A 61,503-nucleotide genomic window follows, 5' to 3' on the forward strand; every position below is an offset into this window, starting at 1 on the left:
CACTATTGTAGAAAATACCCCTTAGAACCCCAAATTCTCCAGCTTCTGTGATCATAGACCCTTGTAAGATCTCCCACTGGCCAGATCAGTGTGGAGATCTCAGCTGGGAGAAGACATACATGCACGAAGACAAATATATATGCCCCTCCACAGACCCGATGCAGACTACCATCCCCAAACAAGCCAATTGCGATAACAGCTGTCCTTATTAGAACTGTGTATGGTGGGCCACTTATCCAACAACACCCCCCCTTAGTAAAATCCACGCCTCTTTAACCAAAGTGCCAGTCCTCAGTAACTGCAAAGCACAACAGTGCAACTTAATGAATTTTACCGTTTTTAACCCACAACAGTTCGTGACCACTTTTGGGAACCAATTCGGGCTCCGCATTCATGGACGGGGAGCAGATCCCCTGGGGCGGATTTATCTGAAGCTCACCCAGTTTGTAGAAACAGGCCACACCATACAAGAGCACTTCTTCCAAGACTTTTGGAAAGAAGTCGAACAGCCTTTTGAAGTGCCAGAGATAGCGCGCAACCTTTTTGTCACTTTTGCAGAAACTGTCGCTGCGACTCTGAATGTATCTAGTTGTTATGTATGTGGAGGAACCAACCTAGGAGACCACTGACCCCAATCCCCATAGTCAGTGGATGCTGACAAACACCCTAATTGGAAGGTGGTGCATCCAAAGAATATCTTCCGGGGGGCCCAAGATCGGAGAAACCCCGTGTCAGACCATTACCACGCTGAACCAAACTATCTTGTCCTATTGACCAAATCAAACCGTCATACCTCCTAATCGCCCATGGCCAAGCTCACTTCAGGCCAGGGCTTAGGCTCATGGTTCAATTAGTTTGGTGGGCTAAAAGAGATGATCAGTATTGTTGTTATAAGAATTATGTTATGCTTGCTGTTACCCTGTCTTATGCCAATGATTATACAAAGTTTGAAGGACATGATAGAGCAAATTGCAGATAAACGTACTGCAGTGCATCTAATGGCCTTGCAGGATTACAGGCCAGTCCCTGTCAATGATGACAATCTGGGATAATGATAGCACTCTGTGCCTTCGCTAAGAGTGTATCAAAGGGGGGAATGTGAGGGAACTGGCTGTCATTTCCGGTTATGACCTTAATGAAGGCCGTGCTCTTTGCGCATGCCTGAAGTCCGAGGTAGACATTCCTACCGAACAGGTTTGAACCGGTTGTGCTATGCTGCCAAGATGCGCACGCAATTCCTTTGTGTAAAAGTGTGGGCGTTTCCTCTGCATGAGGGGCGTGTATAAAAAGCCCCTCCTCCCAGTCCCCAGGGCAGCCGCCCGTGGACTCATCCCGTGCTGCTGTTTCGCTAGCGAATAAAGCTATCTGTTTGGACAAGAACTTTGGTGTGGACTCCAGTTTCTCTGTGTGGGCTCCAGTTTTTCCGTAACAGAACTAGGTAACACAGTTACTGAAATCTAAGACATGGAGGTAGTCAATGAGGAGAAAATGGTCAACAGTATCAGAGGACAAGGACTTATGGATTTGGCAGTGAAATCATATGCAGTTTTCCCTTTTTCAGTTTAAATGTTTTTTTGTTTCAAAACACAAACAAGCAAAAACCGCAAACAAACAAGCAAACACCAGAAGAACAACAAAAACATACAAATTTAAAATAGACTTCCGATTTTCTCCACAGCAAAAATATGTAACAATATTTTCTCTTACTCTGTAATAACAAAAAAGTTCCCCTCTTTCTATTATCTTGAAGTTTTCTTCTTATTCGTTGAATCCACAGATAAAACAATTTTTTTTTCTAATTCCCGCAAAAAGACTCTAAGAAGTTTGCATTTGATGATATGCAGTTTCCAAGAGCAGGAAGACGTAATAGAGGTGTACAAAATGATGCATGGTGTGGAAAACGGGGTAGGGAGACATTTTTCTCCCTCTCCCATAATACTAAGGGAGGGGAAATCGTATGCGTGTTTAGGCATAGGAGAAAAGGGGGGATGTGGGGTTTATAGGACTTTTTTTTCTGGCTGAAGGTGCATAGGGTTGCGCCCTTATAGACATTAGTGATATGTGGCTGGAGAACACGCATTCACATTTACTTTGCACGTATCAGAAGTGGAAAAGAACACGCAGTAGAGTCTTTGGCTGAGTTCGGACAACACGCTAATCAACGGGGTGGGCGGGGTGGCGTTAATAGGAATAAAATGGAAAACGACCGTTGATTAGCGTGTCGTCCGAACTCAGCCTCTGAGTGCTTCAGAACAGCAGTTAACACCTGCTCAGTTTCCTCAAGAACCCCGCAAGTTAACCCGGGCCATTGGCCAGCCTCTGATTGCCCGAAAACGGAGGCGAAGGAGAGAAAAGAGCCCGTCCCCTAGCAACAACCTCTCGCTTAGTTGAGCCCGGAGAGGGCAGGGGAAGGCGCTGCCCTCGCCCGATATCACGTGAGGGCCCGACTCCGCCCCCATAGCGCAGCCTCCGCCATATTGTTTTTCCTCCAAAGTTCCCTCCTCCTCCTCTTCCTCCCCCCCTCCCGCCTCCCCACGGCAGGCAGCGGCGGCCGCAGGTGACTCCGAGGCCGGCTTCTCTTCCTTCTCGGTAGGTGAGCGCGCCCGAAGCCCTCGCATGTTTCTTTCTGGGGTGGTGCGTGAGTGGAAAGAAGAAATAAGGCGCTTTCTTGTGGGATTTAGCGTCCCGGTGACTGAAGTTGCGTGACTTGGCTGCTGACGGTGCGGCGGGGTTGTTGGCGGCCGGGAGTCGGCTTGTCTTTTCCCTCGCTGCACAGGAGGAAAGATGCTGCCCTCGCCTTAATTCTTAATTTCTTTCTACGTTATTTTATTGGTCTTTAATTTGGGGGGGGGGTCGGGTGGTTTTTGGCTCTTGGCCTCTCCTTGTCGCAGAAGGGAGGTCCTAAAGTAAATGGTACTTGCAGGCTAACTTGAGCCAAGCCCCCCTGCCAGCTCAGGCTACGATCCTGCAATGGGTGCATGCTCTATGGAAATGGAGCATACTTACAAATCTATTACAGAATTGGGGCACTTGAGAAATTGGGGGTTTGGGGGGAGGGGTTGTTTGGTTTTGGTGGGAGCGGGAATGGAGAAATCCTTCGTGGTGTCATCGTAGTGCTGTCCCCCGCAAATGCGAGAGGCTCCTGCCTTTCTTCATATGTGTATATTGAGGAACTTCCTTTCTTGAAGTCGAGGGCTTGGGTCTCAAAATTGCTGATCTGTCTGCCTGTTTTCCTCTCTGACTCGCCAATGCAGCGTGATCAAAGATCCCGTGACGGCGGTTCAGTTGAGAAATAGCTTCTCTCCTATACTTCTCAGCTCGCACATGACCAATTTATCTCTAGGGCAGTTTCTCTGAAATGATTAAAGTCACTGGACTGTCAGGGGACAGCTCCACTTCTTATGTATGCCCCCTTTGTCTTCCTCCATTTCTAGCATCTTTCTGGTGGAAAATCCTGTACCTTCCCATTTGGAAAGAGATGATATAGTGAGCTATTTAATTTGCTGCGCTTCCTGTTTTTGCGGATGAGTGAGTTTGAACAAGCACTTTTCCGACTACCTGTGCAGTTGTGTGTGAAAACAAAGAGCTTTTGCTATAAGGTACTAGGTCTAAACTGTGCAGCAAAGTAGCTACTCTGGTTGGTTTTACTGCTGAGAATTTTTCAATGTTCCTGTCACTCAGTAGAACAAGAAATGTAGGTTCTTTCCACAGCAAAGATAAGAGTTTCAAAACATTCAGAGCACTGTGTAAGAGTAATTCTTGGTTGTGTTGGAAAGCCACTTGACTATGTATTTGAAAGAGAAATTTTGGTATGTAAAGGGCTATATTGAGTACTGTTTAACTTTAAAGTTCTTGAGGACCACACTCTGGCTTTAAGTTTCTGAGCCCTCTTTTCTGAGTTCCAGTTTCCTTGTTGCAGTCTGATAGTTGTCATAGAGTTGGGAAGGAGGAAACTCTGAACACCAAGACAGGATTTTAAATTCATAATTTCAAAACTTCTAATGAAGGAGATTCCACTGCTTTCCTGGGCTACTTACTGCATTGCCTCATTGTGCCTATGGTTACAAAGTACTTCCTTAAACTCAAACGAACTATTCCTTAGTGCAACTTAAACCTATAATTGAGGAGGAATTCCTATATGCCAACTTCTATAATCTCTGAAAAAATTAAGCTGGGTTTTAACAATGTTCTCCCACATCTAAGAGGGCACAAATCACTTATGCTAAGGTGGGAGGGGAGTGTCATGAGTTTTATGAATGTACAGCTGAAGCATCATCATGCTAATGCAGGGTGGCAATGTCTTGCCACAGAACCAGGAACTGGTGGGAGGGGGGGAATGTATGTGTCTGTTTTGCTGGGTGCCTGACATTTTGGTGCTGGTACTAAAGTCTACTCATTGATGGCTACAATTGGAATTAAGGGATTTGAACACTTTATTTTGGGAGTCAGAGTGCATAAAAACTATCTTAGAATTTTGAACATGCAATGTGAACAGGATTTGCTAACATGTGAGCAGGTTTGTCCCAGTATAGTTTCAACAATTTTGCTTTAATTACGCCTAGCCACATTACACATACTAATTTAAATTTCTGACACCTTCCATCCATAAGACTGATGATAGATAACAGAGTTGAAAATAAATGTATTTTGAAAAACAAAAATGGGAAAAATACTAAGATAGTTTTCATGAGTTCTTACTACCAGATGTGTTCCCGATAAAATAAATGGCTTGTGTATTTAAAAAAGGAAAGATGATTAGGCCTTTGGTGAAACTCTGAGGAACATGTTCTGGTGTGTAGTGTTCTGTTTAATTTCAAAAGTTCTTGGGGACAAAGAAGTCTGATGTTACATTTCTACAGCCCTTTTTTCTGAGTCAATGAGAGCTCCAGATACCAAGAACACTTTGTGTATGTTTGTTCTCCAAAGTTAGTGCATATTTATTGTTTTCAGCTGGCCATGGATACTGTGATGGAGTACAGTGAGTCACTGTGGGATATTGGACCCAAACTTCTCATAGCTTAATCCAGAGAAGAGGGAAAGGACAGTGTATGAGGCGTTGTGATCTAGAAAGAGGGTTACCTGATATTAAGAGGGTTTTGTTACCCATGCAGCCTGGGAGCTTTTGTAGAACCAATTTTACTCCTGGAAATACAGGTAGTTCTCCTGGAAGCTTTCAGTCAGCACTCTCTGACTTGTAGATTACATCCTTTCTAGAGAGCAAGGAGTTAGCAACCATAATTCGTTGTTTTTTTCTTAAACAATCTATTTGGTGCTTTGTCTGGATACTACAACTAATGCAGAATACAGCAGCACTTGTCTTGATGGCAGCTTGAGGGCAAGGACTTATACAGACAGTGTTCCTGTATACTGGCTACTTCAGCATTGTATTTAAACACTAGCCTAATAGCCATTGGTCCCTGTAATCTTATCTTTTTTTAAAGAATGTGCGAATGTTTTAAGAATCTATGTATCTCAGGGGCATGCAACTTCTTTGGCCCTGAAGGTTGTATTGCATGTGCATGCACACACACACACACTCGCATGCACATTCACATACAATTCTCATCACAAGCAAGACTTTAACGCTCTCCATTGCCGAAATGTCAGAGTTGGTGGTGAGCAAAAATTGGGGTCGCTACATTGTAAACAGACCTACTTAATGCTGAGTTGAAAATGTTGCCCAGTTGCTGTGGGTACATTCCCAACTCATGAAAATTGGGTGACATGAAGCATGGAAAAGAACTCTTGAAATTTTCAGAAAGGGTGGCTTAACAGCTTTATTACTGTGAATAGTGACAGAACTGTGCTATCAGAAGTCCAGTGAGGCTATGAAGGCATTGACACCTCCCCCACAACACAAAAGGGGAGAAATGCTCTAGGAATGGGCTCTATGGTTCCTTCCATAGAAACCTCATTGCTGGAGCGTCCCTAGAGTATACTAAGAAGCAGGCAGGAATCTTTGAGTATTGCTTCGTAGGACAGTGCAGGCACAAGACTTCTATGGCAGGAATCATAGAGCTTGTTGCTAGAATTGCCCCCCCCCCCCCCCGGTTTTCTGCAATGGTAGATTGGTAGATACTTGAGAAATGCCAGACAAGGCTCCAGGCAACTGCCTGTGGCCCACAGGAAGCACCTATTGCACTACTGAGCTATCTGGATCCTTTGGTACTTTGATAGATACCCCATTACATAATACTTGTGTTTTGTTTTTAGATAAGTTATCTGCGTTTTGATATGTAGTTATAATGTTAGTTGTATTGCTTTAGCTGACTAAGTTGTAAGCATTTCTGTAAATATCTCACATATTTACTGGCAGTAACCATATCAGAATTTGTCATTACATCTCAAACATTCATGTACTTGTATGAGATCTCTTATGCTGAAAGTTCATTTTTATAATGCATGTGTTTTCTGAATCCTTTACTGTTTTGCCAACATATCTGTGTAGAAAAACACATACCTGTAAACCTGCACACGGGCTACTTAATTCCCACTAAAGTGAAAGAGATTTAAGTAGCCTAACTGTGTGTAGGATTGCAGCTCCCACTGCTTCAGTTATATTTTTATACTCCCCTTGCTTTGAATGGGACAATCATATATTAGATAAACATCAGAACCCAAATCCTAATCCCACTTTTTTTTTAAAAAGAACCCAGCACACTTGTTACCACTTTTTCTTTTCAACGTAGTCCTACTCCCAAGATTTCAGTAGCTATGGTGCAATTCTATGCATGCTTAGACAGAAAAAAGTCCTACAATTCTGTAAGTAGTACAGCAGAGTTGTAAGACTTTTTTTCTGTCAAAACTTGCATAGGATTGCACCTTAACTGCCCCTTTTAATGCCTTATAAACACTTCTGAAGTACTTTTACTGCCGTTAAAGTCAATCTTACTTAAGAACTAATTTAATTGATGCTCGAGAATACATTGCTACAAAACACCACTAAAATGAGCTAAACCTTGGTATTTTTGAGAGTGGTTAAAGTTAATTTCCCCAACCTTGGATGATCTTTCTAAGGAGGGTCCCTGCCAAGTATCTCCCACTCCACTACTTGCAGATTCCCCCCCACATACAATCAGTAACAAAAGCTGTGCATTTTCTTGTGGTGTAAAACAGACTGCAGTTTGGGTGGAGAATTGGAAAGGCTTTTCCCCATCTCAGGGAAATCAGGTTATATACTGTATATTGCAGCCTTTCCCAACCCAGTTCCCTCCAGAAGTTTTGGGCAATGACTTATAAAATTCCTGTCCATTTGGTATGCTGGCAGGAGTTGATGGGAGTTGTAGTCCAAAATAACGGGAGGGCAGCAGGTTAGGGAAGTCTGATAATTGCATAGGTTAAAAGGCATACGATGCCAAACTCCACATGGGTTTATTGTCATGAGCCTTGAGAAACCGGCTGCAATTGCAGTACAATTTCTGAAACACAGAAAGTACAGAATCAGTTTGTTGTTTATTCGTTCAGTTGTTTCCGACTCTTCGTGACTTCATGGACCAGCCCACGCCAGAGCTTTCTGTCGGCCGTTGCCACCCCTAGCTCCCCCAAGGTCAAGTCTGTCACCTCCAGAATATCATCCATCCATCTTGCCCTTGGTCGGCCCCTCTTCCTTTTGCCTTCCACTTTCCCTAGCATCAGCCTCTTCTCCAGGGTATCCTGTCTTCTCATGATGTGGCCAAAGTACTTCAGTTTTGCCTTTAATACCATTCCCTCAAGTGAGCAGTCTGGCTTTATTTCCTGGAGTATGGACTGGTTTGATCTTCTTGCAGTCCAAGGCACTCTCAGAATTTTCCTCCAACACCACAGTTCAAAAGCATCTATCTTCCTTCGCTCAGCTTTCCTTATGGTCCAGCTCTCGCAGCCATAGGTTACTACAGGGAATACCATTGCTTTAACTATGCGGACCTTTGTTGTCAGTGTGGTGTCTCTGCTCTTAACTATTTTATCAAGATTTGTCATTGCTCTCCTCCCAAGAAGTAAACATCTTCCACAAAATCCTTTCTTTTTCAAAGGGCAACCATTTCTCTTTACTGATATCTACTCGCCTTCCAAAGGTTTTGTAAAGATTTGACAATAAACCACAACATACCTACTCTTACAATATAAGATACGTCTTTAGTTTCTTGTATTCTGAAAAGATGCATTTGTAAAAGTGCCTTTACACAACTAAGATAAATAATTAAATGCTAGGCATGTAAATTATGCATTTTAGTATCAAATTTGGTACATATACACATTTGACTTTTCAGTTCAAGTCATTCCTAAAAATACTATGTATTTTACACAAATAGGATAATAGTAGTATTATAATCAAAGCAACAAGATAATTGCCTGGTTCAGACATAACAACCAGAATTCTTTAGAATTCTGGCGTATTGGGAATGTATGCTGGTTCATGCTGCTCTATTCCTCCTGCTTGTCTCCTGCCAGCGGGAATGGCTAAATAAACTATGAAACTTCCATCCATGGTTTACATAAGAACTGGGACCTGTGGCTTGTTCCTTTCCTAAAAAGCCAGACTCATAAGCCCACCTGGAATGTGTTAATGCTTACTTTAAGATTTGCATATTTGAAGTTTTGAATCCCATTTAAAAGTGGTTGTAGAGACTTAACAGTTTGTATTTTTTTTAAAAAGTTGCAGATGGTGATTTTCACCTATTCATATCCAGATTACATTTTATTTGTGTTTTCCCACACAAAATTTCTATAACAGTGTTACTGAAATGGTTGAATAGACAGCCATATTCTGTTGCTGGTCAGTCATAGCATCATAGTTGACGTGAACTAATTTCCCAAAGGGAGGTCTCAAAAAGCCTGAAAAATGCACAATTCCCCACAAAATTTGCTTATATGTTTTCCTGATCTGCACCACTGTGCTCTTGTTCTATTCCCCACTGTGGCATTACACCCCACAAGTCAATTCCAAATGTATGTCTGCAGTTTGTAAGTCTGTGGTTTGTAGAATGTTGGCCTGAGTGGGCGGAGTTAGAATGTCTTGGGAGGGGGGAGGAGTGATATATAAGGGAATGACTGAGGGGATTGAGAGTTCTTGTTCTTTTCAGGAAAGCTTTTCAGGGAGACTTGTTAGGTACTCTTAGAGTCTGTAGTGCTCTCCGTATTTATGGTACTTAAGTTCTGGGAAATTTAAGAGTCAGTGTAGTGAGTGGTGTCTTTAGAGTGTGGTGTGCACGTAGTGGAAGTATATTAATCAATACTGAAAATAAAGAAAGTTCAAGAGTGATTGTGTGAGAAAAAGGAAAGCGTGAATGTGAGAGTGACCGGATTGTATGAAAGGTTTCAAAAATGTTTTTAAATGTTGTTATTTGAAACAAAGCTTATGAACTTTTAAAAATAAATTTTAATTGTTTGTTTTAAAACTACCACAAAAATCCCACGTGTCTGTTTGACGTTTATCATCTTAAGTTTACACATTCAGCACCCACTCTGACAATCATTCACCTAAGCAGATATAACTCACAGCGCATTATTATATATATTAAAATACATTCTCCATTTTAACCCCTTTCTCCACATAGTTTGGAGGAAGGTGGTTTTTATCCCTTGCCTCAGGCGTATCAAGCGGTGGTGCTTAGCTTGAGCAGGGAGTAGCCTCGTCCGGGTCTGGTGTTTAGAGCCTGTGTCGCCCCATAATAAGTGGGGCAGACGTGAGGTCTGGTGTTCAGAGCCTGTGTCGTGGCACCCACCACCCACTTACTAGTGTACAGTGATGAAAGCATACCTTGGGTTTCAAGCTTCTTTTTTCAAAATCTAGTTATTCCAAAAGTGCCACCCAAAAGGTTTTACTTCATCAAAAAAAGAGAGTTGCATATGGTTAAACTTAACAATATATGTTTATGCAATTATGGTATGTATCTTGGTAAGACTGATTTGGCTATGAACTCCTGTTGTAGAATGTAATGTTAGATGAACATTGTATAATGATAAAAAAAAATTAAACATGTTAAGTTGCTTTTAAAATGCATGGCTATAGCATGTCCAGTAATAATACAATGTTTCTCTTGTTTGCAGGTATTTGATTATCATGTATTACACTGAACAGTAAAGGTAACTATTTTGATTAAATATTTCATATGCTAGTTTACGAAACAGCAGTGTGTGTGGAGAATTAAAGGGGTATATTGGAAAACATAAATGTGGTTCTGAACCATTAAATCTTGAATAGTTTTATAGAATACTAATTTCTCATTTATACACATGTATAAGTAAAAGAAGTATCAAAGAAAGCATAGCTGATGATCCAGATCTAAAAACTGTGTGTTTACATGCCCTGAAGGGAACTTTGAGATTCATTTTATTCTAATATTTATAACCTGCTTTTCTTTTCTGGAGAAAATCCAAAGTGGCTAACAAAAAAAGATAACTATCCAATTCAACAAGATCAAAATAACAGCAAAAGAAAGAGAAATATTTCTAATGTATAAATTTACTAGATGTATCAAATTCATAAAAAACATAGTCATTTCATTCTCAGTGGTATTTCTCACACAGTCTCCCAAGCTACGTGGCAAATCTCTTTTGAAACTAATGAAAGTTTGAAAAGTGGTTTCTGTATACATACAAATCTTCTACTGAAAGAGGTTTTTTTAAAAAAAATCATTATTATTATTATTATTATTATTATTTATTTATATAGCACCATCAATGTACATGGTACATCCCACTGGCATGCTCAAAATAGGGCTTTAGACCCTAGCCTAAATTTCTGATTCAAAAAAACATGACTGGAAGATAAATAGCTGACAGCTCATTTCCACAAAAACTTGCTCAAGAATTCATGCATGGATGTAGTAGGTAGGTTCTATAGCAATTGTCATGTTTCTGTTTCTCAAGTTTGCACAAGCAGAAGATCATTTTTGGACTTTTTCCTGTGTGGGGTCTTGCACAAGCTAGAGTGGGCTGGGGAAGACACATCCTACATCTAGAATGATGCCTTTTGATCCATCCCCAAAATGGAAGACTTGAATGCCTTCCATTAATATATATATATATATATTTGGCTTTCATTACAAGAGGTAACCAGTAACAAAGCAGAATCAGCATGATTAAGTACTGTAAGATTAGAAATCTGATTATTCCAGTTGTAATGCATTAAAAACGGTAATGCACTCCTCAGTAAATTGAATGAAGTGTTGTGTTGTGACTGACATACTCTGGAATGGCAGGCTCACTAAACCTGTCTAGTGTAAAGCCCATGTCACCATGGGCTCTATTAATCCTGTTTCTTTCCCAAAGTCCCCCTCCTGAAGTCATAGCAGTATCTATGGCTTTCGGTTGGGTGGGTCCAAATAATCTTATGGCCTCTGGGATGCTCTCCAGGGACCATAGGATTGCTCCCTAAATTTATTTTCTGATATAATGAAGGTTTTGTTTTTTGTAGGATGAGTTTGTTGAGTAAGGCTGTTAGTCTACAACAATCAGAGTTTTGGGAGTGGAACACACCAGAATTTTCCTTGGTTCAGTTAATGTCCCACTAATGGAGCATTGACACATATACCTTAATGTGTGCTATGGAAAGCTATGATGGGGCACCTCTCCAAAAGGAAATAGAACACTGAAATGATGTCATTTCACAGAGTGGTGTTCTCTCCTTTTTTTCAGGCATAACATGTGTTCTCTTTGGAGCAAAGCCCACCATCACTAGCAAACATTGTTATTTGTCTTACCCACTTCCTTATTGCTCTTCCTTAAGGTGACTTACAAAAACAAAGTCGAAAAACCATAAAACTAGCCAGTGGACCAATTAATTTATTAGCAAAGTACAGCAGGATTTCAAAACGGAGTGTTTGTAAACAAGAGAGCAAGTGCCTAGATATCTACTTAATGTACTAAAGAGACATTTTAACTTACTGAATACAAGAAACATTTTAATTCTTGGAGTTGGTAAGACACTATGTTGTTCTGGTTGTGCTGTATTGCATAAGAAGGAGATTTGAAGTCAAGACTACCAGACTGGTTTTCCAAGTATACCACATTTTGATGGGAAGGAGTCATGATTTTAAGGAATAGATCTCTCTCTCTCCACTTTGAGTTAGAGCTTTAGTGTCGCTGCCTACATGTTTGTCTATCTCTCAAACATTTAGCAATCCAGAATGTTTGAAGCAGACCTGAAATATCTGGCACTTGCAGAAAATTTCCTTTGTTAGACATGATACTGCGATTGTAAGAGCTGAACATTCTTTTCTTTCTAGGGACACACATATTATCTCTTACATATACCTCTCCTCCTCTAAACTTGATTTGGACCTATACAGTGGTATTACCAGTTCATTTTGGAAAGTGAATAGGGAAACTGTGTTTCCATTGTGCTCAGCTTCCATCTGTCCCCAAAATCCCCTTTCAGTAAGACCCTCAGCATTGTACCATCTTAGAAATCCCTCACATGTCTGACTTGATTTATGGGAGTAAGCTCAATTCAGAAGCAGGATTGTCACATTAATGGTAGTAATGGTCTTAAGATGTGCCTGGCTGGATGAAATCATGATCTTCCTCTATTAAAGTGTATTATCAATTTGAATACTGTGGGAATTTCTATCTTGCTCTTTGAATATTACTAATTATATTAACATCAGTGCTCCATTTTTGTGAATATTTTTTTGTGAGTAAAGCATCATTGATCTAATCACTAACATTTATAGCTACTATATCAATATTGTATTGCAATGTTAGTCAGATTTGTTTGTGTAACAAACTGAAATTTTTAGGTATGAACAAGATCTATTTTATTTTGCAGAACTGGATATCAGAAAGTATTTGTTCTTGAAACGATGGCAGCAAAATCATCACTCCTTAAAGTAATCCTTCTAGGAGACGGAGGAGTTGGGAAGAGTTCAATCATGAACAGATATGTCACTAACAAGTTTGATACCCAGCTGTTCCATACAATAGGTGTAGAGTTCTTAAATAAAGACCTGGAAGTGGATGGACACTTTGTCACAATGCAGATATGGGACACTGCAGGTCAAGAACGTTTTAGGAGCTTGCGGACTCCTTTCTACAGAGGCTCTGACTGCTGTCTTCTCACTTTCAGCGTAGATGACTCTCAAAGCTTCCAAAACCTGGGCAACTGGAAAAAGGAATTTATTTACTATGCAGATGTGAAAGAGCCTGAAACGTTTCCTTTCGTGATATTGGGCAACAAAGTTGATATAAGTGAGAGGCAAGTGTCTGCAGAAGAAGCTGAACTTTGGTGCAGGAACAACGGCAATCATCCTTACTTTGAAACCAGTGCGAAAGATGCCACTAATGTTGCAGCAGCTTTTGAGGAAGCTGTTCGAAGAGTTCTTGCCACTGACGATAGGTCGGATCACTTGATTCAAACTGATACAGTAAACCTTCACCGGAAGCCCAAGCCTAGTTCATCATGCTGTTGACTAGTTTTATTTCTTGACCATATAGCATTCTAACTTAACTTGGAGTAATAATAGAGCAAATATGATTCAGTGGGTGCCACTCTAATATATTAAATTGTAATATTCTACTGCTTTATGTGTTGGGCAGAAGAGAGCTTCTCTTCAATAAGTGGTCTGTTGCTAAATTAGTGGTGTCTGACATCTGGGAAGGTACCAACTCAACAGTTCATTTAATTTAAATGTGTCATTTGAAAATTAATAAATTATCTACTAAAACTTGAAAGTTCTAGAAGCACTACTTGGGGGACTTGTTCTGGAATTCAGATGCAGAATAGAATTTTTATACGTACATATATATATATTTTTATGAGATCACCAGTCTATGTTTTGCTTCACTAAAACCCTTTTTCATAAAGCAATAATAGTAGAGTCTTGGTCCAGTTCTTAATCTTTAATGTGATTTTTTTTAAAAAAAGATCTAAGCTAATTTAAGATGCTTAAGGGCTTTTGCTATTTGCCTAGTGTCACTAAACTGCTTGTAGGTTTTAAGTTAGAAAATAAATCTGCATACATGGAACCTATGTGGGTGTTTATTCCTCCTCCTTCATCTGGTTTTCTCATACTCTGATGGATAGTAGGTGATATCTTGGCTGTCCTTCTGTTAACAAACTGCTGAATTTCAACAGTCTTAGCAGCTGGTTTCTTGAACTACAAAGGAAGACATTTAGCTGTGCCAATTGCAAAAACAAAAAATAAAACACAGTAGTATTTAGCTGCTTACGTAGTTGTTAATGTGAAACTGATATCTAAAAGGTTGCAGAACATGTTAAGAATTCCCAAAACAAGGGGCTCATGTAGTTTCTCATATTGCCATTAAGGTTTCCCTTTGGCACAACTTTAATGTTATAGCCATCAACTGTCAATATTTATTAGCTGCTTATCCTGGCACAAACTTGACTTGACACCTATTTGGGTTGCAGGATTAAGGGTTTTGAGTGAGAAACAATTTAATACATTTTATATGAACATTTTTAAAGGTTAAAGTTACAATTCTGTGCACATGTCTGTAAAAGTAAGCCCCATTGGAAACAGTGGGTCTAACTTATGAGTAAACATAGATAGGACTGTGCTTCAGTATGTGGGGCTACTGAAAATTTCATTGCTTAAGTCCAAAGCCTGTGTGTTACCCAGTGAACAGTTCCCCTTGTTTCAATCCTAAATGGCTACACTATGGTTGCGTTCGGACAACACAATACTGGGGTAATAATGAACTCAACAGTTGTTAATATAGGGAGGACAGCTGTTATCTAGGGGGTACTTCTCACACAACATAATAATCAACCGTGGTGTGGATTAGGATCAGCATTGACTATTGTCCACACTGAGTTGACTCACACATCCTCTGCCCTCTCTCCCCCTCTCACTAGTATCCCATCAGTCATTGCTGCTGAAAAAGTATCCTGTGGGCTGGATTAACATGACAGCTGCCACTTGGACTGATCTTACCTTGTGACTCTGTGGCTGATGAAATAACCAAAGCTGCCCTTCACACAACATGATCACCAACAGTGGTTCAAATAGCCAACTCTGCACAGTATTGGTTATTTTGGCCAAATAACCAACTATTGGTTTAAAAACTCCCTTCACACAACATAACCAAGAGTGGGTTGACTAACCAACTATTTAAACCACCATTAGTTATCATATTGTCCGAACCCAGTCTATGTGTTTGAATGCCATAACCATGTGGTCCCTCTACACGATTGGCATCCTTGTATTGGGTGGAAAAGACACATGCTGAAATGGTTGTAGTAGTCACAGACCTATGCAGCGGTGTGGGACACCAGCATGAGGCTGAAGCGACTCAGCTATGAAGGAAATTCAAGAGGCAGCTGGACAAGCATCTGTTGGGGATGCTTTAGGGTGGATTCCTGCATTGAGCAGGGGGTTGGGCTCGATGGCCTTGTAGGCCCCTTCCAACTCTGCTATTCTATGATTCTATGAAAATTACAAGAGCTGGGACTGTGTAGTATTAGGGGAGACGTGATAAAGGTGTACAGAATTATGCATGGTGTGGCAAAAGTGGATAGGGAGACATTTTTCTCCGACTTAGTACTAGAACCCTATGGGGTCATCCCATGAAGCTGATTGGTAGGAGATTCAGGACAGATAAAAGGAAGTACTTCTTTACACAGTGCATAGTCAAATTATGGAACTCGCTACCACAAGATGTAGTGATGGCCACCAATTTGGATGGCTTTAAAAGGGGGTTGGATAAATTCCTGGAAGAGAAGGCTATCAATGGCTACTATTCCGGATGCCTCTATGTGCTAGCTCCAATAACAGAAGAAGTATGCCCACGTACACCAGTTGCTAGGGAACATGGACAGAAGAGAGCTGTTGCACCCAGGTTCTGCTTGTAGATTTCCTGCTGACAGCTGGTTGGCCACTGGGTGAACAAAATGCTGAACTAGATAGACCCTTGGTCTAATCCAGCATAGCTCTTAAGTTTTTGGGCTTAGATTGAAAACACTTCCTGCTTCATGTCTTAGCCCAGACATCCCAAGCCTAGCGTGTTCCAGATTTGTTGGGGGTAATGGAACTTGTAGTCCAATGCATTTGGTGGGTACTAGGTTGGAGAAGGCTGACTTAGTCACATATTCTCATAAGCCTTTAAAGAATGGTTGCCTTCAAGTGGCATTTCTCATGACTTTGTACTTAACTCTTGTATGCTGTTGAAATTCTTTGATCTTAATCCACTGGTCATGGTATGCTCGCAACATACAAAGTTTGTCTTGAAAACAAAGATCTTTAAGCACCATACTTAATTGGTAGTACAGAAAAAGTCATATGAGTTGCAGTTCCCAAATATATAAAGGCTATCTTTGAATTATTGATTAGATAAGGCCTTTTGCTCGGTTCATCCTCTGATATGTGGAAGTACTATATCATAGCTTAATTGAGACATCCATTGTTATACAAGATACCACTTGCCATCATAGCTTTGTGGAGCTATTAAAAACAGATGTTTTAGACTGTACACAGCAGTGAGACATAGCTAGTATTCTAAGAATATTAGAATACTAGTCATATCTCATTGATGTGTACAGTGTTGAACATTTATTTATTTATTTATTTATTTATTTATTTATTTATGCATTTTTATGCTGTCATTCAGCCAAAAAAGGCTCTCATGGCGGCTTACAAAAATATTTCTTGACAGTCCCTGCCCACAGGCTTACAATCTAAAAGACACGACACAAAAGGAAAGGGGATTGGGAGGGAGGAGGAAGGATAAACATTCGTCATTTTAGAACCACAGTGTAATTTATGAGATCTCTAACCAGCAGAGCATGACCTTCATTACTGTTCCTGAGCATTATTCTCTTCCTAGAGAGCTGTGCTCAAAGGTGATATGCAAATACCAAAATCTTCTCTTTTTATTAAAAAAAGAGCATTATATAGTGTGTATATCCCCAGCACTGTTTTTTTTTAAAAGCCTCGTTCTTGGAGAATGTATGTTACTCAAAGAAGTTACCTACAATGATCCTACAAGTATGTGTAAACCCTTCGTCTCATCTAATTTAAATGTCTGCTGACCTTTGTAAACTAGTATTTCATAGAATTCTTGAGGCAAGCAGCTACACGTGTTATTATAGAGATTTGTGCAGATAGACTTAAGATAGTTAAACAAGGATTTACACAAATATGAAAAAAGGAAACTGAGGTACCTACATAATGACCAGTTTAGAGAACGCCAATACACAGAAATACTGTAACGTTTTATATTTTATTTAGTATGTTAATATGTATCTCTGCAAATGCATTCTCTAGCACTACATGTATGTCACACCTCAAAAGGAATGTAACACAATAGAATAGGCTTAAACAATTTTCTAAGTAAAACATATAAAGAAATACTTGCAATGACACAGCCCTAGATTGAAATGCTACAATGAAATGCTTACAGATTGCCACAGAAAAGTGAGGTGCGGCTTCCTCATTTAACATCTTCCCAAGATAATCATTGTACTGCTTAAACATTCTAGACATTATTTAGCATTTATTTTAATATGTACAAATACATATGTCCTACAGCTGAAGTAATCAGCTATCATGGAGATAACTGTCGGACCCCTTGAATTTTTCTAGTTTCTCATACCTGGTCGTGAAGCACGTTTTAAACATCTTGAGGGGTTTTTTTAGTAGTAGGTCTTCATTGCTCTTCATAGTAGTAGTAGGACTTCATAGGCTCAGCAAGTGTCAAACATATAATAGGCTATTTGTTAGAATACAGACACAGTCATTTAGCTTAAAAGATGCTTCTTCCCAAGAAACTGAACTTTTCTGTCAAATGCAGTTGATCGAATTGGAGAATTGGGTTCATAAAATGGATTCATTGCAAACTGAGGGAAGAAGAGAAGTTCATACAGAGGGTGGATAAAATTATTTTAAAAAAAACATTTAAATTGTATTTTTTAAAGTTAATAAAATACTAAACCTTTCTCATTTAAATCTCTTTATAAATATGCTAAACCTACACCTACTCTTGTAAAAATGAAGTTACCTACCAAACCTGGGCAGTCATTTGTTTTCAACTCATGAAAATGGCTCTACCCAGCCCAACTACCCACTCTTGTTTCTTTAAATTTCTGGTCTTTCAGTTTCTCTTTCTCTGACTAAAGTTCCAGGCTCGACAGAATAGTTCTGTGCTTATGTGGTGGTGTTGGGCTAAGTAAGGCAGAGGAGTTAAGACAGACACAATACAGGAAACGACGGTCAGAGGCAAGTAGAAAACATCAGTGGAGTGAATGGGAAAGAAAAGCTGTTGTTTTGTTTGTGGGTGTGATTTAGTTCTTACCATCCCTAGTGTACTTCCATTGCAGGTGCAGCTTGACAGAGGTAATGAATATAAAGTACTATTTTCTAAATTTATACAAATCAAGTTATCTAAAGAAAAGATAAAGTATACTGCTGATGTTGTAAAATGCTGTAATGTAAATTAACTAGTTTTAGTGATTAGATCTGCACAATTGTTTAAGAAATATGAACTATTAGTGGCAAAGTTGATTAATATCAGGATGATTTCTTGGTGATTTAAATCACTGATTCAAGTTATCTTGGCTTAAATTAATCTACCCTATAATATAGTGAGAACTTCTTAACATGTCGTGTCTAAAAAGGCCTAGGTTGAGCCACTTTATAATGAAGTAGTGTGATTTTTGTTGTAGCTTAGGAGTATACTGTACTCTTAATACTATGATAAACCATCTTAAAATACTTTTTAGACAAAGAACCTAAACCAGGATCCACACTTCTGTTTTAGTCATATATAGTAGTGTAACTCTATATACTTTGTTTGAGATGGAAAAGTCAGGCCACAATTTCTTGCTTCATGATCCAGAAAGGCAAAGAATATGCATCTCTTTCATTCCTGTTGCCCAGTAAAGGGATTTCACAAGGAAGAAGTGGTGTGTGTGGCAATTCATCTTTATCCAACTCATAATCCTGAGGTTACCTCCTAGCACAAGATACAGTATAGTACCGTTTTAAAAGAGACATACTCTGCCTTGTATGGTCAGCAGTTTGTTACTCCTGAGAGACCAAAAGTTTAAAGAAACAAGAGTGGTAAAGTATGTTTGACCTACCCATCACTGGGGAGGGGGGGGAGGTGTCATAGCAATCTGAACGTAAACATTTCATCATTCACAATATAAAATGTGTGCCCATAAGGGGCAATTCACACACCCCTTCAAATTTGGTTCGACTTAAGGTTTACACATACAACCAGTTAACATGTCCATCAAGATAGAAATCAAACAAAGTAGGAGTTTACTCTAAGACAAGATTCCCATTTACTTCCTATACTAGCATTGGTAAATAGTTTCTCACCTTTATATACAGGTCATAGACATCACTAAAGAAGTTTTTGATTCCATCTTCTTGCCTTATATCATGAAGCATTATAAATCTCATATGTAGAACAAGTTAAGAAAATAAATGCATTTCCAAAAACTCAAAGATGCTAGGTCACTTAAAGTCCTGCACTACACTAAAACAGGCTCATTCATAAACACACCATCCAAATGTATATAACTGAAAACAGATGGCAGATACAAGCCAGGTACACCATGTAGGAATGCAGTTAAGGTGCATAAGCAAGTGATGTATGACACTTGGCAAAAATGAACCCATCATGCTTCACACAATAGTCCATTTCCAACTGAGACCAATCCAAGAGAAGTGCTTGGGAGATTATTTTTTTAAAAAAACCATCAACTGTAGGTAAGGCTATGGGGTTTATAAAGCAGCAGTTGCTAGACCATATTGTGCCAACTAGTGGAGTAAGTCCTTTGAAGTCTGGTCATAAGGGTGCACTTATTTTCAGGCATTTCACCATATATGTATATCCCTCTACCAATACTTTGATCCCTTGTACAGGTCAAAAGAATAAACAGGATAGAATATTTATTGGGAAGGAGCAAGCAGAGTTAGAGTCAGGGAAGGAAAAAAGGAGTGTCTGAAATTTATGTAGAAATTTAATAAAGCTAATGCATCAGTATTAAGTATCAGTTGCATTTATAGATCTACAAAACCAAACCTCATAGTCACTGTTCCACAAAAGATTGTATCATGAAGGAAAAGCTATTTTATATAAAAAGTATTGCTCCTTTCTATAAAAATAGTATAAGATTGTATTAATATCCTTCATAAGATGAAACTAACCAACTGAACAGGTGAAGTAGTTTACTTATAATATGAAGTGAACTTAGTCTGGCTTTCAAATCCTGAATAAAGTTTAAATCATCTGATCATCTAGGTGAACAAGTAGAATTCAGGAGTTTCCATTACAGATAACATTCCTCTTAAGATTAATCTGTTGTATTCCTAACAATCATACCAAAGAAGGCTGTTCCTTTGTTAACATCATCATATAACAGATACAATATAACACTTTGTTCCACTCAGCTATTACTTTGTAGGGATGCACAGTTGCTTAACAATAGATGTGAAAAGAAATAAAGCAGATACAAAGGAACCATCTAGTGACTTACACACTAGCTTGTGCACAGGCACTATGATGCAATAGTGTGAGGAATGAGAGGTCTGTTCCTGTATCCCCATCCAGACATCCCTCTAACTAATGCAAGTTATCTATGGCTGATTCTCTTATTTTTTCACTGGATACTTATAGGCACTGAAAAGCTATTTGTGTGAACCAAAAGCAACTTTTAACCTTTTCTCCATATGCTATTTTGCCCAGTTCATGGTAGTCTTCTCATCCACAGGCTGCCCATTCCCAAATCAATACACTCCATTCCTTCATTAGCTTAGTTGAAGTGTATATCCTGTTTTCCTATTTTGTTAAATACAGAACTAACAATAGCTAGGATCCTGACTTTGACCTCACTGGTGGGGCGGTCCCTGTTCATGGGACACTCCCACCAGCAAAGAGTAATGGGGAGGCAATTTTTGCTCCCCCCAAACTGCTCTAGATGGTTCAGAGACCGTCCAGAACAGTGGAGGGTGAGGGCTGAAGGAAGAATTGGCAGAATTTGCCTGATCCAATCCCCATCCCCAGGATCTTGTACCTGTTCATGAAGAGAGGAGCCCTTCCATTCACATGCCTAGTTAGGATCTAAGCCAATGGTCTAAAACAATTTATCAAGCTACTTATTAGTAGAATTCAAGCAAAAAAGGATATGGCCTGCAGTGACAAAAGCAGAAACAAACCACTCATTAAACTTGTCCACAGTCTTCAGGTACATGTTATTAGACAGCCACATATTCTCATCTACTAGGTCAAGAGCAGCATGAGCTATGAATTGATTGAGATGGCGATGATCATCCTGAGAAAAAAAGTAGAAACTGACCTCAAATATAGAAAATAGGACAGAGCATAAATTAACTTTTTCTGGTGCACTGATAGATGTAAAACTTTGCCCAGTAGTACTAAAGACACTACTTATTCAACCTTCGTGAATAATTAATCTAGTACATGGCTGGATGCTGAATCAGGAACAGAACACAATAAATTATAATGTACAGTTATGAACAGAACATATCCTAGTTAAAGCAGATTGTAGGTACCCAAATATATCAAATATTCAAAACACACCTAGTGTGGAAGGCATATTTATTATTTGTAGTACTTTGGGAACATGTGAGAAAACTATGGTTGTTTCAGATATTTACACTAGATTCAGATTGGAAAAACACATTGCATACATAGAAGTCAGATTGATTGCGTATTTTTTTGGGGGGTGGGGCAGGTAGGGAAGGAAGGAAGCATCCACTATTGGGTGCTATTCCTACACTTGGGTAATAACATTTTCAATAAAAACAAATTTAAATAGGAACTAAGTAGTGACAGCAAATCAATAGGAACCTGAGTGATCAGATGTCTGAGCTTAGACGTGCTCAATACTATATAAACAGTACAATGCTTACACAAAATTTCACACCTTAGTCTCTACTTTACCAGCTGGTAAAAATTCCATTTCAAACACTGGATTATCATGATGACCCACAATTACAAAGTAGAAGCTTCCAGACATATTGCCCCTTCTGAAAGAGAACAGAATCAGAGTCAAAAAGAACAAGTTGGACATTATCTCCATCTCTTAAGGCAAGATATTCTATGACTAAAGCATGTCTATGTCAGGCACTTAAGAAAATAAGAGAAGCCATGCTAGATCAGACCAAGGGTCCATCTAGTCCAGCTCTCTGTTCACACAGTGGCCAACCAGCTGTCAACCAGGAAACCACAAGCAGGACACGGTACAGCACCCTCCCACCCATGTTTCTGAGCAACTGGTGTATATAGGCTTACTGCTTCTGATATTGGAAAACTTCTTTGAAAACTTCCAAGATGAGATTTTCTCTCAGACTTAGAGTTTCCTGTATTGATGAACTCTTTAGAGTTGGGAAATTTCCTGCCCCATGTAATCCCGGTCTCCCTTCCTCTCTATTTAAATACCTTGTGTGTTTTGACTTAGTAGACCTAGATACTTTGTAACATAGGATCAAGACGTTTTAGGGCTACATGTGCCAAAACGATTGCAAATGAAAACAATTTTCTTTGGCCTAAACTACTGCAAAACTAATGACAATATAAGAAATTGAGATACCATCTTGAAAATCTGTCAGTTCCATAGACAAAAGTAGTTTGACACTGTCTCATTACAATTTCCATAATTTTACAAATGTATGTTTTTTTCAGAACTTCACCACAATTCTGTCAAGCAATACAAGGCCCATTGTTTCTCCTTGGTTAAGACAGTGTTCCCCCTCCTCCAGCAGCTGGTGCAAGCATATTCTGGTTCTGTATATTAATAAGGAAGGTGGTCCCAGGCTTTTTTTTTTTGACAGAGAACTTTGTGCTGCTTGCTGAGAAGACAGCCTTTTTACCCCTTTTTGGTATTTTTAATAGTGTTTATTTGTACTTGTGCTAAATATATATATATATATATATATATATATATTACTTATGAATTTTGCTTCGAGATTGCTTTATGCTGTGAGAAACGACAGCTAAATTTAATAAATACTCATGAAAATAATATTACTCTCAGTTGGAAATCTCTACCAAGTTGTGTGTGTGTTTAAAAAATTACTAAGGGTGCAATCCTATGCATATTTACACAGGAAAAAATCCTACAACTTCCAGCATGCCCCAGTCAGCTGAAGGTTGAAGCGGCTTTGGTATGCAGCATACCATAGCCGCTTCAATCATCAGCTGTTCCCCTATTCAGGGGAAGCAATATTTGCCATCCAATTCCCCCTTTACCAGCGTTAGCAAGAAAAACTCACCTCAGGCCCGACTGTCCCCAGAGTCAACCTCTCCCTACCCAAAACATCCGGCGCGGCTTAATGTCGTCATAGCGTTAAAAAAAACAAACAAAAAAAACTATGCGGAAAGAAGAGCACCTTCTCAGCTCATTAGCGTGTTCTCGCGAGAGTTCCGACTCGGCAACGCGCCTAGTGAACGGCGGTAACAGCAGCAACGGGCGCGCGACAGAAAGAGACGGTTTGTGGCTCGTCGTTCAGGGGGCGGGGCCTGGCGTGGAAGCGTTTCGCGTTCGTGCTCAGCGAGACGACCTGCTGCCGCTCGTCCACCTCAGTGCCGAACGGGAGTCCTGTTGCTATTCCTCGAGCCTGGTGTGTGGTGTCTCTGTCCGTCTCGGAGTTTCCCCTCCCTTCGCTCCTCTTTGTACAAAAGAGGTCCCGAGACGCGGGTGGGAAAGGACTAAGAAACGCCCCCCCCCACCCCCGTCAGGCAGAGGTGCGTGTGGGGTTCCCGAGGCCCACGGGTGGGCCCCGTGAATTCCAAGCGCTCGTGCGAGACGGAGACGGAGAGAGGGGTGAAGCGGAGGTCGCCCAGAAAGCCGCCTGGAAGGTGGAAGATCTAGGAAACAGGAGTTGCGGCAGAGGATTCTGATGGGCTATCTTTAAAATGGGGGACAGGCTTTACTTCTTCTTTTTTTCTTTGTCGCCCCGCAGAGGCTTATTATTACTGGTATTAACCAATACGTAATAATAAAGCCTCTAATGTTTCTTGGTTGCTGTACAATGATGTCTTCAAGGAGCAGCCCCTGCATACTGGCTTGTTCGTTTGATTGCTTGTGTATTGATTTTATTCAAATATTTTCTAATCGACACCATACAAAAGCAATGGGGAGCAAACAGGACAATTGGTTGTAAGATCAAAATTCATTAAGGACACAAACCTATGCGTGTTTTCACGGGGGGGGGGGGAGAAATCCTACAACTCCGAGGATCCGCCAGCCAATATTGCTGGCCGGGGAATGCTAGGAGTTGTAGGCCTTTTTTCCCCTGTCTAAATAAATCGTGCCTTAAGTGGGCTTGCAAGGGACAACCTCAGTTGCAGGTCTAAATAGTTAGCTGAATAGAAATTTGCAACTTTCTTCGGACAACAACAGCTCCTCCTCCAGGACAAAAAGATGTAGTTCTTCCACCTCCATCATTGCATTTTATTTCCCAGATTGCTGGACTAAATAGTCCTTTGATTTTATCCAGCAGGGTACCACTGGATATGTGTGGATTTTGGATATGCTGTTATTTTCATCTTTCATTTCAGGCCTTTATTATTTATTCTATACTTTTGTTAGTTGTTCCAACTAAATAAGCTCTCAAAACGACTTAAAAAAATAATAGAGAATAAATAGTTATAATTCTATATGTATAATCAAGCTTTTCTAGAATCTTCCCGTTAAAAAACAAGCATGTCCATTAACAAAATGTTCCTTCTAGAGAGCTCATTAGACAGCCCAAACTTCAATAAGATGGTAATCTCACACCGATCCTTATTTAATTTAGTTAAGCCTTTGTGGCGCTTACCCCCTAAAATTCTGTCTGTAATTATGAGAACTTTTTTTAATAAACAAGTTTCCAGTTCTGTAACACTGCAGTTTCAATTATTAGAATATGACAGTGGGCAACAGAAGAACAGCAATATGAACATAAGAAGTGCCATTCTGGATCAGACCAAGGGTCCATCTAGTCCAGCATCTGTTCATACAGTGGCCATGGCCAACCAGCCATCGGCAATAGCACTCTCCCACCCGTGTTCCCCAGCAACGTCTGCACACAAGCTTACTGCCTCGAATACTGGAGATAGCACACAACTATCAGGGCTAGTAGCCATTGATAGACTTAGCCTCCAGGAATTTATCCAACCCCCTTTTAAAGCCATCCAAATTGGTGGCCGTCACTACAGCCTTTGGTAGTGAGTTCCATAATTTAACTATGCACTGTGTGAAGAAATTATTTTATTTATTGCATAGTACAATAAATATAGTACTTCTTTTTATTTGTCCTGGATCTCCCGCCAATCAGCTTCATGGGATGACCCTGGGTTCTAGTATTTTGAGAGAGGGAGAAAAATGTCTCTATATCCACATTCTCCATACCATGCATAATTTTGTACACACCTATCATGTCTCCCCTTAGCCTCCTTTTTTCCAATTCCAGTTGAAGTAACCTTCCCTCATAGGGGAGATGCTCCAGCCCAGTAATCATTTTAGTCACCCTTTTCTGCACTTTTTCCAGCTCTGTAATATCCTTTTTTAGGTGTGACCGGAACAGTACACTGTACTCTAAGTGTGGTCGCACCATAGATTTGTATAAGGGCAGTATGATACTGGCTGTTTTATTCTCAGTTCCTTTTCTTATAATGCCTAACATGGAGTTTACCTTATTTACAGTGGCTGCACACTGGGTGGACATTTTCATCGAGCTGTCCTCCACAATCCCAAGATCTCTTCCTTGTTCGGTCACCGCCAGCTCAGATCCCATTAGGTTATACTTGAAGTTGGGGTTTTTTTGCCCCAGCGTACATCACCTTACACTTGCTTACATTGAACCACATTTGCCATTTGGATGCCCACTCTCCCAGCTTGGAGATATTCCTTTGGAGATCTTCACAATGTCTTTGTGTTTTAACAACCTTAAATAATTTGGTGTCGGTGGCAAACTTGGTGTCTTCACTGTTCACTCCTAATTCCAGATTGTTTGTGAGATGATTGGTCCCAATACCGATCCCTGTGGGACCCTACTATTTACTTCCCTCCATCAGGAGAATTGACCATTTATTCTTACTCTCTGCTTTCTGTTCTTTAACCAGTTACTCATCCATAAGAGGACCTCTCCTCTTATTCCATGACTACTAAGTTTATTCAGGAGTCTTTGGTGGGGGACGTTATCAAAAGCCTTTTGGAAGTCCAAGTAAACAATGTCCACCGGATCACCCTGGCTACATGTTTGTTGACACTCTCAAAGAATTCTAGTAAATTAGTGAGACAGGACTTGCCTTTGCGGAAGCCAGGACCTGCCCTTATATGCTAATTAATTTTGTCTTTAATAACGCTTTCAACCAATTTACCTGGAACAGATGTCAAACTAACCGGCCTGTAATTTTCTAGACCTCCCCTAGATCCGTTTTTGAAAATTGGTGTTACATCATTGGCCATCTTCCAGTCCTCTGGTACAGAAGCTGAGCTTAGAGACACGTTGCATATTTTTGTGAGGAGGTCTGCAATTTCATATTTGAGTTCTTTGAGAACTCTAGGATGGATACCAACTGGGCCTGGTGATTTATTTGCTTTCAGTTTGTCAATAAGATTGAGAACTTTGTCTTTTGTCACCACTATTGATTTCCATGTCTAAGAAAAAGTGTATAGTTCCTCTGTAGAATAATGCTTTCATAAATTGTTTGTTAATGCTCAGTCTAAGCTATCTTGGCTGTCATGGGTTCAGTGGTAGATAACCTTGCATTTACCATTCTCTAAAAGCAACAACTTGCTCTTTTGCTGGAGGCTCAATACCTCATACTGCTAAAAATCATTTAAGATTTCTTGTATCTGAAAATCCAGGTTTTTGGTGTGTAGTGCCTAGCACATGAATGGAGCGTTGATGTCAAATACATTACGGCAGCATGTTGGTAAAAATTAAAAATTTATTTTTCCATGTTTTCAGAGCTTCATGTCTTCCACGGAATCTAAGGCTCTGTCACAAGATGAACTCCGGAAAAGACTGTATCAGACCTTTAAGAACCGAGGTGTTTTGGACGCCCTTAAGGTCTTTGATTTAAACTAGATTATAATCAGTGTAGCTTTAGTTCTGAATATTTGTAAAGTCTAGTGTATCCTTGGCAAATTTTTAGTATTGTTAAAAAATAGACAACAAAAACCTGAAGTGGGTCTGAGTGTGCAAAAAATCATTAATGGAACATGGGAACTACAAATTTTCACCCCAGATTCTAGGCAATCCATAACTACACACATCCCTACCGAGTACACACATTCTGCTTATCAATGCATTCATGTAACAAAAAAATGAAAGTGTAAGATATTCAATGGTCATGTGTTTAAATCTGGACTACATTCTGATTCTGTCAATTGGAGCTTTTTTAATATTTCTAATTGCAAATTGGATTGGAAACTTAAGTTAATTTTACATTAAAAGATTAAAGTGAAACGAATTCATGTCATTTATATTGAAATTGATGGGTTTGTTTCTCACCAACTTAACAGTAAATGGAGCTGGATTTAAAATTCTGCCTTTTAATAGAGAGCAAGCGAGAGAACATTTGCGAGCTTGTAGAGGCAGCTGATGTGGCTCTCTCCTTGATGGACAGGAAAAGTCTCCAGCTTTGGATCCACGAATCTGAAATATCCTGTTGCCCCTCAGACTCTGTTTAGGGCCATAGGATTGCTCCCTCTGTTAGTCTTTCTAATAGTCTACCAGAAAGTTAGCAAGTCTTTCTGATAGTGTGTCTTGAATGCCAAATAGAGCTGTGTGATACAGTAGAGACAACTTTTGTTTACGTTCTCAGAATGATACATTCTATGTTATGAACTGCTTTTGAAACACAAATTGAAAAAGCAACTTAGAATGAGTGAGATGCTGTTCATAAAACCTAAGCAGAATTCTCACTTTTACCCTGGAGAGCCCCTTCTTGTGCTTCTTTAGGTTAAAGCCACATTCCTAGATACTGTTGCATCTAATCGCTCAGATATCAGCTCTAACTCTAGCAATTCCTGGATGCCTTTTGAAACCATCAGATACCTTTACTGAAAACGGACTGTCAAATCTAAAAGTCCCATAGATTTACTGCTTAGCTGTTTGACTCAGCTTTAGGCAGTATACAATTTGACACTAGCTCAAATGTAAATTATGTTGCATTAGCGTAAGCAACTTGTGGTGCAATACCAATATCATTTGCTGGCCCAATGGTTTTCCCTGGAAAACCCATTGCACAGCAAATGCTATTAGTGTTTTGCTAGAGATAATTTATGCTAGTGCTAGTGTGAAATCGAACACTAACCATAATGTTTAAGATAAAACATTATGCACACTAGTGTAACATCTGATTTCAGTCCAGCTTAACTTTTCAAAGTCTTAAACTTTTCCACATCATTTAATATTTGTACCACACTTTGTCTTTCAGAAAGAAGCCCAGAGTGACTAACAATAATATACTATTTTTGTTTGTGTCAGACACAGCTTCGAAACCAACTCATACATGAATTAATGAATCCGGTTTTAAGTGGAGAAATTCAGCCTCAAGTCATTTCCAGTGAATGTAGTTCATTAATAATTGGTGCTTCTAACAGTCTGGTTGCAAATCACCTGCGTAGATGTGGCTATGAATATTCCCTGTCTGTCTTCTATCCAGAAAGTGGATTAGAAAAGGATAAGGCAAGTACCTTCCTATTCTGAAGGATGTGTGAAATTATATTTTGGGCTTAAATAAATCCTTTTTATCAAAAATGCTTTCATCATTTTGTCTATAGTAGCCTTCAAACTTTTTCATACCTGGGACTCATCTTTAGCCCAGGCATGCAGTTTGGAACCTGCTTCTTTATTTATTTTTTACCATAGGTTTGTACAGTGTTAGTGCTGCTTGTGTGCAACCCACCTTAGGTCAGACTGTGAACTAGTAGTGAACTTCAGCTCACCAGTTGAAGACCAGTGTTCTATGGGCCAGTCTATTCAAGAGGGTTGCACTGGAGAGAGGAGAAGGGACAGGTGAGGTTTCTGTCCCCGGTGGGTGTGTTGGGAGGATGATCCTCCTGGCAAACCTTCCGGTGGCTGGCTCCTCCTACTCTGCACCTTCTCCCATTGGAGAGAGGATGCAAGGCATTCAAAGCTGGCTCATGGTGGAGAAGACATGAGGCAGGCAAAGATGTTTCACTGCATCTGGGACTTTGATAAGAAAAGACACAAGTGCAACAAAATTGGGTCCTGGAGGATATGCTGGGAGGATTATGCTTCCAACATACCTGCCAGCTTCCAGAGGAGTATGCAGCTGAGCCAGCAGTTGGAAGAGTGCTGCTCTAGCTGCTTACTCAGGCCCACATGCTTCGCATGCACAGCAGCTCCCCCAGTGGGAAGCGTTGTTTTTAAACTGTTGTTTTTATGTTTTTAAATTTTGTATACTTTTAATGTTTACTGTTTTTAACTTTTGTAAACCGCCCAGAGAGCTTCGGCTATGGGGCGGTATATAAATGTAACAAATAAATATAAATAAATAAGGCACCATGTGGTCCAATTGCTGCCCGCTTGTACCCCTGTTGCGGATTTCTCCAGGGGTCTGGGCTTGGAGGCTAAGTCCAAGTCCCGTCTGTCCGTCCGTCTGTCTCCCCCCCACCCCCCGGAAGAATCCAGTGAGGTGCCTCTGGCTGCATTAGGCCCATGGGCCAGATGTTACTCTCCCCTGCTGTAGGAGGGGATGGGTGGCTATGGGCAATAAGAGAAAAGAAGATGAATTTATATGAAGGAAGACTCTCCATTGTCGGATGTAAATGTCATCTCTGGCAATCCATCATTATCCTGTTTTTGTTGTATTGCCCTTCTCTTTGATGATGTGGAATATAAAATACAGATTTAATGGTTAAAAGGTTTATTTTTCTTCTTACAAAGGAGCTTACATTGCAAGATCTACTGCAGCTCATGAGGATCAATCCCAAGACTGACCTTTATAAAACACTGGTAAAATACAATCTTATTTCTAGAAAAATCTTTTTATTAAGATTTGAGTGAATAAGTTAATTTAATTATCTTCTGTTTACAGATTTCAGCTTCGAAAAAGGACAGTACTAAAGGTAGGACTATAATATACATAAAAAGTACAATCCAAAGAAACTGCTCACTTACATATCTATGTATTTTATTTAAAATATCCAGTATCATTCTTCATGGTTTAAAACAAACCTAGGGTGGCTTGCAATATATAGTATTAACAGTAAAAATGCAACTCTTATACAGTAACAAATAAAACAGCAACACAACATAAAAAAAATAGTTGGCATTCAGTACATTTAACACATACTAAAAGACCATTTGACAACTGAATGGCTGAGTTCGGATGACACGCTAATCAACTCGGGGCGGGTATGATTAGCGTGTCATCTGAACTCAGCCAATATGTGGCCAGTGATTTCTTTTTACATTTTCGCTTCAGCAGATACTGCTGCTAAAGAGGCAAGCTGCTGTTTGGTCAAATGTATTTGAAGAGATGAGTCAGTGCAACACAATAATAGCTATTGTAAATGATGTATATAATTATACACTTTTTGAAATATTTCCTTTTGTTTGTTGAATGTACATTTCATTGGCATCCTTTTACTGTTGCAAAAATGTTTTATTCTGCATTGAAAATGTTATTTGTTGCAGAAGAAATATCATTAATGGTATATTTCTAAGGCTTTCTTGTACAGATTTTAACTGAGTTAATAGAACACAGTCTCTGTAGGGAGAACTGTACCTCAGAAACCCAGACAAGTCCAACACCTATCAAAGAATCTCTTGGTGAGTGAAATTTTATAATTGGCTTATCTTCAGAAACTTTGGCAATTTATGTATTCAGCCTTAATGAAGAGAGTACTCCAGAATTGATTATTTAGCTTAGTTTTGGGTTTGCCTCTGACATCACTGTTCACTGATTGGAATACTTGTGCAAGTCACTCTGTTTGAAGCACACACAGAACTTTAATTTGTCCACTTTTTAGAAAAAACTTGTATTTGTCTACTTGTTAGGCACAGGTATACTGTAATTCATATGGATCACTGTGCCCTTTTCTAATCAAAAGAAAACACTGCTATATGTTCTTCTAGTATTATGGTTTTCATCGCAACATGGTTGTACACTTTTGCTTTGAGAAAAAACAGTAGCGTTGAAAATGGTGTTTTCTCTACATACAGTTTCCTGGAAAGAGGGGTATGGTATTGGTTACAAGTGCAGGACAAATAGCAGAGTTACTACCACCACCGCCTCCCAGCAATAATACAAAGTAAACTAACACACCACCCAGGTTAGCCTCTGTCATGGTCCATCAAGCATCCCTACTGAACTAGGACCTCTCAGTGAGCAAGTGCAGAGAGCGCACAAGTGAACTGATGAAACGCAGTCACAGCATCAGTGCAGAGAGGCCATTCACAGAATGAAGGATGGGATGGGATACAGGTACATGCTGGAGTACAGTTGCATCCATTTAAATTGGCACACAAATTTGGGCTGCCAATTTCCTGTTTTATTTGTGTTTGCTTTTCTCTTCCTCACTACTTTCTTGGTGCCCTTTTTAGTAGATGGTACTTATAACTTGTTTGCTTTAAATATTTTACTTGCTTTATATATTTTACATAGCTGAGAAACTGCAACTGATAGATGAACAATTTGCAGACATCTACCCTCATCGTCACATATCTGAGTCTTTTCAAGTAAAACTTGCTGAATATAGAAAAGAGATAGAACAGCAGCTCCAAGCAGAAATGTCTCATAAGGTGAGGGGAGATGGAAGGGGGAGAACTGGCACTTACGTTATTGTAATCATATATGCCCATGGCATATATTACATTGCATGTTGCTGTTTTTTTCTGTATAACAATGTAGTTTTCCCCCAAAGAAACAAAAACACAGGAAATGAAAGAAGATGACCATTTATTAAGCCAGATGTTGCGATTTGCTGTATGGACAGTAATAATCATTTTATTAGGAGTGGGAGAAAGAGAAATATTTAGTAATAAATGTTTTCAGTGGTTGTACATGTGAGAAGGCATAAACAGAGAGAGGTGTTTAGACAGTGTGACTTGGTTGTCATGACAACAATCCATTTTGAGTTAATTTACTCTTGAGGAGCTGCGGTGCATGCCGTCCATCATTATGAATATGAAACCTCTGAGTGGCAGCTGTTGGGTTGTCATGTCATGTGAACCTGGGCAGTTTGGGTTATTTTAGGGATAAACAACCCTTGCATAACCCACACCCAGCAGGATTTGGGTTGCACATTCATAATGGCGGCCAGCATGCACCACAGCTGCTTGAGGGTAAATCAACCCGCAATGGGTTGTTGTGTTGAGCAAACTGGCCCAGTTTGTTTCACTTTGAAGAATTACACTTTGAAAACTCTGTGCAAGTTACTTGCTGTCGTAGGAGTCAAGATACACATCTCACTGGAGATCCTTTATCAGATCTCTAGATATCCTGCTCCCCTAAAGGCTACAGAAGGCAATGTGGATCATGGGTGTGACATGAGGAAGGAAGTAAACCCTTTTCCCATGCTGATTCCCCATTGTAACACACACACAGAGCTTCTTCTAGGAAAAGGAAAATATGTTTGGAGATCTGATCACAAACAACTTGCTTAATGTGTAGTTTGGTCCCTGGACACTGTGGCAAGTTATACAAGCTGGTAGTATACAAGAGCCTCCCTGTTGTCTTTAGCCTATGGATCTCTCCACCATCAAACACTATTGCCTCCACTTCTCTTCCTGTGAGTAGAATGCTGACAGTAACTAGACTTAGTTGTTGGCAAGAGGAGGGAATAGCACCAGGCATGGGTGTATATAAACATATATATTTGGAATGGTGGAACTCCTGGGGAAGTGCACTTAGTTCATTTTTCTTCAAATGTACGATTTTCTCTACATGCTTGAGCTTAGGGAAACTGGTTCTTGTTTGCAATAAATTCCAACTTTACATAGTGCTGATATTTCAAACGTGCCCTCCCTCCAGTGAAGGAGGGAGGGCACATTTTTTAAGCAGTGAACTGCTTAAAAAAGGGAAGGGGATAAATATACGTTTAGCATAATTTCAGTATGATTTAAATGTAAGAAGATGAGCAACCTATGTGAAACAGGGAAAGGCAGAGTTCTGAATTGGTGGCTGAATTGCTGGCCAGTACATCTGTCTAATTTATTGTGAAGATAATGGGTAGACTGAGTTGAATCACGATAGAAAAAACAAGAGAAAATTTTTAGACCTTTAGTGAGAGAAATGATTTGTTTACTTTCCCACATTATTACTCTGGGGAACTTGCTATTGACTAGCAATAGCCATTTGGATGTGATCTAATCTTTTGATTTGATAATCTTGAAATTTACAATTTTGTTTTAAATTAAGTTACAACACTTCAGAGAGGTTGAAATAGCCAAAATTAAAATGGATGAGAGAGCCCAGTCCCAAAAAGAAATTTCAGAGCTTCGTAAAGAGTTTGAAAAAGCTCACCAAGCCAAATCAGAAGCTCTGAACTCTCGAGAAAGAAATGCTATTGAGAGACTTCAGAAGCAACAAGAGGTAATTTAAAAAACTTGTAAGTAAATATAATACTAATGATCTGCAATATTCTTTGATTCAGGGTTAGGTGGATAGTCTAGTATTAAGAGCCATACTGGAAATGTACAGTATGTATTTTGACTGTATATATTTTGCCCACAAATTGTACAACCTGAGCCAGTAACTGGCTTTGCATGGTGTTGCTCCACTACCACACAATTAAGTATTGCTTGGGAGCCAGACATACCACAGACATGTGTTTATATGGACATTTACAAAAAGAAAATCTGTTTGGTCTCATGACCATGTCTGCTTTAATTACTTCAATAGCACTCCCATTGTGGTGCATCTGTGTGTTTGCTCCCAAATTGCAACAGGTGCAGAGAAAACTGTACCATCCTATATTCAGTTGTATCAAAAGTCTACAGAATGCTGTATTTGGAAAAGTGGAGAGGCATTCTCCAGGTCGTGCTCTTTTCCCCTCTTTTTTTTTTATTAGCGGTCAGTGTTGTTCATTAGTTTGTTTAAATTTCTGGAACAGTTCTTTTAACTTTGTTTTACCAAAGTTGTTTAACTTCTGCCATATTTTCTAGTGATAACTAGATTTCATGGTGGTTCTTCGTGGAGCTACAGTCTGTTTGGAGTTCACTTGGAGTTGATCCTTACATGTACTCACTTCCTTTCTGTGGTATTCCTTGCCTGTTGATGTCAGGCAGGCACTGGCGTTTTGTTTTCAGAACCTGCTGAAGACATTTTTTTATTTAGACAAGCCTTCTTTGATTGAACAGCCACAGTTTTATTGGCATAGTGTGGCTTTAAATCTTGTTCTTGTTCTCCTCCTCTCAGGAATCCTGTTAGAAAATGAGTGGTATATAAATTTTGTAAAATAAAGTAGTAGCAAACACAGCCTGACTTTCTGAAATTCGTATGGAATTTGCTACTGTTGCTACTTTTTGGATGTAATACAAATTGGTTTTCTAATAGATTGATGGAAAGGAAATTTATCTACAAAGACAAAGTCTGCTGAAAGATATTGAAACAGTAAGGGCCCGAGAGGTAGAATTGAAGCAGAGAACAGAAGCGTTTGAACTGTGAGTTGCTCAACATTATTCATATACCTATTTAGTTTGGAAAAACCTCCCTCTTTTGGTCTTCTAAATGCAGTAGTTTGTATGAAACTGCATTAACTTTTATTTCAGTAGTTGCTGGATGGATTCCTGCATTGAGAAGGGGGTTGGACTCGATGGCCTTATAGGCCCCTTCCAACTCTACTATTCTATGATTCTATGATTCTTCTCCATGGGCAGAGAGGGAGATCTGATGGTGGAGGCCTCCCTTGTGCTATGGCGGAAAGCTCTGTCACTATTGCTGAACTGCCCCGATGCTCTGCTGGTGGTATGGCTATAAATGAACTGTGGTGGTGGGTATACCAGGGAAGGCTTTGTATATGCTGGATCCAAAGCTCCCACATTTCCCCAAACACCCCCAGAAAGGCTGAAAAGCTACACCAGTGCGAACTGGCATACTTATTTCTTCCCCACCCATCTCATTAGTGAAGAAAAAAAGTAAGTGGGGAGGGAGGGATAGAAAATTCTCTCCCTGTCTCCTGACCAGCATGAACTGACATAGTTTAGGAAGTGACAGTTCTTCATCATGGTCTGTGTGCATCAGACATGGGCTCTGCAGTTGCACGTAGCTCGTTTCAGGAAACTTCTATAGCTGAGGCAAAGCGTTTTTGGTGGGAACCCTTCCCCACCGTCTATTGCGCATGTCTGTGGGTTTCCACCCTTCTCCTCAGTTCTCTTTCGACTGCCTTGCTGAAAGTACATCTTGTTTTCTTGTGAGAAAGTGTTGCCGAGCTACTCCTGTTATTGTTTTCCCCTTTATTTTCTTACTATTTTCCTTCATTGTCTTCAGGGGGCGGGGGGATTTCTATGTTTCTCTTCGCGATCTTGATTGCATCTGGGGCCGCATGGCTGTTAAGACCCCATTCTGCAAATGTATTGAATGTGGCAGCAAGCTTTCCCCTGTGCAATGGACATTTGCTTTGCTTAATTTGCTTAGGGGAAGTGCACATTGTGGAGAACTGCCATTTTTGTATGAGGTTTACCAAACAAAACAAACACAATTGAGCCAGATTGTCTTAATCCTGTGACAAAAGGGTTTGGAGGCTACAGATCAGTCAAAACTCTCTGTGAAAACGCCAATGACTGATTCTGCTTGTCACTTACCTCTCTCAGGATCTCGAACGTCGACTCTAGCTATGGGTCGCTCTGACTTCCCCAACACTGGGGTGTTTCCTGACTATGTGGACTGCAAAAAAAGATCTCAAAAAGGGCCAGGTCGTCAAAACGCCAGAAGAGGGACATAAGAAAAAGAAGGACAAATCTTCTAAAAATTCACATCCTAAGTTAACAGCACTGTTGTGAATATCGACCCCACTGCTGCTGTTGGGGTCGCCAATTCCACAAATCCCTGCCTCGGTACTGATAGCTCAGAACAACTCACCGGTACTGAGGTCAGAGATTGCACCCACGACATCAGTGTTAGAGGGAGAAATTAGAGATCCCTCCCACCCCCAGCGACTTCTCAGTCTCGCCAGCTACGACTCTATCAACATCCACAGGATCGACACAGAGAATGTTCCCCTGACTTGGTGGACACTCCAACCCTAGTGGTTGAGAGAGTTTTATGGCAGAGGTGCCTGGAGCCATCGCCCAGTAGGGACTGGGACAGTTATTTGTTCGCTTCCACCTCACATCTCCTACCAATATATCGAGTGGGATCAGGAGACTGAACCTTATGATGACAGATCACGCTACTTTGGCGTACCATCTCCTTGATACCAACCAGCCTCGCCTTGACACTGGCCTGCCTGGTTGGCCTCGCTATTGAGACCCAGAGAGTGGACATCTCCTCAACACCAACCATCCTTACTGGCACTGAGACTGCTTCCAGAGGATCCCATTTGGGCGCCTACAGTGCTGCAGAGATCGTCTTCTCTCAGAATGACTTAGGTGAGCAACATCTCTCAGTTAAGAGTCATCCAAGTCCATTACTGACTTCACTGATTTCTCGCCCCCTGCTTCCCATACCACAGACAGGAGCACAGGCCCAAACTGAGGACAGGGAAGCTGATTGGCACAGCAGACCTACCTCACCCTATTCTGCAGAAGACTACCATTCTGATACCATGTCGTATTCCTCAGTGGCACCATCAGTACAATCACCCGATGATATTGCAATGACCCAGGAGGGTGCTTCTTCCTCGGAAGATCTGTTACTTCTCTGACCAAATGCTATGTGTGGCACAGGCGTTTGGCATCAAGACCCAACAACCTGGTCTTTGAAGCTGTTTATACAGAATCTGCAACTCCAGTGTTGATTGCCTTCCTTCCCACTTTTCTTCACACCATGAAACAATTTTGGAAGGCTCCAGCTTTAATGGCCTCAACATCAACAAGATCGGAGTCCCTCTACATGGTGCAGGAAAGGGATGCGGGTTTCCTTTTTTCACATCTGCGTCTGAATTCAATAATTGTTGAGTCTTCACAAGGGAAAGCTCAAAAGACTCATGTTTCCCTGCTGACAAGGAGGGATGTCAACCAGATTTATTGGGCTGTCAGATTTACTGATCAACAGCCCTGGACCTGAGTGGCGGACTACCTAACGATGATGTTGCTCTACCACCTCTTCCTATGGGAGAAAATGGACACACTATGCAGCTGTCTTCCATAGAAGCAAAGCGGCTCGCTAGAGTCTTCCAGACCGAAACTCTCCACCTGTCGCGCCAGCAACTCAACTCAACATGTCACTTGATGGATTGCGGAGCAAAAGCTATGGTGGGGGCAGTAGCCCTTCGTCAACATGCCTGGCTCAGGTTGCGGGGTTAACTCCTGAGGCTAGATGCAGGATCAAGGACCTTCCCTTTTATGGGGAGGATTTGTTCAATGCCAACACCGATGATGCCATGGAGGCTATCTGAAAAGCGAAGTTGATGGCTAGGAAAATGGGACTGTCCCCGCAGTTTCAAAAGCTATCGTATAGACAGCAATGCTGGTCTCAACTGCAGCCATATTACCACTCCCATCAATATACTTGAATGGGCACCTCATTTTTTCCATCAGCAGCAGCCTAGGAAACAACAGGCATCTAGCCGTCTCTTTTCCAAGTTCCTCCTGAATTGGGCACTCATCACCACCAACATCTGGGTCCCCAAGATCATTCAGTTTGGCTACCTGATAGAATTCAAAGTCCTCCCTCCCCTTGGTACCGTGAGAATACCCCCCCCCTCATTGGACATCTTGACATCAGGAACAGACACCTTTCTTGGGAAGGGCGCTATCCAGAACGTGTCTGCTTACTGTACAGAAGACAGTTTTTTCTCTCTCAACCCTTGAACATTCAGTCTAACATCATGAAAAATATCGATACAGTGATCGGCTTCGTCACAGCAATTGACTCTATTCTGGTTGCAGCTGGGAAGCCTGCAACTAGGAAAGCATACAATGCAAAATGGAAGGCCTTCTCTACATAATGCCACAGCTAATAACTTTCAGCCTACTTCTGAATTGCTTAAGGACATGCTTTTCTTCTTGGGCTCTGTTTATGATAATGGGCTAAAATTGTCCTCGATGCGGGTTTACCTAGCTTCTATATCGGCATCTCATGGTCCAATATAGGGTTTCTCAGTCTTCACATATCCCACGGTCCAACAGTTCTTGCGGAGTGTTAGAAACTTTGCTTCCCAGTGTGGCCCATTACCCCGGTATGGAGTTTAGCTGTTGTACTACAGTCTCTGCCATCGAAACCTTTTGAGCCTATGGCAACTTCAGATATCAGATTACTATCCTGGAAAGTCGCCTCCTTAGTTGCAATCACCACAGCTCAAGGTCTAGTGAATTAGCTGCTCTGCACATCGCTGCATCATGCCTTGTATTTTTATTTATTTATTTATTTATTTATTGCATTTTTATACCGCCCAACAGCCAAAGCTCCCTGGGCGGTTCCACAAGGAAAAAGTGGTGCTTTGCCCTGACCTGTCCTTTTTACTAAAGGTTGTTTCTCAATTTCATATAAATCAAGAATTAATCTTGCTGGCTTTTTTCCATCACTTTTGACACCTGTAGAAACCAGACTGCACTCCGTAGACGTGTGGAGGGCACTTGCCTTTTATATGGTTAGGACTGAGTCTTTTCGTAAAACAAAGACTTTTCGTCTGCTATGGGGGCCATAAACAAGGACATCCTTTGTTGTCATAACGTTTAGCAACATGAATTGTCAATACCATTAAAGTGGCCTATGAAGTTACTGGGTTGACTCTTGAAGAAGGTCATTCAACTCGGGCCATCTCAACATTGACGGCATTCATGAGGGGCTTCTCAATACTGGACCTGTGTAGAGCAGCAACACGGTCACAACCCTCTCCTTCTATCTCGCACTACAGCTTGGATGTTCATGCCAGAGCTGATTGCAGTTTTGGACGTGTGGTCCTGTCTTCAATCTTTCACTAGGGCATCTCCACTTACCCTTCACCGGTAAGTGAGCTGGTAGTTAATTGCTCATATGTGTGATGCATAGAGACCATGATGGAGAAGAACAGTTTGCTTACCTATAACTGTGGTTCTTTGAGTGGTCATCTGTGCATTCACACAACCCACCCACCGTCCCCACTTCGGTGTCGATGTCTATCCGTTGTTGATACCGAGTGGTCTATCTCCATGTTGTGGGGCCAACAATTTGGTCTCAAGGAACTGAGGAGAAGGGCAGGAACCTGTGGACATGCACAGTGGATGGTTGGGGAAGGTTCCCACCAAAAATGTTTTGCCTCGGCTATAGAAATTTCCCGAAACAAGCTCCGCACTGGCGCAGAGCCCATATGTGTGAATCCACAGGTGACCACTGAAAGAACCACAGTTATAGGTAAGCAACCTGTTATTTTTTCACCATTGAATCTCTCCCACACCCCCAATGGCTTTCACACTGTTTTATTTATTGATTTATACCCCACCTTTCTACCAAGAAAATGGTACTCAAGGTGGCTTGTTACTCTAATGTTATGATACACTATAGAAGCTATGTTATCTGACTTCTGGCAGCAAGGTCATTCCCTGCTAGGGAAGTTTTGGTGTTCTTCAAAAGGCTTGAACTTTAGAGGGACTTAGAAGCAGTCTTGATCTATGAAGTCATAATTTTTTCAGTTACTGAGTAATATCTCAGTAACTTGTAGGTCCTTATAGGTCCCTTCCAACTCTGCTATTCTGTGATTCTATGATCTAGATGCTGGCAACATATTAATACTATTTTGTATTAATTCATATTAATACTATTAATTCCTATTAATACTATTTTGCTGTTAATTCTGTTGAATATACAACATTGTGTGGGGGGTTCATCTTATAATAGTTAAGAAATGATATTGCTGGTCTTTAAGTAATCCATACTTTATTAATTTCCATTTGTCAGTTGATGTTTACCTTCCTCCAGGGTGGATTTGATTTATTTTTGCGGGGGGAGTCACATGATTAAATCAAGTCTTTCTGAGTAGTGATTTAAATCACTACTCAGAAAGACTCGATTTAATCATGTGACTCCTCCCCCCAAAAAAGTGCACTCTTCCTCGCTATATTTTACACAGAGTTACCAAAGACTCATTCTTGCTAGTATAATCTTAATATTTACAACCAGATGAAGGTTTCATTTTTAGAATAGCAACTTTTCAGATTAGTTTTACAGTTATATCAAAAAATACTGATTTGGTAAACACATCATAGATAATTATGAAATTATTGCGAGGTGAACTATCTTCAGTTTAATAGGTTAATCATTCATATTTGGACAACTTTTCTGCTGTTCTTTATTGGAAGGAGAAAAATAATCTTACAGAAACCTCTGGAAGAACATGACATTGTGAATGGATTAATAGAATTCATTTACCAAAAAATTTAAATGGCCTCATGCTACATAATTAAAAACTAATCCTTATTTCATGATGAATAACCTTTGGACTACAATGTATCTTAAATAGAAAGCTGTCTTTAGATAGATTTTTCCTCAAAAAGCATTTTATTTAAAAAATCCAATTTAAATTTTAAAAAATCCGTGTTTTTTTTAAAAAAAATAGTCATTGATTTTTATCCACCCTGCCTTCCTCTCTCCCTTTACTGCAATATAATAGAAGAAAAACCTACTGATTATCCAGAAGAGGGAGCTGGTGAGCCTTTGAAATAGAGGAATAAGCTTCATATTCCCTTGTAATTCCTTTGCCTTCATCATTTGCAGTCTGAAGTAGAGTTCTTAAGAAAGGATCACTCAAGATTTCTTGAATCAGCAGTTTATTCCTAATAGTAGGCTGCCTTATGAGGCCTAAAGCATTTTCATCACAAGCTACCCAAACTATTTTCAGGGCTAGGAGCAATGCCTTTTGTGGGGTAAAGATGCTGACCTACTAGTGATTGCTATGGCATTCTTCAACATCAGTCTCCTTTTGCTGCCATCCTCCTCCCATTAAAATACGTTGCCCTGGGACTGCAGACTCTTGTCTTATCCATCAGCCAGAGTCCAAGGGCCAGTGGAGGCTGCACCCCCTTATTTCGAGGAAGTACAATGGGGAGACCAACATGGCCCCATATATTGGCCACAAAAGCTTACTTTGCCATATCCTATCAGAAATAACCTTGTAACTAAGAGTTTGCTCCCCCACACCCAGTCCCTTTTCCTTTTGTGTTACATTTTTAAAACTATAAGCCAGAGTGCAGGGACTGTCTTACTAATTTTTGTAAGGCACTCTCAAAGCCTTCTGTGGTGTAAGAGCAAGGGAAAAATGCTTTAAATTAAGAGTGAATGAATGAGTAGCACAGGTGTCAAGCAGCATGGAACTTGTAATTTGCCACATTTGCAGCCAGAGTGGGAGGATGTGGAATTGGTGATAATGGCCACTGGAAAAGGAAGTTGTAAGTTGCCAAGTTGGGGGGTGTAGTTGCTTTGGCACATGAGAGAATGGGTTTATGGTGGACTGGTGCCAGTGGGAAGGAGGCTATGATGGGAAGTTGGAAACTGGAAAGGGCCTAGTGACTGGGAAGAGTGTTGATGCTGGTAATGTGATTTTGGCAAGCAATATGTGGTTGGAAGAGATTGAATGATTTGGATGGGAAGGGGTATTTTTAGTAACTAAGGACTGGTCTGACTGTTACCATTACTCTATCAAAACAAGTGGTTTTATTTATTTATTAAATTTATATACTGCCCCATAGCCGAAGCTGTCTGGGCGGTTTACAAAAAAACAATTTTGGGAATTGTTAACATGTTCAGTAGGCTTCTGTTCAGTAGGAGCATTTGAGTTTGATTAATATGATCATAATATTAATTATGAAAAAATTGAAGCCAGAGAATGGTCTGGGGATTAATGAAATTGTTACATTGTAAAAGTTAAACAAAATTATGTTGTCATGAGCTGCCCTAAGCCTTCTAAAGGAAAAAAAACAGGATATAGGTACAATAAATTATATTCATATATAAATATAATCTCAATTCTCTGAATGTGGAGCCATGTGTATCCAAAGCAGCATAATCCACACTCAAGTAATAGGTAGCAGCAGGCTTGGGGAACCCCAAGGTATGTGGAAGTACAACAAAACTTGAAGGGCGGGGGAAGCAAAACAATTGAATGAGAATTGAGTGTGCTGACTGACTACAGGAGCAGGGATGGAATGGAGTATTCTAGAGGAGGGCATGGCTGGAACTCTGAAGAGGAGTATTCCACACTTTTTGTTGCTGGTGACACTTATTTCTTCTAATTGTGAACTCAGATAGACAAGTGCTTACCACTTTGGAAACAAAATAGTGTTAGCCAAAACTAAGTTTCAAGGTACGCAGGTGCTTGGAAATTAAAAGAAAGACTTCTTTTTAAAAAGTGTCTAAGATGGCCTCTGAGCTTCCAGGGTTGAGGTTATAGAGGTAAGAACATTTTAGAGTAACACATCCCATTGTCTTGGACCTTCCAGATTTGCATTAAATACCAAAGGCAGGAACCTTTATCTTTGCTGCTTCCTTTTGTTTGGAGTGGGAAAACACTGCTGCCAAATCACAGCTATGCTCAAATCCTGTATTTTTATAGGCAGCTCTCTCATGCAGAGGGGATGAGAGAAAAAGGGTCTAAAGGAACCAAACATTTGACAGACTGTATGAGTTTATAATTGAGAGCAGTTAAGGCCTAGAATGTTAGGGTGTTCTTTTAGGGGGGGGGGAAATATTTATTTATTTATTTTATTACATTTATATACCAGAGAGTATATAAATAAATAAAATTATATACCAGAGAGCTTCAGCTATGGGGTGGTATAGAAATGTAATAAATAAATAATAAATTAATAAATAATAAATAAAAGTAGGGTTATATGGGGACATTCCTAATGATTGGAAAGAGAAAAGGATACATTTTATCTGTCCCACTCTCCTGATTTGCCACCATCTCTACATGGGAATAAATGGCTCAGGTTTGCAACTGATAGCCTCTGATCTGAGCCGTCTAGTACATTATTAACTGAACAAGGGAAGGCTTTGGTGGCTCTGGAGCTGCCTTTTTTACTGCCCCCACTCCCTGGCCTGCAAGGTTCTTGTTAGAGGTTGGCTGGACGTTTGAACAACACTCCAAAGAAGTAGGCTAGATTGTAACATGATTTTGAAGGTCCCACTTTTAAGAATAATTCTCTAAACTTCTGAAGCTTCTGTTATCCAGGTTTGTCCTGTTACGATTGTTTACTTTGTATTTGCTTTTGTTTCTCCAGAGCTCAAAGGCTTCAAGAATCGAAAAATAAAACTTTTGAAGATATGCTTCATTGTCGGGAAGTAGCTGTGAAGAATATTGAGGAGGTTTATGACCAGAAGCTAAAGAATGAACTCCTAAAGTAATTTATATGCAGACTCCTTCAGAGGATGCATAACACACACATAGATAAGCAATCCCATTGTAAAGAGAAATGGCAAATACACTACATAAAGAAGAAGCAGAATTTTTATGGAGTGTTTTTATATGCTAGGGAGTTTTCTGTGTGATAGGGGAGAGGTGGGTTGAAATAAGGGGCATGGGTACTCTTGGGCTGCTGCTGTGGGCCAAAGAAGATTTATGTAAGAACCAAGGCTATTGTTGTTTCTTGTTCATCCTTTTGGTAATGACCTGGGGCCCTGCTGGGGGAGTGGGCACTATTTCTTTAGGATTCAGATTTTAAAGCCTGTCAGTGGTGTTGGGATTGAAGGGATATAGCACTGTCCAGGGTAAACAAAACACACTGGTTGGGGTTGGACATCACTTTAACAGCTACTCACGGTATCTTCTTTTGAAATAAGCTACTGTTATCCCCACATGATCAGACAAGCTACTGTGTGTAGTTTATTAAACTACTGTGCATAATCTGATTCATCCCCCCCACCTCTGTCCCGCTGCAGCGCAATTGCGCGTTTCTCCCCTGATAGACATTTCTGGGATAGATGATTTAAGGTGTTCCCAGTTGTGCACACACACCCCATAGACACTTCTGAAATAGCCTGGGTTATCAGAGTTAATTTGGCCAAATAAGCCATCATCAATTAAACAATACCCAAGAGACGACACAATAACCTACGGTGAGTTAAATAAACCACCATGGCTTATTTATCCCATTGTAGGTTATCGTGATGTCTGAACCCAGTCACTGGCTACCTTCTCCCTGTCACAAATTCAATAAAAAGAAACTGAAGTGGAATTCTAAGCATGCTTATTCAAGTAAAATTCATTAAGTTCAATGAGTATTTATTTATGCCGCGTGTATGCTGTCGCATAACATCGAGTTCTTGGGCATCTTAGAATAAATAAATTTGAAAATTATTTAAATATAAAATAAGAGTTGAAACCATAAAACCAAACACAACCTAAATGCAGCACAGAAAACAAAATTTACAGCAACCCAGAGTTAAAACACAAATTTTAAAACTAAGAGGCCTAGACTACGTGACTTATTTGAAAGTGTTGGCTGAGTCTTCAGCTGGCACCAGAAAGACTACAAACATTGCCAGGTGACTATCACTTTATTAAAGTAATAGGATTGTAGCTTTAAAGACGGATTCTCCCTCTGGCTTGTATCCAAAGTTACAGTGGAATTTGTCATTGAGGAGGCTCTCCCTTTAGCAATAAGAGCCATGCTGGCAGTGTTCAGTTGAAATAATTGTCCATACATCTGTTAAACCTAAACATCCCTCAATACTTCTGGGATAAACTCATTTTAAAAGCCTTTTTGGTTCTGATATATTACTGCAATAGAAGATACTATATCAGATAAGATTTCGAAGATTTTTTTAAATAAGGATGATCCCTTGTATTTATATGTTGTAAAGTTGTTGCATTTAAGAGAAACCCTGTCCTTTTATCTTTAATCCTTTATTGAGATGTTGATAGATTTGTTTGCATTGATTTATTTGCACTGATTTAATGGTTAAGTCAGGTAGTTAATCAGTTGAAGCTGCAATCTTATAACCATTTACCTGGGAGTAAGCCTAATTAAAATCAATGGGATTGACTTGTCAATAGATATCTGTAGGATTGCATTGTAAAAGTCTTCAATCAGTTGACAGCACTTTGTAATTTTTATTCTTAGGTATCAACTTGAACTAAAGGAAGAATATATAGCTAGAACCAAGAAAATTACTGAAGATGAGAGAAAGCACAAAGGTAAGCTATGTTTTTTAATCTGTTTTTTTAAAAATTGACTTCTGTGCATTTGTTCACAAAATATGTAATATAGAACTTTTCCTGTTTCCAATCAGAAAAAGCTATGTTTTTGCACGAAGAGACCATTTCTCTTAATTCAAAAAAGCAAGAATTTGAACAAGCTGCATTGCGTGCAAAAGAGCTTGAGGTAACTGAAATTAAGACGTATCTGTTTCAGGAATGTATTCCGCTGCATTCACAATTTAGAGGAATAAGTGTATCATTTTTGGAGTATAAATGTATTCTCTCAAATGTCTTGTTTCTAATGTACTATTTATTTCCAGGTGGAAATAGATTCTATCAAGGCTGAAGTGTTGTTATTAAGCAAGCAGAATCAGTTGTTGATGGAAAAGCTAAAAGAAGTCTCAGATTATTCCACGCTAAAAGAGGAGAAAATGGAATTTCATGTGCAGAATAAGCTACTTAAACAACAGTTGGAGGAAGCGCACAATGAAAACCTACAACTCAGAGACAGTTAGTGTGAATCTAACATTCTTTTTGGAATTTTATCAGCAAGGATTTGCAAAGATAATGTTTCAGAGATGTGGTAGCACTTGATATAAGTGCTACTATATCTCTAAAAACATTATCTTTGCGTATTATACACACAATTATCCTGGTTGTGCTTTTTATACTGTATTTTGTATTTGTGCTTTTAACCTGTTGGTTGTTTTATGATGGTTTTAATTTTTGTGAACCGCCCAGAGAGCTTCGGCTATTGGGCGGTATAAAAATGTAATAAATAAATAAATAAATAAATATAAACAAGAAGATAGGTATGTGATAAAAATATTTGCTTTGCTTTTGCAATGCTTCAGGAAGTAATTACTAAATCCAAAGCCACCTCCTTGAAGTGTAACTAGCTTTGTTAGGAGAAAGATGTGTGTGTTTTTGTGGAACTGGCACTGCTACTTTTTGGATAGTAATAATGACATCACAGTGGATTTTTTTTAACATTTGAGAAAGATTGAACGCACAGCCATTTTTGCCACAGTAAGCAAAAAAAAAAAAAAGATGGCTGTTCCTATTGCATTTTAAGCTATATTAAGAATCATTTCATTTTTTCCATCTTTTGGATGTGCTGAAGGGGAAAACATACCTGTTTAATAAATGCTTCCAGGAAATAGGATTACATTACATTACAATATCACTTGCTTCTAATTATCTGTCAAGTGTAATTCAGAGCCAAATACAATAAGCATTTTCAAGGCTTTAAATGCAGCACAACCTGCAAACAGCTACCCCAGAAGTACCAAATGCAAGAAATGGCAACCCTATTTCTTACCGCTTATAGCAGCTGATCCATGTTTTGTTAATCCCTGCTTGATACTGAGAGTTTCAGTGCCTGCCCCCAGCAGAGAGTTTTAAGGAGCCGTACATACTATTGGAATTCTAGTAGCACAAGAGTGCAGCTGTATGTTTTACAGAACATCTTTATTAAATATCATATGTTAAACTTTATAGTTTAAACAATTTTTACTAAAGAATTTACAGTCCTCTGTGTTTACATTTATAGAACTAAGTCGGCCATCATCTGAATATGTGATCCTTCAAGCAGAATTGAAAAGAGTGGAACATGCTAGAAAGCTTGAACATGAAGAGTCTGTAACTCAAAAGCAATTATTGGAAAAACAGTTACAAAATGAGGTAAATTTCACCATTTTGTAGACTTGCACTAATCTTTGTAAAGATCTTTGGGCAAGGAGGGGAGTCTGCATTCATGGGGTTATAGCCAGTGTTAGTCCTACTTGGAGTAGACCCACTGAAATGAATGGGACTTAAGTTAGTCATGAATTAAGTGCCATTCATTTCAGTGAGTCTACTCTTAAGTAGGACTAACATTAGATACAAACCGTCTTCTTCATCTCTTCAGGTTGGGGAATGGCACTTCAAAAATCAACAATGCTGATTAACTGTTGGGCGGTTATATACAGATAGATATATATGAAGACAGCACACAACTTCATACCTCTGGGTTAGGGCCATTGTTTAGTTCGCCTAAACTTTTTAAAAAAATATATAAAGACTGGAAAATAATTACGTAGATCAAATTTGTTAGTCTTTAAGGTGCTATAAGACTCTTCATTGTGTTGCAATAGACTAACATGGCTATGCCTCTAGAAAATGTAGATCAAGTACTTGTTACATAAATGAAGAGCTCTTTTGAATTTGTAAGCCATTTTTTCTTTGAAATCTCCTTAGGTTGATCATTGTGTAGAATTAAAGTCCCAGCTGTCAGAATGTGAAAATACTATAAGGAAGTTGAATGTACAAATGGAAGACCTGAAATTTCAACTGAAGCAAATGCAGACAGGTTTGAAGATTCTCCCCTTTCATTCCCCACTTTTAACCTAACTCTGTCCAGGATCAAGCTTGAGGGAAATCTTATTAAAACATCCATTTCCATGAATTATACACATTAGTTTTTTCATTAATTTTCTGCAGACGTGTGTTGTCTGATATTGTGAAAACTTCATTTAAACTATTATGAAGAAAAATCTTGATCCTATGCGGACAGTATCTGAAACCAGGAGAATCTAGGCAAAGTTTTGAAGTAAATGCCTTTCATAGCTACACTTTGTTTCTTCCTGACTACTAGCCATCCAGCTTAATTTTTCATACCTTTATGTCTTTCTGTCCCTGCCTTGTAGAGAAATTGTCAAGGTTGCTTGAAAAACTGAAATAGAGTGAGTTCAATAGATATGTGGGTTTTTGTGTTGCAGGAATTTTTAAACCTCTTAGAGAGCTTTGGCTACTGGGCGGAATAAAAATGTAATAATTGAAATAAATGAAAATGAAAAATTTACTTTGAAGGACAGCCTTCCCCACTCTGGTGCCTCCAAATATTTTGGACTAGAAATTCCACCAGACATAATCCACTGAAAACTGCTTCTGAGCATTCTGAATTTGTTTTCATTGGGTCTTGGTAATGGGTTTCCTATTAATGGATTTAGGATTGCTCCATAGGGAATTTAGGGTGGTTCCTAACAATTACTGGCAGAATAGGATTTTTCCAGTTACTTCTTTCTGTGCCAGTGCCCTGCATCCCTTCCCTTGAAAAGCTAATCCAGAAGGATCCTCAGGAACTATATGGGATACAATGAGGGAGGGAAACAATGAAAAGAAGGACCATCTCCTTGTGCAAATGGAAGTGTCTTCTGCTGGTGCAAGCAACCTTTGGATCCTATCCTGCTCTGTGACTGTGATACTTTCTGTTAATTTTAATATTTTCTGCTGATCTTGTTTGATCACACTTGCTTGAAATAAGTTTAATTACTTTTCTATATGAAAAGGTATTTTGATTTTTAATTTTAATATTTTCTGCTTTTCTTGTTTGAAATAAGTTTAATTACTTTTCTATATGAAAAGGAAATTGGATTTGCATGCTATTCGTATGAACAAATCAAAATTGATAATCATAACTCTTTTTAAATTGTTTTCTTTGTCTCTGTCTGAAATTCTTAACTATCTAGCACTAGAGAATGAAGTGTATCGGAATCCTAAACCCTCTTTGGTTGATCGTTCTGTCATTGACTTGATTGGTGACAAGACTGTACCTCATGATGTTTATATAGACGGTGCTTTCTTGAAAACTCGTCCTATGGCTAATATTGTTAGAATGGAAAATGCCTCAAATCCCAGTCATCAACATTGTGTCCTGAGATCCAGTGCTTCACCAGATTCTGATTTAGAATTTGTAGCTAATACGAAGGTTAGGATAAAAGACTTGGAGAGAGAAGCTGAATATTTAGAAGAGGCCTACAGGAATTACCAGCACAGAGTCATTCAAAGCACAGTTGGCCCAGCAAAGCCCCCATATTCTTCACCTTTGCCAAGTAACTTTATCACAGCATCTCGCCAAAGACTTTGCCTTGCACAGGATGACTTGGGCCCCCAGGAATTTCCCCTTAGCTGTCAAAAAAGTAAAAGCTATAACTGGACACCAAGAAATGGGGATTGCTTGAAAGATCATTTGACACCTCCCCACAAAAAAGCTGCTTCTTCCAGGCGTCTGTCTTCAACTCCTCTTTCCAAAACAAGGCGAAACGTTCGTAGCAAGTTATTTTCTGAAGGTAAGTGATTTGATACTCCTCAACTATAAGAGGATTATATTTATTTATTTATTTATTTGCTTGCTTGCTTTGTGTGAATAGCAGGAGTTGCTGATATTGGAGTTTGGAGCCATGATGGACTAGTATTCCCCTGCTTGAATGGAATTAGTATTTCTAACCTCCAGTACTACACTCCATATCTGTCAAACTGCTAGTCTTTTTGCATGTGGGTGGTTAGTCTTATCCCTCAAACTAGCAGGTGGTTAAACCCATCCCTCCAAATAGCTTCTCCAACATTCTCAGGCTGCTCCAAGTTTTAAGATATCCATAACAGAACGTCCAGGCAGTATCTTGGCTCTATCTGTTAGAATTATTGCATCAAAGTTGTAGTGGATGCAAATGATTTTATCTACAAAACGTAAGGCAAACTGGTCACAACGGGCCTTTAACGGTTCAACCTGATGATCTACTGGCCCTGCATTAAGTAGACAGCTAAGCACCTGAAAACGCTCCAGAGGTCACCCTTGAGCAAATGCAGTGATCAGAGAAATATGCTTTTTTTCCTGCTGTCATCACTGTCACTGTAACCTGTGTTTGATAATATTTGCCCTCGGTTTTCTGCCATCTATACACTAGATGTTGTTCTTGTGGTTTTGCCATCCTTAATTCCATGGAATACCATGGAGCAGAGATAATTCTATGGTTTGGTGACGATATTTTAGAGCAATTGTGTCTATAGCCCAGGCCATTCCTACTTCCAGGAAGCTATTCTACTTTTCTCTTTGGTATGTTTATCCTTGTAGTGTTGCCACCCCCTTTTTCTGATTCCACAAGTCTCCCTTCTTTGTCCAGAGGCCAAGTTTTAGAATATTATACAACAAACACTTTTTTTGTTACAATGTCATTTAGATTATTTAGAGAAGGCACACTCCATTATTTTCAGGGAAATCAGATTCCCCTAATTAATTATAAGACTTGGAGATTATACAGCAGCCCAATAACTCTAAATTATTTATTTTAGCAGGTACTGAAATCATTCCTTAAAAAAGAATTCTGGCTTCATTAAACTTTTTATCACTATTCATATTTGAAAACTATACTCCTAGTTTGTGTAGAAAATTGGAAGACATTAAGGACTCATTGCACATTGAAGTTCATGAATATCATCATGTAATGTGGCAGGTATCAAGTGTTTTGTAAGTTACGATAGCTAATCAGGCACAATTGCATGAGAAAAAGTGGTTTCCTTCTGTTCTGCAGATACAACTGGCGCATCCCGTGCAGCTCCCCTTGCGAATGTTGACCAGCCTCTCTCTCCCATTCTGAGAACAGGCAACCGTTCATCTCCTGAATCTGCTTCTAATATATCAGCTTCGTCTTCTCCAGTTCCCAGTGAACCAAAGTTAAGGTATTTTTTTAATAAGGCATTTTTAAAATATGTGGTGGTAAAAGATCTTCAGTTTTGTAATGACCCATTTCTTGGTACCTTTAATCAAAGATTCTTCCAAGACATGGTTTGTCCACAGGTACCTTAGTAGTCATACTGAGTCATTTTGTTTGGATACTGAGTTTGGGTATACATTACACTCAGAAACATGAGGAGATAAAAAAAACTTTCCTCTAGTACACATGTTATTGAATGGCAACACCCTTTTTTGTGAGTGGAAGGAAAAGCAGGCAAAACAGTGTGCCCCCTCTTCTTTTTGCTCTTCCCATCTTGTGGCTTTTTCCACTGCCACCAAGTGCAAATCTTTTTCCTCTCCTCTGATTGTCTCCATCAAACCAGCCTTAAAACTTTCTGGGTCTCAAGTATCTACTTTAGGTAGTGTGTGTGTGGGGAGCATATGTTGCAGGGATTGGCTATTAGACATGGCATGGGTAGACCACAATGTTCCAAATAATAAAGTTTAAAAATTGACTGAAGAAAAATGTTAATAGGAAATATTTTAAAACTTGGATGGATATACACACACAGCACAAAGAAACATACAAGCAATATGATAAGAAAACAACCAGTGATTCAGCTACAACATCCAACTAACCTAAGTAGACTGTGTCCCTATTTTATCCAGGTCCCTTATTTAAACGTATCTTATTGCCATTGTCCAGCTCTCTCAATCATTTCTTCAGTTCTAGCAATTCTGAACCTTTCTTTTGTTTAGAACTCTCCACACGATCAGGAAAATAAGCTACTGTGCATTGCTTATTTTCCTGCCCTCGCATCTCCTTTAGAGTCCTCCCACTTGGGTGGGATTGCATCCTAGCTTCCTTTGCTCTGGATACCACTCCTCGCCAACCACAGCATCATATTCCTTTGATCATACTCAGCTTCTAGTAAGCTGTCGAAAACTGCTGTCGAAACCCTGTGTGACTATAAACCAAGGAGCGAAAACCCTGTGTGTACCAAAAAGTGGATGGCGCAAATAAACCCATGGAGATTTGGAGGATCGGGACAAAACTTCATGTACTGCTTCTCCCAGCAGGGAAGGCACCTGCATCCCCCTTTTCTCCCACATTCCATTCGCTTCCCCACTGGCAGTAGCTCAGTTTTCCCACTTGCACACTTTGGTTATAGGGCCTAGGGCAATTGGCGCTATATGCTGCTCCTCTTTAATTTTACTTTGCAATAAGTCACAGTAGCGCATCAGCACTATTTCAACATACTGCTGGTTCAACAATCCACTAGTTCATAGCTGCACAATTTGGTGCTATAGGATGCTGTTTCGTATGTTGTTTTGCACTATGTTGTGGTAGCTCAGTAGTGTCATTTCGCAGTAGTGTGGCTTCCTGCATTAACTACTTCACAGTTGGATGCTGCTCTTTATTTTTGCTTTCCGCTATAGAGCAATAGCGCTACTTCGCAGTAGTGCGGTTTCACTCATTTCCTACTTCGTGGTTGTGCACTTTGGGTTTAGGGCAATTGGCACTATGTGATGCTGCTCTTTGTTTTTGTTTTGCACTATGTCAGTCAGTCGGTTTTAGGGGCAGTTCAGAGCTTCTGTCATTGGCTATTTGTAAGTGGCAGCTGGGCAGATCTCAGAAACCGAGATCTAGGAAAAAGAGAGGGAGATGTCTCAATCAACAGGAAGTAGTCAGTTGTATGACTACTCCTTAAGAGACTTCCTTTGGTGTTGGCTTGTCATAATAACTATTACCCAGTCATGAATTTACCCTTTGGGGGCAAAGTGCTGAAAAGGAGATAGCAGTTCAACTCCGGCACTCCTGGATGTAAACGATTATCTGAACCAATTTCAATCTGGCTTCAGGCCTGGTTTTGGCATGGCAACAGCCTTGGTTATCTGTATGCTGTTGACACCTAGCTTTTCTTCTTCTTTGTCATTTGAGTCAGGTAAAGTTGTACAGGTGCTGAACAAGTATTCAGTAATGGGCTGGACAGAGCTGGACAACATGTGTTCTGTAGGTTTGTTTTGCAGTTCCCACTTGGTTCCCTGCCTTCATGGTGCGGCCTCCATCCTGGTTGTGCTGCCGGATTCCCTATGTGTCTTGTTTCCCAGAAGAGTTGTTGGTTCTGCAGAGAAACTGGATGCAGGAGGATCACATGCTCTGTTTCTCTGCAGAATTGTGTTCCCCACAACTCTCTGCACTTAAGAGCTTCTGCTGAGAATCTGCTCCAAGTGGCTTGCTTACTGGAAGTGCACTTAGAAGTATATTTGGGCTTTGTTAACTCAACAGGCAGCCTTGATACTGATAGTTTTCTTGATTTAACTTTCATTCACTTCAGGCATCTTCTCCAGATCTGCATGAGGACTAGTGGCTTTAGACTCTAGAAGGTTTTCTAAATTAAATGTAATTGCTTTTCTTATCTCCTTCCTTTTAGTCTTCATCAAGAGCAAGATGAAAATCACGTTACTGACTCTGCAAATCCTGAGAAGCTCTTGTATGAACACCTTGAAAACCATGGCTCTGACAGTAAGTGTAAGTTTTCACTGTATCTTTTAGAAACAAACACTACAAGACTTTTAATACTAAGAGCCAATTCTGATTTTATTAGAAAAAGAAATTGCACAAACGTCTGTCTTATTTTTTGTTTTTTCGTATCTCAACTTGTTTTAAAGTAAATAACAAATCTTGCTTTTCAAGTCACCTATGTTACCTGGAAGTTGTGTAAAGTGCTGCTCCCATACTGTCTGTAGCCACAGAAACTTAACCTCTTGGGCACCACAGCATGAGAGGCAATATCATATGTAATCTTAGACCTGTTACACTCCTAGCATTAGATGCAACAACTTAGAAGTATAATGTTTCTGCCTGGCCCACTCTGTCTCTCGCTTTCTCCCTCTGTGTGTATGTATGTGTGCGTCCGCGAAAGACAGAGATGTCATCCAATGTAGTATGAGCTACCCATTAAGCTCAAGAATTGTGTGTTCTGATTGTTTAAAACAATCAAACAAAACCCAAAACACCATCATTGAGCCATCCACCATATAATCTGCCAAGAATTCTGTTCAAGGTTTAACAAAGGAGAAGAGCTAATGCAATCCAGCAGAGGTATGCAAACAGCGCATGCAGAAAAGCAAAATATGCAGATGATGTACAGGATAAATCAATGAAGCCTTCAAAGAGACATAGGTTAAGAACATGTCAGAGTAAAGGAGTGCTTTGAAAAATGCCAGTCCTCTGCTGGCATTTAGCATGGATTAGGTTTGCCACACCAAAGTCTAAAATAATGAGTTTAATGAAAAGGAGGAAAACAATTTGAATAAAAAATGCAAAATAACCCCAGAACAATAAAATAACATCAAAAAGAGGACATGAAAGAGTACGAAAGCTGCATACATAAACCACATCTTTTGTTGAACAATTTCTTTGGTGGAATGCAAGTTAAAACTTTGTCCAAGGTAACTGACACTTAAAGACTTCTGTTGCTATCCCACAGATCCTGTTGTTGACTCAGTTTTGTATGGGAAGAGATGAAAGAATAGATGGATGTGTCCATATGTGCATGTGTGTGTGCGTATATGTATGGTTAGCTTCCATACAACACACATGCAGCAGACATTTGGTCAAGGAACATGTGTTGTACAGTATATGAAAGATGTACGAAGTACTCTGTGCGACAGGTACCTCTGACTACTGGGCTGGAAATTGAGCCTATAAATTAACCAGGATAAAGGCAGCTGTTTTCTGACAGATGCTGTAACATTAAGGTTTGTGTATGGTGTTACCAAAACACATAAGTTGAAACAACTGGGGAGTGACATGACACTTGCAGGTCCTAGCAGATACAATTTAGTTTGAGGTGAAGCAAGCAGTAGGAAATTTTTGTGGATTTTAAACTTTGCAAGCCTACATTGAATTGAAGCTGTATAACCACATTGGTTAACAAATGTGTTGTAAGAATTAGTTTTCAAGCCAGACAGTGCCATAATTCTGATTAAAGCAGCAGTGTCTCCCTTTGAATTTTAATCATTCTTGGGGTAATGCTTGGATTGCCAAGAAGAGTATGTAATTAATGACTTACGCTTAGACATTCTGAATTCCAGTTATTCCCACACTGTGTCCATTTTTTGCCTTGCTTTGATAATTGCAGAATAATGAAGGCATTGTTCATACTTCTCCTCTAGATCAAGAGGACATTCCAGAACAGCTCGGAAGCGATGTGTCACATCCATCTGGCGACATTGTTAGGAGGAGCCATGTCCTACCTTCTGTGCCAGCAGCAAGCATTTCAGAGCAGGACATAAGTGAGTTTTCAGCTCAAACATGTGAATTCTTTTTTTTAGATTGTTTGTGGAAGTGGATGCTTTTGAGGCACCTTGCCTAAAATACATGAAAATCTTTTTTTAAAAAAACCAGCTACTATTCGTAATGGAGAAATGAAAAGCACAATTCATGATTGTAGGTTTCTTGTGTGATTGTTTTTGGTTATTGCTAAGGCCAATTTTTTGTCTAAAATAATTTAAAACACTAAAACGTAGCCTAACTGTGAAATTTCCTTAAAACTCTCATCAATGTTTGCTAATGATTAGCATGTTACATATCATCAGAAATGTCTCCAAAATTCATGTGAAGTAGGTTCATTGGCAGTATTGAAAATAGGTGCCCTGCACTTCCAGTAATAGGCACTTGATAGATCAAATTTTAAAAGTTCAGGTCATGACTTTGGGAGTCAGTGGTGTCAGTAGCGTGATGTGAATTCAGCACATGAAGAAAGATGGTGAATGTGTGGTGTGTTTCCCTCCTGAGTTGAGCCAGGTATACTTTGTGAATGAGGAAATTATCTATATTGGATAAATATTTGGTGGTATATGGATGTAGCCTGTAAATTCATTGTACAATATATGTTCACAATATATTTCATGGTTTAGGGCTGTTTCATCCAACTTTAAAACATAATTAAGAATGTCTGTACCTGAAGACAAGTAATCACATTGCACTTTTGAAGATAAGGCAGCAAAGGTATAGAGAAATAAATGCCAGCATGGTAAACTTCAGTGCCTAAAGTAAAGAATCTAAGTTAAGTTCTATTTCTCTTTATTGATAGTAGTCTTTTCTCTCTACCAGTAAAAGTATAGAATATACTATTTGTGTTAATAGCACAACCCTATACAGTAGGTTTACCATGATATATGGCGATAAGATGATTCTTAACTATATTTGTTCCAGTGCTGAAGAATGTATAACTGTCCACATTACACATTTACATTTGACTTCGTTGGCCTACGATTAGTTGGATATTGACCTGCATGTTTTAGGTAGAGTAGAGATGACAACCGTAGATGGTCAAAGGCATCCTGAAGAATTGGAGGACCAAAAATGGGAAGAAGAAAGGAGAGATCGAGAAGAAAGAAGGCAGAGAGAGAGACAGGAAGCTTTGGAAAGAGAGCAAGAAGAACTGGAAAAATTGAATGAATGTCAGGTAATGGGTTTCATTTTGACTGAATTTAAAGTATATATGATAAACAAGTTTTTTTTCTCCAGGAAATGCATCTGATTAGGCTGACTAGAAAGTACATAGGCATTTTCAGAGATTGAGTCAGTGTTGTAGGAGTGGCCATTGCCTGTAGTCTGCACAGTTTATGTCATAGTCTCATAGTTTTCAAAATTCTTCTGAGTTTGTTTGTCTTTTTCTAGGGTATTGAAATGTAGCTAGCACTGCTGTAGTTGATGCATATATGTTTTAGTGTGATGGTTATGGATAGTTACTGGATAGTTGCACCATCACACAAAAATACTTCACAGATTCTTTTTAAGGTTTTCTTAGTAGGTGAAAGGCTGTGTGTTTATCCACTTACGTGTATCCATCTAAAGATAAACAATACATTGTTTTCCTTATGAGAGAAATTGACTGGATCAGAAGCAATTTGCCACCTGCTCTAGTCTACTTTGCCATTGCATTGATTTACACGAGATATGGGAAACTGCTGTAACTAGAAATGTAGAAAACACTGCACCGATTTTTCCTTTTCTGTATAATCCCATTTCAAAAGATTGGACAGTTATCAAGCTATTGATGCTAGATCAGGACTATTTATTTCTAGTGCTTCAGTGGTGGGAAGGATGTATATTCTAAAAAATACATCTGGACATTAGGGTGTCTTGAAGATATTCCCTTTTGGGAAAAGGGTGCAAACATTTTCTTAGGGAACTGACTTTTCTACAATGCACTAAATCCCACAGTGAAAACTAGATTAAAATGTCCTTTAGTTGCAGTTTAAACAAGCCCTGGTTGATTGATATGGGGATTTTTTTCTGTTTGAGAATGCAAACATAGACCTGGTTCACATGATCACAGAGTAAAAATAAGCCAGTGACTTATTTCCTCTCCTGCATGTGCCAGGGAGGATTTGCATAATTACCCACGGCAGCGCAGTTTGTCATGTTGTGTGAACCTGGGCAGGGTGTCTTGTTGCTGTGAGTAAGCTGGGTTCTGGGTGGCTTGTTACCCATGGAAACAAGCCACTTTGACTGGGTTCGCACAACACGACAAGCCACACTGTTGAGGTTAATTATGCAGGAGGGGAAAAAAACTGTTGTACTGGGCGGGAGGAGGGAGAGCCATTTTGGCTTATTTTTACTCTGTGATCATGTGAATCTCCGCAAATAGTTTTTACAGTTTACCTCTACTAATTTAGCACTGTTTCTTCTACATACTAATGTAAAATTCCTGTGAAAATATAGGACGCTGAGTGTGGGTGGAGGGATCTGCTACCAGTAGAGCAAGTTTAAGTTTATCATTCCTCTGGTCCTGTTAAACATTGTTTTTCTCATGTTTTACTTAAGCATCAAGAATTATTGGAGACTGAGGAAAAGCAAACTAAAGAATTAACAAACTTGGAAACCAGTATAACGAAGTCTGAAGAACATGGTGATGGTGATATGTCCAATCCACTGGAAAAATACATGAAAATAATACAGCATAATCAAGAGCAACAGCTTGCAGACAAGGTAGTATCAGCTATCAATGTAGATAGCGTGACTTGGAATAAGTGTTCTCAAAGAAAGAATGGAGAGCCTTGACATTCCCATCATATTTTCTCAGCAGATATTTTGTTTCCTTTTTCTCATTGCACAAGCAAACATGCAAGGCAGACTGCATTCACAACCAACCAAAAGACAGAATAAGGCCTATGTTTTGCTTAAAAGGTCAAAGACCTTTTATTATATAGGAAACTCAGGATAGAATTTCTATCCTAGGTCCCTCCTTCTCTTGCTAAAGATCCATGTAAGGCACAATCCTATGCATGTTTAGACAGAAAAAAGCAATGCTCCCTTTGGGAATGCTGGAAGTTGTATGGCTTTTTCTCTGTCTAAACATTCATAGGATTGCACTTAGACAGCCAGTTTATAAGTAGTAGATAACTCAATATATTACCCAATTCATTTGTTGACAAGCAACTATAATTACTTAATATACTTTATAGTGATGTAAAGCTTGCAGAGTTTTGAAGACAAGCCAATCAAGCAGCAGATAACTTGAGTAAGCCAAAACTGAAAGTTAACCATCTTGAACTAAATTAGTGATTAGCCTAAAATGACTGATTCCAGGTTATAAGCCTTACTTGATTACAGCTTTGTGGCTTATTCAGTCATGCACATATAATTGCAGGCTTCTAGAAGCTACTCCTTGGTAGATGTGGAGTTCAGCTTAGGGAGTAATTGGCAAAAAACGCTGTTCACTATGCACTTTTTGGCTGCATGATATCAAACACAAAAATAGAACAGTAGAATTTTTGAATCTTACAGCTGGACACAGAAATCCTCTGAAAGTGCATTTGTGCATTGTAGCATCCAATATTGAGTGCCACAAAACAGTCAAGGCTAATTACTGTAAAGTTCTGTCAGCTGAGTGTTTCTGCCCTTTTTCTCTTGTGACCATAACATGTTGGTAGTATGCAATGGTGACCACTGTCATTCCAGTTCAGGGTCCTCTGCTTGGTCTTCTATTCTTGCATAGAGCTGCTTTACAACATTTCACTTTTTACAAATACAGATCATTTGAATTTGGCAATGATAGTAGAAAAAATAATGAACAATTACTTAGTGTATACATTTTGGGTTTTAGCACTTGCTACACAAGTACACAAAAACGCACACTTCAAGATTAGCTGCAATGGAGACCACATAATCTGGTCTGCAAAGTCTTCTGTTGTAGGAAACCATCAACATGACTCATTCAAATATGCCAAACTGAAATTTCTAATCAAATAATTTCAATTACAAAGGTGTTCAAATATGAGCATGCATCTTTTGAGACAGAGCAAAAACTAGGTCAGCAATTAAGGGTGTTGCTGCAACAGTGATTTGCTGTAGCTGGCTGCAAGAGAAAGGTAAATCCAGCTATTTAGGTCCTCCCCTTCCCTTGAAATCTCTATTCCACATAGTCATCATGAACAAGCTAGTTTTCCTTATTGCTTTCCCTCCGTTTTGCATCTCTTTTGATGGTAATGCATTACGGAGGGATCTGTCCTTGTACAGCACCTAGGTTTAAATCCTTTAAAATACTTGTTCTTAAAATATAGGTTCTTGTAAGACACTAAAACACCCAGTAACTTTTTTCTTTTTATTAGAACTCCAAGAAAGAAGAAGTTGAAATATCATCTGAGAGACTCCCAGCCAGCGACAGGGAGGACAGGTTTGCATCTTTGCATTTCTGGTTCATATTTTGCAGTGTTGGATTTGGTCTGGTCCATTAAACACTTTGAATTGTATACTAATTACTTTTCGTAGTGAATATCACTTCTTTGTCTTATCTGGTAATCTTAAACGATGTATTTGAAGTGTCTTTTAAACATTTGTTATTGTTAAGATAATGGTTTAGATCCAAAGTTCCTGTGTATGGAACTCAACTCACATGATCTTTCAACTGAAGGAATGGGGAGAGGCGATGTTTGCCAATTCGCCTTGCAGCTCCAGGGGATTGGAGGACCTTCCTGAACGATGTCAGAGATGGCACTGGGAGCTGCAGGGAGAATTGGCTAAAACCACCTCTTCCACTAGTAGGAGCCTCTGCGTAATAGGAGTTCACACAAGATTAGCACTGGCTCCAACGCAAGATGGGGTTCCCAGGAAAAACTGTAAGATTCATTGAAGGAGCCTGTTCCAAAATCCACTCTTATCTGTTTCCTAGCTTTAGTGCTGCAGGCGTTCATGAAGACCCAGACGAAGATTTTTGGTGAACATCAACTAGCAGTAGCTACTTGACCAGAAAAACGGACCCATTAAAGAAAAGATACAGATTCTGCATGGCACTGAAATATTTCCATCTGCAAAGTAATTAATGAAGAATAGTGCTTCTCCGTTTAAATCTACTTCAGCGATACTCTTCCAGAATTGATATTACAGACTTTACAAATGATCAAATGGCTTCAGAAAGCCAGTGAAATTCAGAGGTTTAATTTCTTTCTTTCTGGGCAATATAATTGAAAAAAACTGATTATTTTACTTGAACATTGACTACATTTCCAAGAAAAAGTCAAATACTTCCCTATAGAAGATCCATGTTTCATATTTTCACAGTTCATATTTTTTACTTAGCATTTTCAAAAGACCAAACATACAGACAAGGGCTTTTTTAAAATTTGTATTTGTAATGATGACTATTTACTATTAAAGCACACAGTATTTCAATCTAAATTGATACATTCACATTATGATGATTATTCTTAATGTTGTTCAGAGGAAAAAGTGAACATTTAAGTTTGGAAATGGCTGAAGTGCTAGAAAACGTTTCCATTTAAAGAAATAGAAAACCAGTAGGCAACTTCCCATACCTAAAAACAGGCATTTTTGTGTCAGTGAGATTGGGAAAAGCTGTCTGGTACTTAATAAAAACGTAAGAAAACTTATGCTGGATCAGACCAAAGGTCCATCTAGACCAGCATTCTGTTCACGCAGTGGGCAACCAGCTGTTGACCAGGAACCCACAAGCAAGATGTGATTGTAAACCACCCTCCTGCCCATGTTCCCCAGCATATTGTCTCTGTTACTGAAGGTAGTACATAGCCATCAGAACTAGTAGCCCATTGATAGCCTTTCTCTCATGGAATTTGTCTAAACACTTTTTAAAGCCATCCAAATTGGTGGTCATCACTACAACTTATGGTAAGAAATTCCATAGTTTTAAGTATGTGCTGTTTGAAGAAGTACTTCCTTTTATCTGTCCTGAATCTCCCACCATACAGCTGCATGGAGTGACCCCGGGTTCCAGTATTTGAGAGAGGGGGAAAAACTCTCCCTATCCATATTCTGTATACCATGCATAATTTTGTACACCTCTATCATGTCTCCCCTTAGCCTCCTTTTTTCCAAGCTAAACAATCCCAGCTATTGTAACCTTCCCTCATAAGGGAGACGCTCCAGCCCATTGTTCATTTTAGTTACTCTTCTCTGCACTTTTTCCAGCTTAACAATATCTTTTGTTAGGTATGTTGACTAGAACTGCACACAGTATTCTAAGTGTTGTCGCACCATAAATTTGTATAAAGGCAGTATGATACTGGCAGTTTTATTCTCAATTCCTTGACTAATTATGCCTAACATGGAGTTTGCCCTTTTTTTTTCTTTTACAGTTGCCACACACTGGTTTGACATTCTTCTCGAGCTGTCCCCACACTCTTTCTGGGTTGGTCACTGCTCACTCAGATCCCATGAGTTTATACTAGAAGTTGGGAGGGGGGGTTTGGCTCCACTGTGCATCACTTTTTACTTGCTTACATTGAACTGCATTTGCCATTTGTTGTCCATTCTCCCAGTTTGGAGAGATCCTTTTGGTGCTCTTCACAATCCCCTTTTTTAACCACCCTA

The 61,503-nt window shown here is 39.5% G+C and overlaps 3 protein-coding genes across 3 annotated transcripts; 2 read left to right on the forward strand and 1 right to left on the reverse strand.

Annotated features, from left to right (window-relative positions):
* Nucleotides 1-2,508: 2,508 nt before the first annotated feature.
* Nucleotides 2,509-13,944, forward strand: RAB9A (RAB9A, member RAS oncogene family). The gene is made up of 3 exons (XM_063126389.1): nt 2,509-2,589; nt 10,027-10,062; nt 12,749-13,944. The coding sequence occupies exon 3, from the start codon at nt 12,783-12,785 to the stop codon at nt 13,386-13,388; it is 606 nt and encodes a 201-aa protein (XP_062982459.1). The 5' UTR covers nt 2,509-2,589; nt 10,027-10,062; nt 12,749-12,782; the 3' UTR covers nt 13,389-13,944.
* A 3,194-nt stretch (nt 13,945-17,138) lies between these two features.
* TRAPPC2 (trafficking protein particle complex subunit 2) lies at nt 17,139-23,254 on the reverse strand. Its single transcript, XM_063126390.1, has 5 exons — nt 23,181-23,254; nt 21,833-21,935; nt 21,082-21,217; nt 19,260-19,354; nt 17,139-17,773 (listed from the first exon to the last, which is right to left on the reverse strand). The coding sequence occupies exons 2-5, from the start codon at nt 21,923-21,925 to the stop codon at nt 17,675-17,677; spliced, it is 423 nt and encodes a 140-aa protein (XP_062982460.1). The 5' UTR covers nt 21,926-21,935; nt 23,181-23,254; the 3' UTR covers nt 17,139-17,674.
* Nucleotides 23,255-26,775: 3,521 nt separating this feature from the next.
* On the forward strand, nt 26,776-60,333 carry OFD1 (OFD1 centriole and centriolar satellite protein). The gene is made up of 22 exons (XM_063126391.1): nt 26,776-26,966; nt 28,389-28,589; nt 29,814-29,882; nt 29,965-29,995; nt 30,597-30,701; nt 31,537-31,673; nt 33,292-33,465; nt 34,429-34,535; nt 43,230-43,349; nt 45,072-45,145; nt 45,241-45,332; nt 45,469-45,658; nt 46,701-46,831; nt 47,387-47,498; nt 48,658-49,257; nt 50,497-50,644; nt 53,075-53,172; nt 54,822-54,941; nt 55,953-56,116; nt 57,481-57,645; nt 59,268-59,332; nt 59,828-60,333. Exons 1-22 carry the CDS (start codon nt 26,871-26,873, stop codon nt 59,874-59,876), a joined length of 3,048 nt encoding a protein of 1,015 aa, XP_062982461.1. The 5' UTR covers nt 26,776-26,870; the 3' UTR covers nt 59,877-60,333.
* Nucleotides 60,334-61,503: the final 1,170 nt, after the last annotated feature.

This window comes from Elgaria multicarinata, chromosome 5, assembly GCF_023053635.1.
Source record: "Elgaria multicarinata webbii isolate HBS135686 ecotype San Diego chromosome 5, rElgMul1.1.pri, whole genome shotgun sequence".
Taxonomy (NCBI): domain Eukaryota; kingdom Metazoa; phylum Chordata; class Lepidosauria; order Squamata; family Anguidae; genus Elgaria; species Elgaria multicarinata.

Coding starts and splice junctions, on each gene's coding strand:
- OFD1 (XM_063126391.1), top strand. CDS start 26,871: ATGTCTTCCACGGAATCTAAGGCTCTGTCACAAGATGAACTCCGGAAA. Junction 26,967..28,388: donor GTGTTTTGGACGCCCTTAAG/GTCTTTGATTTA, acceptor TGTTTGTGTCAG/ACACAGCTTCGAAACCAACT. Junction 34,536..43,229: donor AGAACAGAAGCGTTTGAACT/GTGAGTTGCTCA, acceptor TTGTTTCTCCAG/AGCTCAAAGGCTTCAAGAAT.
- TRAPPC2 (XM_063126390.1), bottom strand. CDS start 21,925: ATGTCTGGAAGCTTCTACTTTGTAATTGTGGGTCATCATGATAATCCA. Junction 21,218..21,832: donor CTGGTAAAGTAGAGACTAAG/GTGTGAAATTTT, acceptor TTTTTTTCTCAG/GATGATCATCGCCATCTCAA. Junction 17,774..19,259: donor TCTATGACCTGTATATAAAG/GTGAGAAACTAT, acceptor TTCTTCCCTCAG/TTTGCAATGAATCCATTTTA.
- RAB9A (XM_063126389.1), top strand. CDS start 12,783: ATGGCAGCAAAATCATCACTCCTTAAAGTAATCCTTCTAGGAGACGGA.